The sequence below is a fragment of the Setaria italica genome, chromosome IV (assembly GCF_000263155.2).
Source record: "Setaria italica strain Yugu1 chromosome IV, Setaria_italica_v2.0, whole genome shotgun sequence".
NCBI classification, from domain to species: domain Eukaryota; kingdom Viridiplantae; phylum Streptophyta; class Magnoliopsida; order Poales; family Poaceae; genus Setaria; species Setaria italica.
In genome coordinates, this window is record NC_028453.1 from 1,537,601 (window position 1) to 1,604,655 (window position 67,055).

A 67,055-nucleotide genomic window follows, 5' to 3' on the forward strand; every position below is an offset into this window, starting at 1 on the left:
ATTTATCCTTCTCTTCTTGAGAAAATATGAGCTGATTCTTATTCAGATGGGCTGCATTAAAGCCACACAAATGCCCGATATAAACACAGGGGGATGATGCAGGAATGAAAGGATGCCCATTATGTATAGTACATACTCCTACATCTCAGGTTCGTTCCAAGCATCATTTTCGGTTGGTGCCAGTTCCTAGCTCAGAGGCAGTAGGGACAGGGGATATCGTCAATATGTCATGACATAGAGATTGCACTCAGCATTGAATCCGTGGATGGGAGTATTGGACCGACATCTGAAGCCGGCGCCAAGTTTCTTTCCACTTTGGGTTGGCCGGTGTCAGGAAGTTCCTTAGGGCAGCACTAGCTCCTGTGGGTAGCGTCGATTATGGTTGTTTTCAGTTTTCATGTAATTGATTTTTCAATACTTTATCCGTGTGCGTGCGCCCGGTAGGCCCACGATGTAACAAAATATTATTCTTCTTTTTAATATAATGATACGTAACTCTCCTGCGTATTCTAGAAAAAAAAGTAGACCTTCATGATTGGAGAGAGTTCTGAAAGTCTCAACCTACGTTTCATGAGAGGCGACCAAACTGTGGGAGACTACTGCGCCAGCTCAGGTGCCTCCGAAGCTAGTGTCTACCCTCATCCTCCCCCAGGTGGTGGTATTTGCGGAAACATCGGCATCATGTAATCTTCCGGAATGAAGCGCCCATCCTCAATTGGGTATGGTACTGCAAAATTGCCAGGCAGATTGCAGCCAGCCTTTGTAATCCTTTGCCATCCCGGCACTAAAACCCCTGTTCTCGTTGCCTAGCACCGGGATCAGTGGTAAAATATAATGCATGGCCTGAACCTCCAAAAATCACATGGACCTGTCACCTGTGCATTGCTAGGTTTGTCATCTTCACCCGCAACCACCAACCAGGTGGTGTCTGTCAGCAATGGCTTCACAACCTTACACATCGGGTTCATTACAATTACAAGCCTCATACTTTATCGGATTAGAAGGTGTCGGGAATGGTTTATGGACACTTTTATTTCCTCAAACTACTTCTTTGAATTACTGCTGAGGCCAGTCATGTATGCAGCGCAACCCAGAAACAAACAGATGTGCTTGTCTGCTTAATCCTTCCCAAGATCTCCTGTGATCAGAAGCTAGCCCGAGTAGACTTTAAGAGCTCTTGCTCTGCCTATCGGTCTCACTCCGTCTTGCAGGTCATAGAAAGCTCTTTTTTGCCTAGCCTCGCGCCTGCCTCTCACACCTGAACTGAAATGAGTACCCGAACAAAGAAGGAAGATTAAGGTTTAAGCATATTTCCCTTGCCCGAGGATACGAATCCGAGCTATTAATTGAAAAGGCAGGGAAGGATATATCTGGGAACTGTACAAGTAGGGTACTGCTTGAGCTTCCGTTCCCCCTTTGTTTGATCTCTCTTTTCCTTCTCTTTTCATACATCAAAACTGAGAATGAAAAGCTCAAGGCATTGATGCACAGGACATTTCGCCTCTCGTTGTGAAGATGATCACCAATCAATCAACTATAGTAGAGATCACGTTGCATCTGAAAATGATCATCATGTACACGTATGTTTGGAAGGCATCGGGAATGATCTGTCAGCCACACTGTGGAAGTTTACACAATGCCATCATGGAGAAGTAGTGGCATGCTTCAGGCTTTCCTGCGTAATTATTGGCCAATTCTGAATTGTATTTTGTTCAAATGACTGAGAGTGGAGACACACCAATTACGAAATCTGCCATATTTGCACTTGACTACTTGAATTTAAATTTAAGTGCAAGTTAAAAGCTCCTTTTATTTTCCTTCTTTTTATCAAGCTAATATAAGTGTTCATATGTGTAGCATCTAATACTTGTGTTTGATGTCATATATAGTCTGCATTTTATTTTATATTATCCCATTCACCCTTATCATGATTTTGGATGATAGATGTAACAATATGACGGTGGTTCTATATATACATCACGATGTCAAAAGTCGGAACATTATCCTTTATGTAAAGAAATATCTAAACTTCAAGGACACACGCAGGCCAATATAAGGCAACGTGATGTAGCAACAATATCATGCACATCTATTTTGTTCCAAGCCCCCATTTTCAAACCGCGTGCCTAATTGCTCAGGCGGATAGAGATAGGGTACACTCGTGTTGTAGACTTCGGCATTCGCATTGCATTCAGATGAAACAGTGTGTAGGCTTAGGAGGCATCGGTAATCAACCGTGTGGCCGTTGCCGATATAAGGCAACGGGGTGCGGCAAAGAGAGCACTGCCGCATCCACAGATGCTCATCATAAGCATCATCATCCAACAATTTGGTATCAACTCTTATTTCCTCAGCCAAATAGAGATAGCAGCTTATCGTGTGATAGAGATCGCGACATGTGCGTTTGGATGAGACTCAGTGTAGGATTAGAAGACATCGGGAATTAACCTTGTCCTTTTCGTCAGCAATCTTCAACAGCACACCTATTTCAACAAACTACCTATTAGCAGTGAAGAAAATGAGAACTGAAATTAAAAGGAGAAACGGCAGTTCTCGAGGAAGAGAGCACGGTATGCGTCAGCAATCTTCAACAACCCATCTGTTTCTTCCTCAGAGATGGCAGAGGGATACAAGAAGTGAACAAGATCTCCGAGGAAGAGGCGAAGAGCACGGTATCTGCTTCTTCTCTGGTGTGAAATGCCGTTTCAGAACCTTTTTTTTTTGCGACCATGCCGTTTCAGAACTTGTATTCCTCTGCAACTGCATCTTCACTTCAGCATCGTCATCAGGTACGGTGACACTCATGTGCGGCCGTTACTCTAATCCCGATCTGTGAGAGATGAAAGACTGTTGTCTTTCTGAAAAAAAAATGCAGTGTTCTGGCAAAAAAATAAATAAATGTGGCCGGTCCAGTGCAACGTGAAAAGACAGTGACCGGTTGGTAGAGGAGGAAGGCGAATTCTTGGTCCAACTCATGCTGGATCACTGACCATTATTTGGTGCAGAATAGCTAAACGTCATTATTTGTTTTCTAACAAAAATGACCTCATCAACTTCCCAAGGAAAAATACAGGACCGTGCTGAAGAGAAAAAACGACAGAAAGTTAAAAGGCTGAATGAAACGCTTGACTGTACATGTTGAAAGAAAATTTCGTTTGAACTGAAAGTTTATAAACTATTTTCCTTTCTCATTCTATTTTCCTTTTTACTTATTTTGGTAATCCCACTTTTAGTGGAATGAAAATGTTCAAGTAGGCTTACTTAATTAGCTCATGTTAATTTAAAGAAAAATATTTTTTCGAGGTTTTTAAAGAAGAATATATGAGCTGGAACTCCTTCAGATGGCTGCACTTAAAGCAGAGTCGAGGACGAGCACCATAGCCGATATAAGGCAACGACCCCAAGCAAATGCCCACCACAAGCAACAGGATCCTTTCCAGCCTCACTATCATTAGCCGGTATTGATGTGAATAGGCAATCGCACTCGCGTTACATTCGGATTTCGGATCATAAGTCTTTGTGTAGGCTTAGAAGGCATCAGGAATTAACGTCGCTCGCTTCGTCTTGTTAAGCCAGCAACGATGAACTCTCGACCTACTCTCTGAGAGCGTTCACGAGGTCAGCCATCTATGAATCCCGAAAGGAGTCAAACGAGCTTGAGATGAACCGTGACTTTGGGTGCCCAACTCGACTCTAACAACCATGACTTGACTCTATATCTGACGAAGCGAGAAGGAGAACGGAGAAGAAGACCTCTGTGTCGGGCTGAGGCACGGGAGCATGATCTCCGACTTGATGATGGCCATGGTCAGCTCACTCAACTGGATGGGCTCGCTGAACCTTTAAGAATAGCCGAGACAGAACGGTGATCATCTTGAATCTAAGTAAATGGTGTGTCGTCCACGGCCGGCAGCTACTAACAAAAATGACCTCATAAGCTTCGCAAGGAAAAACGATGGAAAAGTTAAAAGGCTAAATGAAACGCTTGACTGCTTAAAGAAAACAGATTTACTCGTTCTCAAATGCTAGTTTTTAAGCTATTTTTTTATTTAGCTTTAACATTTATTTGCACAGTTCAGCAGTTTCCTCCATTTGCAAACAGCTGTCTTAGCTTCTATAGAATATATCCAATCTTCCTGAAATCCTTCTTGGGAAAAAAATGTATGCTTGCTTCACCCATTGTTAGCATGATGGATGGCCTGGATTAACGTTAGTTTCCAAAACTTCTCGTGGTAATTTTCAAGCAAGGGACATAATACTCTCATTCGCGTGTTTTTTTACATCTTTGTGAATTGTGGACTAGTAATTGTGCAACTTTAGCTTCAGTTTCTCTTGCTTTTGTTCAGGTTTTCAGTTTCACGTGGAAGAACTGGCACGTGTGTGCATATACACAGTCGCGCAGAGTAATTCGTCTTCAGCAACCAGCTGCTCGGTTCTCCAACGACCAAGATTCATGCCTTAGCCATCAAGTGTGGAGTTAGTAGGGGAGACAATGCATGGTCTGAAGTAGTCTGAACCTGCTCCAAGACCACATGGATCTGACATGTGCAATGCTAGGTGTGACTTCAAACGGATCCACCAAGCCGCCGGTGTCAGTGAACCTCATGTAGTCATGCGCATCATACATTCATATGCCCTACGCACCCACCATAAGTCTATATAAGGCGTGAGCGAAGCAGCCACAAATGAAGAACCATCATACCCACAGTGCTAATCACCTTATGCAGCAGCTTCATCCCAAACCATCTCCTTCGTCAGTGCCAATGCAATTCCTTTACTACTCACACGCTAGCTATTGTTCCTTCCGTTTCAAATTATAGGTTGTTAACGACCTATAATTTGGAACGGAGGCACCTGGATGGTGGGATTAGGAGGCGCCAGGAATCGATCATGGGCAACTTGAAAGCGTGGAACTGTACGGGCCTGTTAGCAGATGCGGATAACTTGCACCGGAGGGGCGGAGAGAGCAACGAGCATAAGATTCAAAGCAAGGCCCAGAACAGGTTTGAGTAAAGTTTGGACAATCCGACAGTCAAGACTGTTTCCGATATAGATGCGATTGTACAAAACGCTCGATTCGAACAAACAAAGGGAAAATCTCAAAGGGATCAAACAAAATAAATACTCTCGGTTTAATTCCAAAGCAATTAAGCAGCCGGGGGTTTAATGAATTAATCGTTGACAAATGGCATCAAGGCGGGGCGGGGCGGGGCGGCCATTCTCACGCATAAACGGCTCAAGCCGGATGGCATCAGAGGCGTCTTCCTCGGGCACTACACCTAATCAAAAACCGCCATGGACGATTCAGAGGTCAGCAGCGCAGAGATGTCAGCCAGAGAATGGTTGTCGTCTCGTCTGTCAATGCAGTGGAGTTTTGTTTAAACGAAACTGTACAAACCTGAAACCTATTTCCTTGTTAAGCTACTAGAACAGTAGTTTTTAATTTAGTTTCAATATTATTTGCACAGTTCAGGAGTTGCATTTTGGGTGCGGTTCTACAAGCAGCTGTATGCTAAAGGAAATCCAGTCTCTCTGAAATTCTTCTTTCTTGGAGAAAAAAAAGTATCTGCTTGCTTCACCCATAGTCAGCATGATGGATGGCCTGGATTAACTTTAGTCGCCAAAATCTATCGTGGAAAATTTCAAGGGAACATAAATGCTCCCATGCATCTGTGCAAGCCTGCAAGGGAACTTGAACGGTGCAATTCTAGCTGCAGTCTGTCTTTCTTTTGCTCAGGTTTTCAGTTTCATCATGCAGAAGACTCGAGCACGGTCACGTTTGTGCATAATATAGTCACGTGAAGCAATTCATCTTCAACAACCAACATGTGTAGAACTACTCTGAGTCGACTTTCGATCAGCTTAACCCCAGGATTAGGCCTTCAGTGCCATCAAATGTGGAGTACAGTAATTAGTAGGAGAGACAATGCATTGTCTGAACCTGCTCCAAGACCACATGGACTGACCAGTGTACCTAATGTGCATGTGATGCCCTATGCACCCAAAGACGATATAAGGAGTGGGCGTGGAAGCCACGAAGAACCATCATACCCATGTTGCATCATCACCTTATGCCTCAGTCTCATTCCAAACCATCTCCTTCGTCAGTGCCTATTCCTTTAGTGGAAGGGGCCAGGGACAAGAACAAATACTCACACAATATTAGATACCAAACTCACATATATATGGCACCTGAATAATGTTAGGATTAGAAGGCACCAGGAATCGATCATGGACCAGGAAGAAGTGTCAGCCAGCCTTTGGAAATCGTCAACCTACCTCATCGAAAAATGCCAGACATCTATGCCTCAAGAAAGACCAGTGAAGGCGCGGTTGCCGCCTCAGTGCCTCACCTTCTCGGCTGCTTCTTTCCCCTTCAAAGCCTGGTCGTGAGGAAGAGGGTTTGTGGAAGAAATCTGAGCGCTGCCGTGTGCGAGCTCTGCCATGCTGCCGTGGAAGACTGTGACCGCATCATTTTTACCTGCCCCTTTGCAGCTCAGGCATCAACACCCAAGGATGACGCACCGCTGATCTGTGGAATGTTCCTCATCCTCTGAGGAATGAAATTCAGGGTTGGGATGCTCTGTGGAATGTTCCTCATCTTTCCTGCTTCCACATGAGTGCATAGATTAGCTCCACGTGTTAAACTTAGAATTAAGTATTGCATGGATATAACTAAATCATGTGTTGACCATCAAAACAACACTGCCGTAGAACAATTCTGCAGATTCACAGACGAGGGCCATAGATTTGACACAAACATCAGATATTTAAAAACAAACACAGGACAGATAAGCACACTTAAGTAATCCTACATGCATGATGCTACAACTCTTCATCGCCAACACCAGAGCAGGAAATAATACTCGCAAAAATCAGTGATGACAGTTAGAGGGAAAAAGGCTATCGGCATCGCTGGAATGGCTCTGCCAAGAATGGCTAGCGAAATTAATGTGGCTTTGCAAGCGCAAAGGCCTTAAGGCAACAGTTTGAAGAATGGCTAGCGAGGACCATGAATAAAATCCTCACCTTATTCTCAGTGAAGGAAGGAACTTAACTAATTGCATACCAATCAAGCACAATAGTCGGAAAGATTAGCAAGCACGTACTGCATTAGTTCATCATCACCTTGCAAGCAGGAAATTAGGGAAGGGATAATGCAGGTTCATCACTTGATGATGGTACATCATCCATGGGTTGCGCATCGGCCTTTGGTCGAGGGCTTCAAACTCCTCGAATTCCCTGGCGGAGGTGCGCACGACGGCGTTCACCTCCTCGAGCTGGGCGGCGCCACCCGGGAAGAGAGGCGCGGCGTACTCCGGGAACATCATGCTGTGATCGCAGTCCTTCTCCTCCGTCTTCCGCCCCGCCGGATCGTCAGCCGCCGCCTCCACGATCACCTCGTCCCTCGGGGCAACGGCAGCAACCTCCTTGCCCTTCTCCTCCAGCCGCCTCATCTTGCCCTTGACCTGCAGCTTCCCTTCCCGCTTCCCCATGTCCACCTGCGCCACCTTCCGGATCTTGGGAGCACTTTCCTCTCCACCGCGGTGCTCCTCCGCCGGCGCCGACGACGACGATCGCTTCCTCTTGCCCTTCTCCCCAGCCATCCCTGCTGCAACTCGCGGATGGACTCCTGTCTCGAGAGATCTCGATGTATACCTATATATCGAAAAGACGGCGGGGACGACCGGACGAGCTCTACCCGTGTTTTTGATGATCTCTCTCTCTCTCGGCCGAGTACCGCCCCGATTATAAGGGCCGGAAACCCGAACTCGTCTCGGATACGTACGGCCTGCCCAACTGCCTCTGGAACCGACACCGTTAGTGCTTGCTCGTTCAAGACGAATCGCCCGTACAAACCGGTGACCGCCGCCGTCGCCATTGCAGCACAGCACTGCATCCCTTTACTCCTGTCGTCGCCGGCCGCTTACTTGGGTTTCAGTCTCAACGTGATTTCAGTTTCAGTGACATCAAGTGTGCACGAGACACAAATGCATGTTCTGAACCTATGGACCTAGTACTGTATTTGTGCACTGTGCCAGTGTTAGGTGCGGCTTCACCAGGATCCACCAACCATCTGATGCGAGTGAACCTGATGCACATGCACATTATTCAGAGTTCAGATGTCCTGGCCTCCTGACCCAACACTGAAAGCCAATATAACAAGGCAATGGCGAAGCACCTTCATATCCACATGACCTTAGGCATGCATTCAGGTTCGTTAATTCCAAGCAGCCTCGCTCCTTAATCACTGCCAATTCCTCTATTGGAAAAGGAGACAGCAAAAAAGATGCACGCGCAGCATTGCATGATGCAGTAGGTATCGACCTCGCATGGTATCTGAATGCATGGTTTGCTGCGTGTGTAGGATTAGGAGGCGTCGGGAATTGATTGTGGTCATCCCATGCTTGTTTCGCAGCATTCTGAGATCGTGGATGTAGTTCCCTGATGAAGATCTGCTGAAGCCAATTACTCAACGTAAGGGTACGTACCTATGAAGCCCTGATCAAGGAACCAAACGTCCTTGCGACCTAGTCCATGTGTTAGACTATAATGGGATATAGGTAAGCTAGGTGTCTTGCTTGAGCCCAAGGCCATACAAACTAAGCTGGGCTGAGCCATTTGGCCACCACGCCGGCCTGTGGCGTGGATAGCCTGGGAACTCTCCAGGAAGAGGATAACGAGGAACGCAAACCCTGAACCTATCTCCTTCTTCCTCCTCCTGAGTCCGCCGCCGGCGGCAGCTCAACCTCCCGAAGCTCGCAGGCGCGCCGCCACGGTGCCCAGGGCCGTCACACCATGCTCACTGGATACTGCTTCCCGCTCCTTTTGCTTGGTTGATGCCTATACAGCCAGTTGCTGCAGAACACGAAGCCGATCGGGATTCAATTAGTGAGATCATATTGCATTGCACAAGAAATGTAACTATGCATTACAAGGCTTACAAGGCATCCGGAGGTCTCTTTCCGCTGCAACATGTATTTTCATGCATGCTTCTTTTCTAAAAGTTTGCGGCACAAAGGATGGAGAAGCGCTGACAGATTTTTCCTGCAATAATACTGCGCAATTCTTACACTAGAACAGCATGCAAAACGCATCTCTAAATTGTATTTGGTGCAAATTAATGACTGGGTCACTGGACAGACATCAAGCACAAATTCTATCACCATGTGTCTACTTCTTTACACATTTTCATGCGAACCGCCTGGTATCTGCCACTTGATTGGCTCGAATTCTAATTTTTAACCCCAGTGCAACTTTCGTGCTTCATTTTTTTTCCTCTTCTTTACAGGATTTGATGATGCTTATTTAGATGCGTTGAGTTAAAAGCCTGAGAAGACGGCGAGGCCAAATATAAGGCAACGGGATGCAGAAAGAAAAAGTCCACCACATCCACAATGCATGCCTTTCTTAACGATCGATCGGCGCCAATCCTCGATACACTAATGGGATAGAGACTCACTCTCGCATTGAGTTCCGATCCATCTTCTGATGACTCAAGTGGCCGTGGTGCTAGCTAGCGGCAGCAGATTTCCAACAGCAACACCGAATTACATTGTACCTCCATGTGTACGACAAATAATATTACAGATACTACAAACACTCTTGCAAATTTTCAGTTTGCCAAAGCAATTTGTGTGCTACCACGTGCGAACCGCTTTTTATTTAAAGTCAACTCAATATAAGGCGATGGGATGCGACAACCAAAGCATGGACACACCAACAGTCCCAACATAGGCAGTTGGTTCCTTCCTAGCCCCACTTTCCTAAATCAGTGCCAATTGCTTAGACAAACATGAAGAGACAATTGCTGGGAACCATGATTAGAGCTGCTCGGTTAAAGCACACTTTATCTCTTATTCATTTGTGCTATTTATTAGTGAGTCTTTATGCCATGAGATGCAATAAGTAAGCAACCAAACATGCTTCAGGCCTTGTTCGTTAATCCTTAATCCCTTGCCCAAGGGAATTGTAATCCCCTCCGACCATCTCCAATCAAACCAAACAAGATCTTAATGGGAACAGATTAGAGTGCTAAATGTCATGGTTTCTCTCCCCTATTTGATACTCGCCTGTCACCACCAGACACCGTGCTTCCAAGCTCAAGTGGGACAGTTGGGGGCCATGTTAATGGGTGCGCGCGAGAGGCTACCCAACCAGTTCCCGACAATCCCTCTGCTGCCCCCCGAACTTTCCATATTTGAAAAGTTTTAATTTCCACAACTTTCCATTTTGAAATATCATAACTTATACACATAACTTTGATGCATAATTTCGTCCTATCAACTTTTTATGAAATAATTTTTTAGCACAACTTTGATGCATGCATAACTTATGCTTACAATTTTTAAAATGGACAACTTTGCCACAAATGATTTATACATATAACTTTTTCCTAGCAATAACTCACTTGATAATTTGTAACACAAATTTCCTTATATAACAATTTATACACATACGCTAGTCATAATTTTTACATAAATGTTGTTAAGAAATTTATACATATAATTATATGTATAACAATATTTACTTGAGTACAAATGGTATTGAAAAAATAATTGAAAGGGAAAAAATGGAAAAGTGGAAAAGAAAGGATACGCGCAGCTGGTGGGTGGTGCCATGGTGGACCGGCGCGCGCGGGTCAAATCAGCTTTGCGGACAGTTGGTAGCCGAGGGTACAGAATCTTGGCACCCATCACCCGGCTCCGGCACCAGCCACACCAACCGCAGCCGAGAAGAAAAGAGGGCCAACGGCAGCGACCTGAGACGGTAGCGTCTGTCTAACTCGTGAGGCTCAAGACACCTTAAAGAAGACGATGATATGGATACTGGATAGCCCATCTCCATTTTCAGTTCACAAACGGCCACCGATTCAGATACTCAGATAAGACGCGCAAGTGGAGAAGTAGTGGAGGGAGCTCATCCTAGCCGTACCGGGTAACGGCCATGCACGCTCGCTTCCACCGATTCAGGTGAGCCCACAGCCAAGCAACATTCAGATCAGAGCTTTGAACTGAGCAATCCTGATAGCAGGGGCAGCTAGCCATCGGATGCACTGCATCAGAATCGGATGCTGTTTCAAGTTACAACAGAAAAGGATGAGGCAAGCTCAAGACATTTGAACTGAACGGAACATAAAGATCGCAAGGGTTCTATTCATGCTTTGTTTGAATTCAAGCCGAATCTGGGAAAACAACAGATCACATGAAGGTTAACAAACACCGTGTTTATTTCCAATTATAAAGCCATTAGGAACCGTAGAGCAAAATGCAAGAACTAAGGCACAGTGTGACAAAAGCCCTTCTAAGACGATCTCGCAAAGAATGAAACGTCGTTGCAAGACTAATCATCAGTTCATTGCCAATGTTAACAAAACCAGCACCCAATTTAATCAGGCACACCTTCAGGAATCGTATAAGGGTCGCCAAATAAAACCAACGTAAATGGAAAAGGCATTGTTTATTACAGGCCTAGAATACCACTCACGCTCCAAATGCAGGCATCCTACCGCTCCCTCCGTTATTCCAAGCTTTGGGCACAAGACCTCGAGGTATAGTGATCCTTTGGCACCAATGATGGCAAAAACTCAAGACTGTGGACTCTTAAAAGCTCTTGGCTGCCGCGAGGATGCTCTCCACAGTGATGCCGTACTCCTGGTAGATCTTTCCAGCAGGAGCACTTGCACCGAATTTGTCGATGCCAATGGCCTTGCCCTGGGCTCCGACGTACTTCTGCCATCCGAGAGTAGACCCTGCCTCAATACTGATTCTCGCAGAAACAGACGCAGGGAGAACGCTCTCCTTGTATTCATCTGACTGCTCCTCGAAAAGCTCCCAGGAAACAAATGACACAACACGGACGGTCTTCCCCTCCTTCCTCAACTCATCAGCAGCCTTGGCAGCAATCTCCAGTTCAGAACCGGTACCCATCACAATGAGGTCAGGCTTGTTGCCGGTTGAGTTGTCAGAGATGGTATATCCACCCTTCTCAACACCCTCAATTGAGGTACCAGGCAGATTAGGAAGCTTTTGCCTGGAGAGAGCGAGAATAGATGGCCTCTTCCTGTTGAGAACTGCAACTTTGTATGCTCCAGCGGTCTCATTACCATCAGCAGGACGGAGCATCAATATGTTGGGCATTGCGCGGAAACTCACCAAGTGCTCAATGGGCTGATGGGTCGGACCATCTTCTCCGAGACCAATAGAGTCGTGGGTCATAACATAGATAACTCCAGCTTCAGACAAAGCTGAGATCCTCATGGCACCTCTCATGTAATCGGTGAAGACAAAGAAAGTAGCACAGTATGGAACAAACCCTGGGCTGTGCAGAGCAATGCCATTGCAAATGGCACCCATTCCGTGCTCCCTGACTCCAAAGCGGACATTGCGCTCCTCAGGTGTATCCTTCTGGAAGTCACCAAACATCTTAAGCAATGTCATGTTGGAGGACGCAAGATCAGCACTACCTCCAATAAGACCAGGCACAACTTTAGCAAGTGCGTTCAAGCACTGCTGGGAGAGGTTCCTGGTGGCATCTCCTGGGATCTCTGGAGTGTATTTCTAGAAGAAGAAAAAAACAATAATCTACCATTAGAGTTTAATCTTCCACATATCAGCTGCAGTATTGCAAGTATAAATGTATACTTACAGGGAGAGCATCAGCCCAGCCAGTGGGTAACTCCCCTGTGATGATACTTTTCAAGGTTGCTGCATCCTCTGGGTACTTCTTCTCGTACTCTGCAAACTTAGCATTCCAATCAGCCTCAAGTGCAGCACCTTCGGGCGTGTGGCGGCTCCAGTGGCTGCAGTAATCCATTCAAAGAAACCATAGGGTGAGTGAAATGCATTTCATCATCTCATTCAGATCACTAGAATACTAGCACAAATAAGAGACCAACCTCTTGACATCCTCCGGCACAAAGAATGCCTCATAGGGCCATCCAAGGTTCTGCCTGGTTGCTTCGACCTCTTTGGTGCCCAATGCACTTCCGTGAACGCTGTATGAGTTGGACTTGTTCGGAGATCCAAAACCGATCGTGGTAGTCACCTACAAAGAGTACAAATTATACAAATGTGACAAAATCTACAGAAAACAAGACATAAAAATTGCAGATACCAAAGAAACCAACCTTGATTAAGGTAGGCTTGTCAGTAACTGCCTTTGCTTCCTTAATGGCCGCACGGATGTCATCATAGCCAGTGTTTCCATTCTTAACCCAGATTGTGTGCCACCCAAGAGCCTCAAAACGGGTGCTCACATCCTCTGTGAACGCGATCTCTGTATCTCCATCAATAGAAATGTGGTTGTCATCGTAGAAAGCAATCAACTTGCCAAGACCCCAGTGTCCAGCCAAGGAGCAAGCTTCATTGGCAATACCCTCCATTTGGCAACCATCTCCCAAAATAGCATACCTATACAGAATTCAATCATGTTACCAAAATGGTACCACAACAAACTAAAAGAAAAGGACGGTACATGCACAGTAGAATTATTACGTGTAGTGGTCGACGATCTCACTGTCAGGCTTGTTGAAGCGAGCAGCCAGGTGCTTCTCGGCAAGTGCCAACCCAACAGCATTGGCAATACCCTGACCAAGAGGTCCTGCAGGAAAGACAAATAAAAAACTGAAAGTTTCAGTTTCATATTACAGCAGGGCAGGTTACAACAATTGTGATCTGTTAATTAAAAAAAAACAATTGTGATCTCAGTAAAGGTGAACAGACCAGTGGTAACTTCAACTCCTGGAGTCTCAAAGTTCTCAGGGTGGCCGGGTGTCCTGCTTCCCCATTGCCTGAATTGCTTCAAGTCCTCCTCCTGAAGCCGCACACAATTATAGATAAAAAAAAAAGTCAATCGCACTGGAGGTGATGTAATTGTAAACCATCCATGCCAAACACTAAGCAGCTCAGTCCAGGTGAAACACACTAAAGTTTTGCTCAGCTAAACATGAGTGATGATGGGTCCACGGTGGAACATCTGAGATTCCATCTAAACTTCCTAGGAAACTTAAATTCCACTAATCATAGATCTCTGACAGCTGGACAAAGGCAAAGCCTTTTCTAGGAAAAATACGAAAACCGCCAGCAAAAAATAGCAGTCAAGATCCAACCTTTCTACTATTTTACCAAACAAGAACCAAACTTTACACACGAACCTACTCCCGATTTCGCCGCTCCAACCAACCAACTAGCGGCGAATTCCACACGCAAGACCCAGATGCAAACACAGAAAAGGGAACGGGAGATGCGTCAGCTGCCTCACCTTGACGCTGTCGTATCCGGCGAGGTGGAGCAGGGCGTACTGGAGCATGCAGCCGTGGCCGGCGGAGAGGACGAAGCGGTCGCGGTTGAACCAGTAGGGGTTCTTGGGGTTGTAGCGCATGACCTCGTCGTAGAGGATGTGTCCCATGGGCGCGCATCCCATGGGGAGCCCCGGGTGGCCGGAGTTGGCCTTCTCGACGGCGTCGATGGCCAGGAACCGGATCGTGTTGACCGACTTCTCGAGCAGCTCGCCGGTGGCAGCCTTGCCCTCGAGCGCCTCGACGGCGGCGGCGCGCACGACGCGCTGGCGGCGGGAGGCGGCCGCGGAGGGCGCGCGGCGGGCCGGCGCCGGGGACCGCAGGCCGCGGCCGGCGAGCGAGCTGAGGCGGCGGAAGCCGAGGCGCTCGGCCGGGGCCGACGCCGCGGCGCCGGGCGCGGGGCCCGCGCGCGCGGCGATGGTGGCGTGCGCGGCGGCGACGGAGTGCGCGGCCATGGTTTGTCGGCTCCGGGGGTAGGTGTGGGTGCGTGTGACGAGGAGAGGCGGAGATGGCGAGGTGCGATTGGGGGTTATGTATAGACTTCGGGGTGCCCTTTGGGGGACTCGTTGGCACCAAGAAGGTAGCAGCTGAGGCGGCTACGGAGCACCCCGTGGACATGGTCCATGGACCATGGCGTCAGTCTGAAGCCGCCATTGGCTGCTAAGGGTTGGTAGTGCTTTTAGTCAGCAAATGCTGAATTTTCAAGTGCACTTCAGTGATCTCAATCTACTTTCATTGGACGCCAAAACGTAAAAGGAGTACAGTTGAGGGTATCAGGCGGCATAAAAATGCACACAAATGTACCTTGCTTTTGTAGGACACTACCAACAAAACTCAAAGGTACATATTAACTTGTCTATATTAACCATAAAAAATAGAGAAAATTTCCTATAGGACACCGCTAAAATTTGATCCTTAAATTTTTGAACTTCCCTTCCCTATTTGACATCGTAAGATTTCTTCCCTAATATGACACCCAACCACTGTTTAGCACTAATAGTATTAAGTAGCACCTAAAAAGACCATTTTGCCCCTCATGGAGTTTTGTAACAATTGTGATAGAAATATACACATTGGGAAAATATGAATTGTATTTGTGCATTGCTTTTACATCATGGCCAATTCAGCATAGCGCATGTGCATTATTTTCACATATATAAGTGAGAAAAATTCAGAACTCATTTATGTGAAAAAGACCACATGGATAAGGTTCGCACATACATCCAAGTCCACACATAACGTTCACACATAATTCCAAGCACACTGACCACATACATCCAGGTTCACATACATCACAAATACTGAATATACCAAGTTCATGAACTGAACCGTCTTTTGCTTCTTGTGCTTTATTATTGGCTCAACAAAATCCTTAAAGTTGGAAGAGTCACAATCAATAATCTTCTCAAAATAAAAATATCCAGCATCCTTTCTAGCATTTTTTGGGTTGCCAAGCAGATTATTTTCCAACAAATAGGTTGAATATTGATCTATCCTATCCATGAAATCAACAGCCTAATGCATGAGCATTGATACCGGATATCTCTTCCTACTCTACGGTCTTAATCCTACTCTGTTAAGCATGAACACAGACTTACCTTTCAAGCCATTTAGACCTATGTAGTATAACCAAACCCTTGGATAATCTGTTTTCTTTTTTTTTGGCATAAACTACCTGATCTAATTAACAGATAATGCAAGATTTGTGGCTTTGTTCAGGTTGACGTCCACAAGGAGCATATGTGTGGTGTGGGGTGGGTTGGTGGATGAGGGGGCAGCCGGTGGCCGTGGATCAGGGCAGGCGAGAGATCACGGCCATCGGAAGAGGGTAGGAAACGACTGGATGTCATCAAAGATCACGGCCATCGGCGAGAGATCATTCAGGGTACTGTACTTTTTGATTTGGCCTGGTGGGCCCTCCCTAAGATAATTGCGATGCTTTTGTTAATGTTAATCTAAAATATAAAAACAGATAGGGTAGTTGGCTCTTTGTGCATTGTGGGGTCCGTCGCCGTCACAGTTTTTTTTTTCTGGTGTCATTCCAAACAGTTCCAGCAGCAGGAGTATGATCGTAGCCCCTTCGGTTTCTAGCAAAGAAACACTTAGCACTTTTTGATTTCCAGGATTTATCCTCTTTCTTTTTCTCGAAATTCAGGATTCATTCGTTTGATTGCGTGATCTGCAAGACTGCAACCGCGAAGATGATCATCGGTGATCCAGCGCCACAAGTGAACAGTACGAGACGGGGGATCTACGAGCTGGTATCGAAACGGACGCATGGGAATATCCTTGGCTGTTCCTGCAACACCACGCGCTCTCGCCGTCACCTGGTGGCGCTGCGCTCCGTCGCCGTGACGCCCCGACGGCACACCTCTGCCATCCATCAGGCATCAGCAGCAAGGGTTTTCTGACAAAACAAAGGGGCAAAGTAGTGAAGCAAAGGTCCACTAGGATCAGTGCACAAGGTTTTGTGATTATTTTTCTTGATTACTATATGAAGATGCCATGGCATCGGGCACCATGCGTGCGTGCATCAGGCCGGCGATGGCTGCTGCGGCAGTGAAGAGACCAGGAGCGGCACGCGCTGTTGCCTGCCTGCCTCTGAACTGAAGCATCTTTTGAGACTCTCCATCAGCTGACAGCCCAACCCTTCAAGGTCCCAAGGGGAAGGGGTCCTCTGGCCTCTCCTCTCGGCAGTCGGCACCAAAATTTGCCAGCTGCCATCTACAGTCAACAGGCAAAACGGGCCAAATTTTGGTGGGTCGGCAGTTACCATCTACAGTCAACAGACAAAGCGTGCCAAATTTTGGTTGGCCCAGGAAAACTGGCGATGCATCCAAATTTTTAGATTATCAATCTTCAAATGTTAATATCTACTGCACAGATATCCAATTAGAGTTTTGTTTTCGCCACTGTACTCCTTGTAATTTTATCCACGAAATAAGATCCTACGTGATTATATTTCAATGGAGGAAAAAAATAACATATGAACCCTACATGTTATACTCACATCGTATAGGATTTTGGCAAATATTTTAGGATTTTAGCTTGGTCACCATCCAAACATGTCCAATACGACCAAATTTTGGTCATGTCCTAATTTGGCTGTGGCTAAATTTTGGCTTTGGCTAACTAGGTCACAATCCGAACACGCCCCTTCCGGAGAAGGCCAGGACAACCGGCGACCGCTTGGACGCCGGAGGGAGACGTGATTGAACTGCGACTGGCTGGCGGTTTGCTTGTTTGAGATGGCGTCTTCTGCTGACCCTTCTTGCCAAGCAGCGTGGTGAGCCTGCCGTCTGGTGGTCTTGAGAACCCAAAACGACAAGTGATTTCACATGGTAATTGGTCTGATCGAGCTCAGGTCAAAAGTATTAAAATGCTGGTGCGTTGCAATGCGTGTGACACAGGATGACGACGATGACTTGAGGCTTCTGCGCGTTGTCAGAGTTTTCGTCTCGCCGTCGTCGTCAGTCAGGAGCTGCGTGCGGACTTTGAGGCTGGCCTTCGTACCTGTCATGGGCCTGAAGCCCGTCGTCAACCCGGGCCGAGCCGAATTCACAGAGTATGTTGTCCAGCCCACAGCTGCCATCACTACCAAAAAAACCAGGGCCCATCACCCACCCCATCCCTACGGTGGCACCTACTACTGTACTGTACTCACCAAACCTGACTCCAGCGGTCAGCGAGGTAGGCCCGGTCACCAGGGCGGTGTTGCAGTGTCACGAGGGAAGGTTTGGTGAATTGGTGATGAATCAAGAGGCAGCCACGTCGGCGGTGCACGCAGCACTTGTAGTACCACGTGACGGGGCCATGGCAAACTACTCCAGAGTTGGTTGATAGGACCCAAGTGACGGTGCTGCACGATGGGCATGTATACGGGCTACGGCTTGGCGCATTGCCGATCCCTCCAAGTTAGGTTTGAACCCGGCCAGCGATCTGGATCTTTTTTTTTAACAAAAGTAAGCCACATGAATTCCAGAGGATTCCAGGCCTGTAGAAAAATTTTCTAGTACCACGTCTCTCTGAGCAAGATCGCACCCTTACCGTACAAGATTCCTTTTGAATTCCAACATGCATGAATCCGTAGGAATGAATTTGTAGGGAAATTTGAATGCGTATGTACTTGATCTCGTTCTCTTTCGGCGGAATAGCTATTTTTATCTCTGAACTATGAACCGAGACTCAATTTCATTATGAATTACACGGATGACTATTTCGGTCCTCAAACGTTCGCAATTACCTTGGGCATGTTCGGCTGGACTTATAAGCCGGCTGAAAAGCTGAAACGGCTGATTTGTTGTGAGAGAAAAATACTAAGTCGGCTGATAAGCTGAAGCGAACAGGTTCCTTAACTTCATCGTTCCGTTGACGTGACTCGTCACGTTGACATGCTGACAAGGCATCCAATCACCTAGAAGATATAAAATACCCTTCCTACCATCACCTTTCACCTTGCCCTTCATCCCCTCTCCTGCCCGAGTTGCATTTTCTCCTCCCCCCACCTCCTATTGTTCTCTCCGGGTCGCATGGGATTCATGTCACCACGTCCTATGAGTCAGCTTCACGGCCCTCAAGGTCTCTCGGTTCTTGTGTGCACTCTGGACCTTGGGGCTCACCCATGGCCATACCACCGACACACCACACCTCATCCTGCAGCGGTGAAAGTTAGAAATGGAGAATTCAACATGTGTGTCGAAAGAAGAATCTAAGACCAAATCAAGTGCATTTGGATGGGAGCACAATCCAAACATTTGCCTAATGGTCTACTCATTCGATGTGACTGGACGCCTCGTTAGCACGCTGATGTTGCGTGCCACATGGACTAAAGGATGAAGTTGAGCCGATTGCGAAAGTGTGAGGGCTGGAATGGTCGTTTTTTTAGTTTAGAGACGAAATTGAGTCTCGATTGATAGTTAAGGACAAAATGACTATTCTGCTTGTTCTTTCAAATTTATGCGTTTGCATCTAAAAGGTATCTTACTGTGAAATTTCTCATATAGGATTGCAAGTTCTATCCAACTTCAATTATGCATTCTAAATTGAAAGAGGTCCTTAATTGTCGGAAGATGACCGGAGATGGGAAAAAAGAAAGAAGGAAGGAAGAAAAACTACTACGTAGGATTGACACGTTCATCACATTTTTAGCCGTTGAAGATGACGAATTGGTGAGCGAGCTCCAAGTCGTTCGTTGGAGTGGAGGGGGTACACCAGTATCCAGTGCCGTGCCATACTGCATCTAAAAGCTCTACATTCTAAATTTTAACCAGACGGTAACCAAAAGGTTGAAAGGTGAACTTTGAGATCTTTTGTAAGTACAAGTTATCTTTAACACATGCTATTTGAACACTTCAATGTTTTTCTAACCACAACACGCGCTCTATTTTCGAAAAGACAAAAAAGAAGAAGAGGAGGAGGAGGAAAAGAATTGGCACATTCATCACATTTTTAGCCACGGAGGACGATGGATTGGTGAACTCGAAGTCGTTGGTTGGACTGCTGGGGGTACACCAGTGCCGTACTGCATCGTGTGCGCGGCACCTGCGATCCGATGCGTCCACGGCCCACCTACTCCTGTCACCGATCCGCCACCCGTAGCAGAGAGTCGAGTCGCGTCGTGTCGCGGTGGTTGGTGGCATCGGCGCACGCTCACCGGCACCGGCCCTCCCGCCTCCTCCCTATTTCTTCCTCCCTCCCTCCCTCCCGCCCGCGTCCAGTCCACGCCACCAACCGCAGCCGAGCCAGACCAACCCTCCCCAACCCCACCTCCCTCCCGCGCGCCCGCCACCCACCAACCCCAACACCAGCCAATGGCGGCCATGGCGTCCAGGGCCGCCGCGGCCACCGCGTCGCTCGACCTCGCCGCCGCGCCGGCCCTCTCGCGCCGCTGCCACCGCCCGACCTCGGCGCGCCCATCCGCCGCCGCCGCCGCCGCCCGCGGACTGCGGATGCGCGGGGCGGCGCGGGTGGTGGTGGCGGCCGCGGCGGCGGCGGCGGCACCGGCGAAGGCCGGCGCGGAGGAGGTCGTGCTGCAGCCCATCAGGGAGATCTCCGGCACCGTCAAGCTGCCCGGGTCCAAGTCGCTCTCCAACCGGATCCTCCTGCTCTCCGCCCTAGCCGAGGTGAGGAGCCAGGAAGCTTTCCCCTTTCCCGTTCGGGTGAATCGCAATTGGGTGCGGATATGAGATTTAACAGGGGCTTAGCTGGTACCTTGTTTGTCTGCTACTGAAATGTTCAATTGTCTGAGATACTACGGATTACCTGCGTAGTCGATCCAGTGATGATGTGGAGCTCGGTAGTTTGCTAGTTCATTTAGTAGTCGATCCTCTCTGTAACTGGCATTTGGGTTAGGGTGATCAATAGGAAACAGGTGTAAACACTAAATGGGTGGTCTTGTTATACCCGGCGACTAATGATAGGGATGTCATGCTCTGTCCTGGTGTCTGGTGCGCTCTGCTGTGAAATTTGGGTACAAGAAACCAGCCCTCAGAGATTGATCAATACTGTTGTCATGATAAATGCTGAAGTGTTGAGGATCCTTCACGTTGTTGTTGACAAATATGATTGCAAGAGCTAGCATTGTTAACTTGTTAATAAGAACAAAAAATAGATTCTTGTTTATCAATTATGTTCTTTTACATTTGATCAGGGGACGACAGTGGTTGACAACCTGCTGGATAGTGAGGATGTCCACTACATGCTTGGGGCCTTGAAGGCCCTCGGGCTCTCCGTTGAAGCAGACAAAGCTGCCAAAAGAGCTGTAGTTGCTGGCTGTGGCGGCAAGTTCCCAGTTGAGAAGGACGCCAAAGAGGAAGTGCAGCTCTTCTTGGGGAATGCTGGAACAGCGATGCGGCCGTTGACAGCAGCCGTGACTGCTGCTGGTGGAAATGCAACGTATGTTTTTCTCTTTGTGGAATTAAGTACGAAATCAATGGATACGGTATATCAAGTGGCTTATGGTGTTTTTTTTGGGAACTTCAGTTATGTGCTTGATGGAGTACCGAGAATGAGGGAGAGACCCATTGGCGACTTGGTTGTCGGATTGAAACAGCTGGGTGCGGATGTTGATTGTTTCCTTGGCACTGACTGCCCACCTGTTCGTGTCAAGGGGATTGGAGGGCTACCTGGTGGCAAGGTTTGCTATCAGATCCCACATGCTAAATTCTTATATTGATGGTTGAACTCCTTTCTCGAATGTGTTTGCAAGGAAATCATATATAGATTTCAATTAACTTTACACCACAAATAACCTAAAATAGTCATCCCTAACCGGGTACATTTTAATTAAGCTCAATCAAGTCTTACCTGGTATTGCCTGTTCTCTAGTCTAACATTAGGTGAGATCATGAATTAGCTCTTACAAATGTGTTATGCTCAACAGGTTAAGCTATCTGGCTCCATCAGCAGTCAATACTTGAGTGCCTTGTTGATGGCTGCTCCTTTAGCTCTTGGGGACGTGGAGATTGAAATCATTGATAAACTAATCTCCATTCCCTACGTCGACATGACATTGAGATTGATGGAGCGTTTTGGCGTGAAAGCAGAGCATTCTGATAACTGGGACAGGTTCTATATCAAGGGAGGCCAAAAGTACAAGTAAGTTTTATAGGCTTTTCACTTCTTCGATGGTAAAGATTCTAGTTTCAGTATGTCAAACCAATCACTGATGTACCAACACATAAACTGGAGATATAATCATCGCAGAAAAAAAAACTATTGATATTAGCTCTGTAAATCATTTAATCATCTACTCATCTAGACCAGCCTATTGGAGTCATGAAAGCCAACTGGAATAACTAAGGAAAACTTAGTTGGTCGGTCTATATTATTGTCTGTTAGGATGCTTATTCATGTTTTTACCAAATACACTTAGTCTTGCATACTCAAATAGTTCAGACTTCATGAAAAGTTTTTCAGTGGGTCCCTAAACTAAACCTGCTTTTGCCCTGCAATTGACAGGTCCCCTAAGAATGCATATGTGGAAGGCGATGCCTCAAGTGCAAGCTATTTCTTGGCTGGTGCTGCAATTACCGGAGGGACTGTGACTGTTGAAGGGTGTGGCACCACCAGTTTGCAGTAAAACTTTGATATAAGGCTCACTGGATTCTTTTACCCTTTTTTGGTTTGGCATTAACCATGTACTTACTATATGCCATATCCAATTCGTCTGCCATTGCCAAACTGACATGCTTCAATGAGTGGAGATCTCTGACTAATATGCTCAAACAGTCATGCACTCTTGTTAATGGGCGCTTTATGTTGTTGCCATCTCTGACTAATATGCTCAATATTGCAGGGTGATGTGAAATTTGCTGAGGTACTGGAGAAGATGGGAGCGAAGGTTACATGGACTGAGACTAGTGTAACTGTTACCGGTCCACCACGGGAGCCATTTGGGAGGAAACACCTAAAAGCCATTGATGTCAACATGAACAAAATGCCTGATGTCGCCATGACCCTTGCTGTTGTTGCGCTCTTTGCTGACGGCCCAACCGCTATTAGAGATGGTAAGACATCATCAACCCTAACAGCATGCCTGTTCTACGCAGCAACATAACACATAAGACATCGCTTCTGCTGCTCTCTACTAAACTATTATTCTTCGACAGTGGCTTCCTGGAGAGTGAAGGAGACTGAGAGGATGGTTGCGATCCGGACTGAGCTCACTAAGGTAAACATTGTGCACAAGGTTTCTTCTCTTATCGCAGTCGGACCTCCTGTGCTTTTCTGCCGGAGGAAATATCTTCAGCTCTTCACCTGCTGTTTGCGTTTTGCCAGCTCGGAGCATCAGTTGAGGAAGGTCCGGACTACTGCATCATCACGCCACCGGAGAAGCTGAACGTGACGGCGATCGACACCTACGACGACCACAGGATGGCCATGGCCTTCTCCCTCGCCGCCTGCGCCGAGGTGCCCGTCACGATCAGGGACCCCGGGTGCACCCGCAAGACCTTCCCCGACTACTTCGATGTTCTGAGCACGTTCGTCAAGAACTGAGCGCGATGCTACGGTAACCAGGCCATGTTGAAGTGATGTTGCTAGGGATGTGATGAGGAAGTACATTTTTTTTTCTGTTTGTTTTCTCTTTGATGAGCTAATTTTTGAGTTCGTAATATTAATCTGTAGCATTTTTCTACGGAAAAAAAAATCTCGAGAGTGGATCATTGGAATAAAAATAAATTGCATTTCAGTGGTTATCTATGCTTCCCGCTTTGTTCCTGGAGATGACGGTGTCGGTCATTCACCACATAGCACCGCTGGCCGGCGAAGTCAGCATACCGTCAAGGCGACAACCGCAGTGACATGGGGTTTATAAGCCGTGCCACCAGTGAACAAGGTGACCGACGGCATAGAATTACATCTCACGTAACTGACAGAGTAGAGACTGAACCTCATAGAAAAGATTGTTTTGTCCCTTCATCCAAACGTCCATTCTCGCAGTTACGTGTAACGTGTTTCTGCGTTATGTTTTCCTTATTCTAGCATTCCTTGCTGGCAACCGCGGTGACACGGCGTTGGAATGCAGCCTCTTCGCAACTCGTGTGTTGTTCAGCCGCACTAGTGACCGAGACGGTCGATGGCACAGAAACAAATTCGTAAGATTTTTATCCACAAATAGTTAACCAGGCGGATAGACAACAAACTCAGTTAACCATTAATCTATTAACATCTGATGAAACAGACAATTAATTCCATTCATCTGTTAAAACAGATTGGAAAGGAGGGCTCAATTCGATTCATCTGTTAAAACAGATTGGAAAAGGACTCAATTCGATTCATATGTTAAAACAGACTGGACAGGAGAGGCAGGGAAATATCGACAAGAACAGATTAATGATATCAAAACCCATTAGGAGCATCCATTAACCATCCCATTCATGCATAACATCCACTGAAACAGACTAGCATGCCGCAAAACCTCGATGGACTCAGCAAATCTGATGTGAACCTATTGATTAGGATAGAATTCCTCTGTTACACCGAGTTCTCATGCTAGAAAGTAGAAACTCAACATCCTGTTCAGTTGCATTTCAAATCCTCTGAAACGATAAGATGCTGGATACCACATTACGCTTCGCTGATCGTCACCTCAACCTCCACGCCTGGCTCGATGGTGATGGAGGTGATCTGCTTGACCACATCTGGTGTGCTGACGAGATCAATCACCCTCTTGTGAATCCTCATCTCAAAGCGATCCCAGGTGTTGGTGCCTGAAATAGATTCAGATAATTAATATTCATAACGAAAAATGAACACAGAACTGAAGATAAATTGCATGATCAACACAGGTTTCAACAAGGACCCCTGCGATAAAAACTTGAGATCCAATAAGAAATTCAGGGACAATGATAACGGATGAACTCATAAGAGGCTGGGCATCAGTTTTAAAAAGCTCAATTTTGAGACATCAAATGTATCAGAATTAAGATAGGTTATCAACACCTGCTCAGCACATCCACAATTGCACAACAAAATCATCAAACCCATGAAAATGGCACAACCCCTATGTCAAAAGCTTCAAAATAACAAATGTTTTCACAAAAATAAAATCTGAGTGCCATTCAACACAACAGAATGACAGACTAAAAAATAAATCCAAGAACTAAAAACTATTAGCATTTGGGCACACCTCATTGGACTACCTACAGAACATCCCAAAGACTACACTGGAAATAAGTTACAGCAATTGGCAACAACTGAAAAGAAAAATGTTTGACCAATAAAATAATAGAGCATTTGATGGGCCTTCCATCAGTTTTAAAAAGCTCGATTTTGTTAGTCCTCAAAGAAAATCTCAGCAATAATATGTTTCGCATCATTTGGCCAGCCCATCATAAACAACAATGCTTAAGAAAAGCTCAAGATTAAATCAGATGAACAAGAATGACACCCGAAAAAGGAAACTACATGTGCCTAAATATTCAATTTTATACCTGAAATTAAATGAGCCACTCTGTAGTGATAATATGCTTGATATATACAAGGTTCCTAGACTATGGAGAGCCGCTAAGGGGCAGAAGCTACCTCCCAATGGCTCAATTAAAACAACTAACAATTTTCATAGATGGTAGAAATCACAATATAAGATAAATAACAACATGAAACAATAAGATACACAAGGAAAACACAATTTAAATCAGCAACACCATTAAACAACAGGCATTTTGTTTAGTTGAACCCATGCAACAACAAGAATGCCCTCCACACTAATATTGACACAATAATGAGCCAAGCATCAGTTTTAAAAAGCTCGGTTTTAGAGACTTCAGTGATAATAATATCTCAGAAGCATCTCCTCGTTAACATCAAATGCTCGGCCTCCCATTACAATAAAGAAACTCAGGTCATACACAAACATCATCATGCTGCATCAACTCACTAAATTTCCATATATCTATTGCGATGATATGCTAAGCATCAGTTTTAAAAAGCTCGATTTTTTAGACATCAGAGACCCCAGAGGATCTCAGTCTATGTAATTGTTAACATCACCTGCAGCACGTCATCGCAACTGACAAGCTCTAGAAGCATCTCCTCGTTAACATCAAATGCTCGGCCTCCCATTACAATAAAGAAACTCAGGTCATACACAAACATCATCATGCTGCATCAACTCACTAAATTTCCATATATCTATTGCGATGATATGCTAAGCATCAGTTTTAAAAAGCTCGATTTTTTAGACATCAGAGACCCCAGAGGATCTCAGTCTATGTAATTGTTAACATCACCTGCAGCACATCATCGCAACTGACAGCTCTAGATATCCAACAAATACTACATTATAGTGGGAATAGCCAAGACAAGCGCAACAACCAGGCACAAGCAAACAAAGAACAACGTGAGGCGGTTAGGGGAAGGAAAGGAGAGGTCACCTTCGCCGCAGGGAGACTTCCTGGTGGTGATGTGGAGCACCTTGGTGGGCATGCGGACGGGGCCCTTCAACTTCAGCTCCTTGCCCTTGGCACCCTTCACCAGATCGCCGACAACTACTCATACCACACCACAAGGATGACGTGTCAGCTCGATCGAACCGAATGCCGCAGAAACAAAGGAAATGATATCAGCACACGGAGCCGGAACGGCGGGCGATCCTACCTTTCTCGAGGTTCTTGACGCTCCTGGAGGAGAGGGTGATGCGGATCCTGTGCTGCGCCTCCAGCAGGCCCGCCTCGTACCCCGCCTTGCCGGACTTCATTGGCGGCGCGTACGCCACGTCGGCCGCCGCCATCGCTCGCGGGAGGAGAGGAGTGGGGTGGAGCGAGTAGAGGAGGTCGGGCGCTAGGGTTTCGCCTCGAGGAAGCCGGAGGGGAGGTGGCGGCGGGGAGTGCTAGGTTTTGAGGAGCCCGCGGCGTCGGGGTTTATGTAGAGGCGGGAGGTGGAGGAGAGACCAGCGCAGCCGTTGGATGTGGTCGAGAGGAGATCTGACCGTTGGATTGGAACTTGTTCGTTCGAAGCTAGCGTATGGTCGATGACACTGGGCCGTGATGAGCATCCGGACACCGGATCAGCCACTATTGTTGTCGAGTTCAGACCTTTTTTTTTTTTAAAGAATCGAGTTCAGACTTCAGTCATTCCCTCTAATTTGTTACGTTTTGGGCGTCAAATTTGAATTTCTTTACGAAAAAACAGTATCACCTTCATGTTGATATGGTTCCCTGCATTGCATTTTTCCGGCAAGAGCATTTCCATGGTCAAAATATTGGTTATGTCTGTGCAAAACATACCTTCCTTGCTATTTTGTTCACTTGTTTCTTAACAGTAGCATGATTTCAAGCTTGAGATTCGGATGCTATTTTGTTTATAAAACCAAAAGAAGATCTAGATGCTGTTAAAACTTGTAGCAAGCAACGGAGATGAGGCCATTCTGCAAGCCAGGGCGTTCGGAGCAACTGCAGTGTTAATCTAGGAAAAAGGAATGAACTAAAGCACACACTGTTTGTTGCACCGGGACATAGGGTGCATTTGGTTGGTTATACCATTTGATTCATGCATGAAATGATTCAAAATAATAATATTTTTTTAGTTAGGTGAATTGTATCAACTCAGGATGAAGCCATCCCACCTAATATATTATTTTATTAATTAGAGTGAACCATATAGTACAAGTAATTGGTTGAACCACACTATTCAGGACTGTCCATGTAGTGTGTAGTGCATGCAACCAAACACACTAAAACTGAAAAAAAAACAAAAGAAACAAAAAATTACAAGAACAAAGGGCATCGTGAAGTAATCACCAATATTTAAACCGATCAAAATAGAAAGCATTGGCACGCATCCTCTCCGTATGAAGCTTTGGGCGAAAAACCTTGAAGCACAGTGCTCCTTTGCAGTTGGCATCAAAGATCACAAGCTCCTGGCAGCTGTGATGACACTCCCCACGGTGATTCCATACTCCTCGAAGATCTTTTCACCAGGAGCACTCGCACCGAATCTGTCGATCCCAATAATCTTTCCCTTGGTCCCGACGTATTTCTGCCATCCAAGAGTACAACCTGCTTCAACACTAATTCTTGCAGTAACCGACTCCGGGAGAACACTCTCCTTGTATTCATCCGATTGTTCCTCAAAAAGTTCCCAGCAAACAAGTGACACAACACGAACCGCCTTCCCCTCCTTCCTTAACTCATCAGCAGCCTTGACAGCAATCTGCAATTCAGAACCGGTACTCAACATAATGAGGTCAGGTTTGTTCCCAGTTGAGTTGTCGGAGATGATGTACCCACCCTTCTCAACACCCTCAACCGAGGTACCAGGCAGGTGAGGAAGTTTTTGCATGGAGAGGGCGAGAACAGATGGCCTCTTCCTGTTGAGGACTGCAACTTTGTAAGCCCCAGCAGTCTCATTGCCATCTGCAGGACGGAGCACCAATATGTTGGGCATAGTTCGGAAGCTCATCAAGTGCTCAATGGGCTGATGGGTTGGACCATTTTTTCCCACACCAATAGAGTCATGGGTCATAATATGGATAACTCCAGCTTCAGACAAGGCTGAGACCCTCATGGCAGCTCTCATGTAATCAGAGAAAGCAAAATAGGTAGCACAATATGGAACGAGACCTGGACTGTGCAGAGCAATGCCGTTGCAAATGGCACCCATTCCATGCTCCCTGACTCCAAAACGGACATTGCGCTCCTCAGGTGTATCCCTCTGGAAGTCGCCAAACATTTTAAGTAGTGTCATGTTGGAGGGCGCAAGATCAGCACTACCTCCAAGAAGACCAGGCAACACTTTAGCAAGTGCATTCAAGCACTGCTGAGAGAGATTTCTGGTGGCATCTGCTGGGCTTGCCTGAGTGTATTTCTGGACAATCAATCAATCTAACATTAGAAACTCATCATCTGTATATATGAGCCCGAATAGCAGGAGTAGATCAAGCAATCTAAAATTAGAAACTCATCATATATCTCCATATGAGCTCTAATACTAGGAGCAGAAATGGCAATAAACTTACAGGAAGAACATCAACCCAATCAGCCGGCAGCTCCCCTGAGATGATAATTTTAAGAGTTGCTGCATCCTCTGGATACTTCTTTTCATACTCTGCGAACTTAGCATTCCAATCAGCCTCAAGCGCATCACCTTGTGGCACATGGTGGCTCCAATGGCTGCAACACTCCACGAAAGGAATTATAAGGCGGGTTCTATGGATTTTCACAATCTCTTTCAGAAAACTAGAACAAATGGTAGACATACCTCTTGACATCCTCCGGCACAAAGAATGGCTCATAGGGCCATCCAAGGTTGTGCCTTGTTGCTTCAACCTCTTTGGTGCCCAATGGACCTCCATGTGCACTGTATGAGTTAGCCTTGTTAGGAGATCCGAAACCAATTGTAGTGGTCACCTAGAAGGAATACGTCTTGGATAATAAATATGATAAAATCTAGAGCAAATACAACATAATAATGCACTGACACCAAAAGGAAAACTAACTTTGATTAGTGTAGGCCTGTCAGTTACTGCCTTAGCTTGCTTAATGGCTTCACGGATGTCATCATAGCCAGTGTTTCCATTCTTAACCCAGATCGTGTGCCATCCGAGAGCCTCAAAGCGGGCGCTTACGTCCTCTGTGAACGCAATACCTGTATCTCCATCAACAGATATGTGATTGTCATCATAGAAAGCAATCAGCTTGCCAAGACCCCAGTGTCCAGCCAACGAGCAAGCTTCATTGGAGATACCCTCCATTTGGCAACCATCTCCCAGAATAACATACCTTACAAAATTCACGAATCGTGTTACCAAAAACTGCACACCACAAACTGAACGAAAAGCAAAACATATTCAAGTGTAAAACTATTACGTGTAGTGATCGACGATCTCACTTCCAGGCTTGTTGAAGCGGGCAGCCAGGTGCTTCTCCGCAAGTGCCAGCCCAACTGCATTGGCGATTCCCTGACCAAGTGGGCCTGCAGAACAACCAAATGGAGAAGCAAACCTTTCAGTTTGGTAACTATAACAGCAGGCCAAGTTACATATATTAGAGTGAGCTGACTGAATAATAAATAGACCAGTGGTAACTTCAACTCCAGCAGTAAGAAAGCTTTCAGGATGGCCTGGAGTCCTGCTTCCCCATTGACCGAGTTGCTTCAATTCATGTTCCTGCAGCAGCAGATCAGACATAATAAACACCTACCACATCAGTCCAGGTTGAAGTAAACTAACTCTTTGACCAAAAAAAAAAACAAAACAAGAGTGATGAATCCATGGTGCAAAGTCTGAGTTTCCAACTAATTGTCCTAGGAACCTTAAATTGCAAACACTGATATTGAAGCAATAACTGGAGCAGTGGCCTCACACTGATGCTGTCATAGCCAGCTAGGTAGAGAAGGGCATACTGAAGCACGCACCCATGGCCAGCAGAGAGAACGAAACGGTCTCGGTTAAACCAGTAGGGGTTCTTGGGGTTATACCGCATCACCTCATCATAGAGAATGTGACCCAAGGCCGCGCACCCCATGGGCATTCCTGCATGACCGGATTTGGCATTCTCCACGGCGTCGATGGCCAGGAACCGTATCGTGTTCACACACTTCTCGAGTAGTTGACCAGAGGCAGCATTCCGCTCGAGCGTCTCAATGGCGATGGCATGCACAGCGCACTTGGTGCTCGGGGAGGACACGGGTGAGCAGTGGGAAAAGAGTGGGGAGTGCAGGCTGCAGCTTGAAAGTGCGCTGAGGTGGCGGAGCCCAATGTGCTCCGCGGGTGCTCTGCCACAGGGTACGGAGCTGAAGTGGGAACCAATGGTGGTATATGCGCCAGCGATGGAGTGCACGGTCATATTGGTAATGAGATGGTTTGTGTGCGTGAGCAACCGAGCACAGAGGTGGGAGATGGCGACCTGGAAAGAGCAAGATGTGAGGGGAAATGTATAGATCTGAAGGTGCATTTTTCTGAAATAAACAAGGATCATGGAATGAGTTTTGGGGGACTCGTTTGCAGTAAAGAAAGGTGCGCAGGCCTGGAGTTTCTTGTTGATCTGGACATATATGGTACATGAACCATGATTACAGAAAGCATCAACCTTACGTGGCTTGGGCTCAGCTAAAAAAAATGCAGGTTAGGTGTCCTTAGCTAAAGTTTACTTCGTATCACCACAAATCTTCGAGACTAATTAGGACGACTAAAGATGAGTTAATTATTAAACTAATTACACAGGTGGAGGCTAATTTGCGAGACGAATCTATTAAGCCTAATTAATCCATCATAAGCAAATAGTTAGCAGTACATTGTCAAATCATAGAGTAATTAGACTTAATAGATTCGTCTCGCGAATTAGCCTCCATATGTGCAATGAGTTTTGTAATTAATCTATATTTAATACTCCTAATTAGACTAATCCAATTAGGTAACAGCCTAATAAACAACAAAAAAGAAAACGCAGCTGTATCAGAGCATCGCGGCATAAAAAGTAATCACAACTCACAAGTACGCCAAACCCTAGAATAGTGAATCCACATAGCAGGTACCGGGGCCTACCTCTCCTCCGCACTTTCTCCTCGCTGTTCCACGAGTTCGCCGCCTTCAGCTCCCTGTACCATCATCATCCATCATTCTCGGTGAGCCGAATTCGAGAGGAGCAGGAGAAGCCGTCGTGTGGGAGGGGATAAGGGGAACGTCGTGAGAGAGGGGGAGAGATGGGTTTGATATGCTTGTGGGCAGCCCGGCCCAGGATTTTCAGTAAGAGGCCCAGAATGTATTGCCCGGCCTTCTCGTTTGCAAGAAGGCCATGCCTGACAGTGCCATGCGCTCCATTGGTATCATACTACCAGCTGACCAACTTAGGTATTTCTGCTTTTTTTTTCTCCAAAAAAAAGGTATTTCTGCTTTGCTCGTGAGACCTCAAACACCGTTCAGCAGACAGAAACGTACTTTGCCATTTGATGGAGTATAACCTCACTTCCTCACGGCGCTAGTAGCAGCTGATGTTGCAGCAAATAAAGGAATAATTAGCCTGATTGGTTGCTTGACAAAACTTGAGCATGCCAAACTTGGGCAAAAAAGTTGCCATGATCTTGGTAGAATAAATAGGAGAAGTTGCCAAATTTTGGTAACAAAACAAATAGTGGCCAAATTATTAGCTTGCCAAAACTTTGGCAGCGAACCAATCAGGTTCATTTGAACAAGTTAGGAGCTTACCAACATTCAACATTGCGGCCTTGTCTACTGTATCATGACATATTTTACAGATACTGGATGCCACAGCTTACAGAGTTGAGTCGTACCAAAATGGTATGGCAAAAACAATCACCAGCTAATGTAACTGATACAAACAAAGATTCACATATGTGATTTGCAGCAGAATAAAGCTCTTAAGGGATACAACATTGTTTTTTTCTTTCAAAAAGGGATACAACACAAGATGTTTAGGTCTTTCAGCATGTGAAAGAAGCCATGTAAAAACCACATCAGTGGTACCGTGGCCTCTTTATCTTTGAAGCGGTACAGGTGCTCGTCCTGGCCATGTTTCGATTTTCTCAAAGTATTTCACAGGGACGACACCATCAAAACCTTCTGTCAAGATCACTTTGTTCTCTGAAATGTAGAGCTTCATTCCATCTGTGCAACAAATTTAGTACTCGAATCAGCCTCCAGTTAGAACATAAAAGAAAACCCAATAAATTTGGACCTATTTACAAGCAGCACAACGTACCATTAAGTGCCTTCTTGACGTCCAAATGTATTAAAATGTTAATATTCGAACGCATACCTGAACATGCAAAATAATAAATTTTTTTGGGGTGAAGATAGCAACAGACCAGACACTAAAACATGCTATGAAAATTGCAACCATAGAAGTTGTCAGGATTACAGCAGAATTTTAAAAATAACCTTGTTTTTGTTTAAAAAGAATCATGATGACTGGCATGTTTAGGGTATAAATCTTTTGCAAATCATGCAGAGCTGGTTCAACCGTTTTCCACAAGAACATATTCATTACTAATGTGTTTCAGAAACGGGCAAAACATACCACTAATTACTTCTCCACTTGATGGTAATCCACTTGAGAAATGTACGTGTAACCTCGCCATACGCTTTAGGCCAGATTGCAAGATCGAGCTAAGTTTTGTACGGTAAGTTCCATGCACACAGACTGCAGATGAAAGAAATTAGCATAAACACCTGATTCAATTAGGGAGAAAAAAATATGAAAGTGAGCCCTTTTTTTACATTTTTACATACCTGACACTTCATCAGCTGACAAAATGGGTGTCAGCAAACTCTCCGAAGTAACTGTCTGCAAGAGGTTTGCAGGATTAATAAGAAAATTGGAACGACCACTCCAGTTGCAATTCACAAGTTGATCTAATTAGTGCAGCTGTATAGTGATTATGACCGCACAAATACACCACAAAGCCTGAAACTTAAGACGCTTGACAGTCTCTTTTCGCTAAGCTGGTTGATATGGTACTCCGTTCACACAATTCACTTGATATCTTGATGAGCAGTGTTTTAAAGGCGACCTAAGACGACCTGTGTACGCCTTATCGCCTAGGCGACAAGGTGGACCTGTTCCCCAAGGCGAGCTGGGTCCGCCTAGACGCCTAGGCGACGCCTTTGAAACACTGTTGATGAGAAAATTAAAGTAACACAGCATGCCACGATTGACAATACTAAATAAACACCCTAAGGAGATATGGTGATGAGGGTAACACTAAACATACTTGCCTACTACTGCATCCAGAACAGGTCGACTCATTAACTAAGTTACATTGATAATGGAAAAGCCAAAAGCAAGAATAGTAGCATTGGTGAGATCAGAAGTATAAAACATAAAAATACACGTGTTGTGGTGTAAATTCTGACCAAGCATTAAAAAACCATCAAATATAAAATGTGAACGGAATCTTCCTTCTATTACTCCAGGAAATTCGTGTCAGTAAACATTATGACGACCTCATAACTAGTAAGCAATAGAAGAACGTCAATTAAGCATCGTAGCACTGGATGTAAGACTGCATTACTGTGAAAAAGGTATCCATCTTAAACTTGCGCAGTAACCTAAAAAGAGCAGTGACACGAACAAATGGCAACACAAGCAGGTACCACTTCTTTCTTAAAGTTTTATGAATCAGAAGCGACATTTAAGAAAAAGTGAACAACCACAGGAAATACATCCTGCATAAGGAAACATCATTTCTGACAGAGAACATACGGTTACTGTGTGCCCCTGGTTCGCCCGAATCAATAGCTCACCATCTTCCTCCAACAGACTAAACCTCTGCTTGTTGTCCCGCCTAACGGCCTACATGCCAAAAGGCAACAATTTCTCATCAGATTAAATGTCACACACAATGCACAATAGAAATTCATGTCTAACAAGGTTTAAAAGGTGTTAGCATTCGCCAAGCAAGTTCATGAAGCAAGCTAACAAGATGAAACGCATATCTTTAGCAAATCAGCAGCATATAGTTGAGTATGCCAATTACCTCCCTGACTTCATCCACCGTGTGGTTCTTTAGAGGGACCTCAGCATAGGTCCGCAGGTTGAGGCTGAGAAGATCGCTGACCCGCACGTAGCCATCCGTCCTCATATCCAGGCCCAGCTCCACCGCCATGTGGCGCAGCACCCTCGACCTGCAACAAAGAGCAGCCAGTCAACGGACAGGCGCCAACACGACGCGCAGCATCAACGGAGGGGGGCATCGGGGTCAAGCGTTACATGATGCGGCCAAGGGCGGCGATGCGGTCGCGCCCGTTTCCGCCGCCGCGCCCTCCCCGGTCGCCGCCGCCGCGCGGTTGCGGGGAAGCGAAGGCGGTGGTCCTGGAGTGGTAGCCGGCAGAGGAGGGAGGCGACGAACGAAGGGCGTCTGTGCGTTCGTTGCCGTCCCCACCGCCGCGCGGCTGCGGGGAAGCGGCCGCGGCGGGCATGGAGTGGTAGCCGCCAGAGGAGGAGGACGACGACGAACCAAGGGCGTCGATACGGTCGCCCCCATCTCCGCCGCCGCGCGCTACCCACCGGCCGCCGCCGCCGCCGCGGCGCCCTCCCCGCCGGCCGCCACCGCCGCGCGGCTGCGTGTTAGCGGCGGCCCTGGAGTGGTAGCCGACAGGTGGGGAGGAGGACGGCGAGGAATTCATGATGGACTGGGGGCGCGGGATCGGAGGAGGGAAGCGAGGGGAGAGGAGGAGGAGGACGGCGCGGGCTACTAGCGGGGGCGAAGCGGCGGCCGCGACGGCTCTCATGCGCGGGGTCCGGTCGGGGGCGGAGGCGGCGGTCGACGCGTGCGGCGGGGAAGCGGCGGCCGGTCGACGACGACGATGAGGCGCGTGGCTGGGCCGAGGGTTGCTGTTGGGCCGGCTGACACGCCCAAAGGCCACACCATAACGATTTGAGATTTGATCACGCTGCGGAGGAGACCGGCCGGAGAGGAGGAAAGCACGGGGAGGAGGAGAGGACGCGGCGTCGCTTGCACGGCCGGAGGTCGTGAAGAGCGGTCACTAGAGGATCGGCGGCGCCGGCGCGAGTTGAGCGGAGGAGAGGCTGCGACCAAGGGCCAGGGCTTCCGGTGGACCAAGTTTAAGTAGTGGATTGTTCGAGTTGTAACCCCGTTTGTTGTTTTCGATCTCGTACCGGTTTCAGTTGGCTCGGCTCAATGACCGAGTGATCGAAATATACATCCAGCTAAACCACTAACTTACTGGTAAATACTATCGAAATATTTGTCGATGTTTGCAAAGTAAGGTTTGACCATTCATTTTATTTAAAAATCTGTTACAAATATAAAAAAAATATAAGACATGCTTCAAATACTTTTGATGATAAAGTAAGCTACTTGCATAATTTTTTAAATAAGGTGAATGATCAAACACCGTGATAAAAAATCAATAGTGACAAATATTTTGATAATCTGATGTAGTATCGTTGGACATTTTTCTTTCACAATATTATGAACTCCGAATTAGATGTTGAGGGTTAGTAGCCATTACTTACATACTCCAAACTCACGACACAACATGCGCTTGCGCGTGCACAGGAGATGGAGGGGGGAAATCATCCTAGGATAGAGTTGAACCAAAACGAAAGCACAAATGCAATTCCAGAAGCAATATGCACACAATTTACCAAGAAACCCCTGGGGATTTTGATGCCCATGAACCCAAAAGTTTAGCAAACAAAAAGGTTAAAACAGCTCGAGCGAATCCGAGTATATGCTGCAACAGACAAACTATAAACTAGCACCAGTACTACTACAGCCTATGAAGAAGACACTCGAGTAATTGTGGATTTATCATCATGGAGTCTGGCCTCACATTCAGATAATCTCATTTATGATTGTTCACATCTCGTTTCTTATATATATACGCTGCATTCTAACTCAAGCAATGCATTGCTAGGTGGTGTTTGGAACCCTGGTAGACGATCCTTGGTACAGTGCTGGAAAGCCTTTTTTTTCATACGGCAACTGAGAGTGCAAATAGCAGGGATGAACCCATTTGAGGAAAGAGCAAAAATGAAAGCACAACTGCAATTCCGGAACCAACATGCACACATGTTTTATAGGAAAAATTCTGGGGATCTCCAGGAGGCCAATTGTCCGGGAAACAAACAAAGAAACTAAAACAGCTCGAATGGATGCCAGACCAGGATGTGTTGCAACTGTATACTGAAATGAACGAGTACTCCTACTTACATAAGAGAAACATGTCCGGATATAACAAGGCTTGTCATGCTGCCAACAGGACATTCTTCCTTCTCATGTTTCTCCCTAAAACATTCAATTGGGCAGAATAATAGAATTGCAGATGTTGACAGTGTAATGCCACTTCCGTGTGGTACCTAGTCTTTCACTTCAGCTGCTCGGCTACCGTATTTCTATCTCTATCGAAGTAACTGTAGATTCTCTCCAGAACACTTGGATCATCGAGATCCTACACAAAGCACAGAGTGATCATCAAGTAGAAGACATGGCCATACTGTTATATACTGAGCAAGATTTCCATACCTCGTAGATGCGCCTTAGCCTACCCCTCCAGGGCTTCCTCCTGTACAAGGCAGAACACATCTAGTTAGCAAAAGGAAACAAGAATTTAAATGCACGTAATTAACAAAAACAGAAAAGTGAATCATCATACATCCTTGGAGCCGCTTAACTCGATCATCACCTCCGAATGGCAAATATTCATCCAAGTGACCACCAGTGTATGCACCAGTATCAGTGGGGTGCTGCATACCGGGACTTCCATTGTTTCTACAGCCATAGCAGTGACCTTCAAAAAGAAAGGATGCATTTGATCATTTGATGAATGTTGATTAAATTAATGCAAAACCACTAACCGTGCAAGACAAGATGCTAATAACTGCCAAGTAATAGAAGGTGAAAAAAATTGTCTAGCTATATGCAATCCATGCACGGGCCATGAATGAGTTCGAGATATTACATAAGCGTAAACTGCAAGGGTCATGTATGACATGAACTACTGAAGCATAACTAATGGGAAAATAAACTGCATATCAGGGTAATAGGAATTGTAGATCATATCCTACATTCAGCAAGAAATTTACGACCATATCTAACACAGTTAGGGCCAAATCAAGGCAAGGAAAATGTATATTTCAACGAGTACACATTCCTACACATGAAGAAAATGTTGCACAAGCGTATTGTAAAATGCAAGGGTCATGATTCATAAATGACAAGAGGTACCCAAATATAATATAATATAATATAATATAATATAATATAATATAATATAATATAATGGGCACAAACTGAAATGTCGCAATGTTAGTGCACTAAAGAGTTGTGAGATCATATCCTGCATTGCAGTATTTTTTTAAAAAAAAGTCTAACATTAACAGAGAAGAATTAGCACAATCCAGAATATATATATTTAACATCCTCATGTATGTTTGATTGTCATATACATCATTCACATGGTCTCTTGATTTGAGTTGCAAAAGTGTGCAGCCATGCAATAGATATAGCTAAGCGCTAAGCAGAAGGCCATAATTCAGTTCTACATATGCACAATATACATGAGTTTGTCAAGGCTGTAATTTGAGATAAGGGAACAAGTTACCGTTGTCGTCGGAATTAATTGTGCAGCAACAGTTGACCTCCCAAGCATCTTCTTCTCGCATATGTGACACTTCAGCAAAGAATAGGTTGCTAGAGCCAAGGGTGCCATTAGCTCCTTTTGTCTTTGTTGTAAAATTGAAATGATAGAACCACCTATCATTCTCATAAATCCCTTTGTGCCTCACAAGACTTTCAAGCTCATGTGCATGAACCTAAAAGAAAAAAAAAGATCAGCAAGTGATGTTGCATCAATGAGAGAGGGAGAGAGGGGAGGAGGGAGGGAGGGAGCATACGCCAAAAAGATTATGGTCATCATTATACTGTTCCACTAAAGCATTAGGGGGTGGGGAGGCGAGAGGCGAGGGAGGGAGAGACTGAGAGAAAGAGGGAGAGCAAACTCCGAAAAGATTGTTGTCATCATTATACTGGTCCAATATAGCTTGAACCAAATGACGCTGCTCCTCGTTAGGATTCGTTTTGCTTCGCGAATTGGTTCTCTTTGGTGTACCATCAGGATAATAATTATGCTCATGTATCAGCTTATCCACAATAGAATAATTATCTTTCTCCTCGAACCTAATTCAAGTGAAACCATCCAAATTATTAGTACTTTCGTTTTTCACTGTAGGGATGGGAAATATATTTAAGCAATGGGTATTGTGTAAACCGTTTCAAGAGGGAGAATTTGTGTATAAGGATATTAAGCAGTGATGAAACAAAAAACCAAGTTGTGCCTATAGCATAGCTCATGGAGCAAGTAAAAAAAGTACCTTTGGAACATATAAACAAGAGAACTGAACATGTGCTGTTTCCATGACTACCAAGGTAACGAGAGAACAAAATATTTTCTTTTACTAACTAAATATTGTTCAGAACATGACTTCATGTTATTATGCTAACTTCATGCTATTCAGAACAGGACTGCAAAGATAAATGTAGCCTGGCACATTCAATTTTTATGCTCTTTCTATACCCTAGAATTAAGGACATTAATAGTTCTATATGTGATTAATGCACTAAAAAAGAGACTGCAAAATCAATGTACATGAGCCAAGGAGAATGGAAGTAAAATGTAGTGGAGAAATGAGTGACCGAAGCTAAAGAAATTTTACTCTGACGGATGCTGCAGTTTGGCAAGATGATGATTGATAGCACAGTCAACTTGATCTAAACTCTGGAATGGTCCACCCAGATCAGGGTACATGCGGAAATATCCTGAGCGGTCGGTTCTAATGAAATACACCTGATACCACTTCGGTGTCCGTCAGTACAAAATTTCATCGTTGTCAGTGGTAGATTCTTCTGATGATGTATAGTCAAGCAACACCCCCTGAGGACGAAGCATCTGGCTCCTGCAGAGTTAGTGCAGATGCAGACTCAGCAACACCTGCCACAAGCTTCTCAGACCTGAAGGTGAAAATCATCGATGAGTACAGAGGCCTTGTGTGATGCATATTATTCCAGAATGATCATTGAGCAATGTCCAGTGGTATTGTCCAGCAAGTAAACATAATTCAAAAAATGTATAAACAAATAAAGCCACACCCATTTTCCAACAAAGGAGCTTGACAAAGAAAGGCTAGGTTGAATCGGGAGACGGGAGACTTACAAATCCTTGGTATGATCGAGCTCCTCCATGCTCGACTGGTCAAATCTTGCACTGGTCATTGGTCAGAGCAACGATGTGGCCGAGCGAGCCCCCGGGCGAGGACGTCGACGAGGTTGAAGCCGACGGGTACTCCTTGGTCCGATCGTCGCCGGCCTCGAAGTGCGTGTTGCAGTTCTGCTCGGGGACCTGCCTGCTTCCGCCACGTTCTGCCGCTGGAAATTGAACAAAACGAAGCGGCCCAAGAAAAGCGACACCCCCGGCGCCGGCGCGGACCGGAACGACGACACGCGCACCCTGGTGGGCGATGGACGGCGGGGACAGCACTGGGTATCTCGCAGCCAGTTGCCGGATCGGAAAACCAGGCGTGATAGGCGCTGCTCTGAATCTCTCGATCGAGTTCGAAGCAAAAGGGCCCGAAACAAAGGGCTTCGCGTCGACTTGTCGACGGATTGGAGTCCGCGAGAGTTATGTGATAGATGATCGGAGTCCGCGAGTTGTCGAAAAAGAAAGTAGGGGGCCGGGCCGGGGCCTCTTCATGGCCGGGCCGGGCGGGGGCTTCCGCTGGCGGCGGAACGATCCATGGTAGTAGCGTCGAGCGGTTTCTTTCATGTTTGCCATCATCATCAACATAGGGTACACTAGGGCTCACAGCCACCATTGGTGATCGACCACCATCATCATCGGCGCACACTGCACCCAAATCATCAACCACTATGAAACTTCCGACGAAACAGCTTCCTCTGGGCGGCTTCGTCGACGGGCTCAGCGGTGTCTTCAGGTACCAACGTTCCATCGGCCTACGGCGATCCATCTATCTCGCCCCAGATCGCGGCGGCCGTCCGACGGAACCCTCCGATTCTCCGACGCCCGCCAAAGACCCACGCTGGGTTTTGCTGGACTGCGGCGAATGCCGCCGGAGCGATTCCCTGGCTGCGGCGGACGGCAAGACCGTGGCCGAGTGCCGCACCTCCACGGGCCGGAGCCTGTGCGTCTCGTCCGCCGGCCTCTCGGCGCCGCCGGCGAGCTCCTTCCTCTACTACAACTGCACCGGCACCGCGCCCGACGGCAAGAACGGCGACGCCCCTAAAATCATCGCCGCCCACGGCGACTCCATCCTCCTGCGGATGATGCGCCCGCGCGAAGCTCCGTCGTTCTTCATGCCTACGTTTGACCACTTCGTGTACAGGGCCGGCGCCGCCGCCGCCGCCCGGCCGCCGTCGCTGTCTCTACTCCCGCCGAGGAACATTCCCACGAGGCATGAGGAAGCGCATGAGGAAGGCGGAGCCCTCAGAGACCCTTACAACCGCGTGCTGCTCCCCGAGGACACCGGCGTCCTGCGACGAGGCGGCGACGAGCTCCTGGTGATGCAGATCGAGCTGATGCCCGAGTACAGCGAGCGGCATGGCACAGCCGACCTCTGCGTGCTCCAGCTCGGGAGTAGCGTGTGGGAGCAGAAGCGCTCGGTGCCCATCGTTCATGAAGAAGGCGACGAGCTGCCAGGGCCTTTGTCGGCGCCCGACATGGCCATCCCCGTCGGTGACCGGTTCCTGTGCTGGGTCTGCTACGAAGGCTTCATCCTGTGCGATATGGCGGAAGAGGCGAGCCCCAAGCTCCGGTACATACGGTTGCCGTCGTCGCCCTATGATCCAGACTACTACACCGATGACCTCCTTCCCCTGCCCAATCCCCAGAGCATGGGAGCGGCCGGCGATGGCGCGGTGAGGTTCGTCGCCATCGAACCCCGCTGCTGCTGCGGTGGCCTAGGCAGGAGCACGTGCCCGCGCTCCCGCTTCGCCTTCACGGTGACCACATGGACCATGACGCTGACGATGGACAAGCCAGTGACATGGGTGAAGGACGGTGTGATGGACTGCGAGGAGCTCTGGGCGCTCCCAGGCTACGAGGGCATCCCGCGTGTGCATCTACAGGAACCCTTGGTGAGCTTGGATAATCCAGATGTTGTCTTCTTCAAGGTCATCTGCAACGCAGACCGGAAGGCATGGATGATCCAGGTCGATATGAGGAGGAAGGCGCTACTGGCAGCCGTTCAGTGCAGCACGAAAAGAAACAAACATTTAGCGGCAAGACTTCAGTGATAACGGGCATCAAAACGAAACTCGATATACTTGTTTTTTTATTCCTTTAAGACTTCAGCTTGTTTTATGCACTGGTTGCTTTTTTTTTTTGTCAGGAAGAGATTGTTTTAGTTTATTGATTACCCAATAAGAACATGATGGTTACAACCGTTTTCAAGAAACCACGTCGATCCAAGACGATCTGGTGCTGTACTGCTGTCCTCAGACAGTTTGCAGGTGATCTTGAGTCTTGACGGCATTGCTGCTGCTCCACACAACGACGCGGGTGAACTGAACTCAGGGATCTCAGTGGCGTCCTCGGCGCCGCGACAGGTCCAGCCCTGACCCTGCAGGCACGACGACGTCCTCCAGTTGGTGAAGGCCAGTATAGGTCCAGCGGCGGCGTGATGACGATGACTCTCTCACAGCATGGCGGTGTCTCCGGCCGGCTGGGCTCGATCGGCGTTCCCTCATCACGAACGGCACCCACGGCAGCAGAGAGCAGACACATGCTATGCGAAAGCATGCCAATTGTAAGAGGCGAAGAGCAGACACAACACAATAATACTCTTCTCTTACGAAACTAGCACATTATACATATCTTCATCCACTCTACAACCATGAACCATGGCAGTGATAGAGCAGTTAACTGTTTTTCCTAATTCTTATCTGAATGTTCCCGAGCAATTCGTATAGAAATCAGTATCGCATCTAGAAATTGTAAAGTTTTCCTTCCAGCTTTAGTGCCAGAAAGGGTCAAATCATTCATAGTTTGCTGGATTCGATCTGGAGGAGTAGTAGAAGTTGATCCAAATGTTTTTTTTTCCGGAAATCAAAAGGAACTGGCAAAGAGGAACATTTACCGGCAAGACTTAAGTGATAACGGGTATCAATCCATGCATGGCATCAAAAGGAAACCCGTGCATTCATATGGAAGCAAAGGCATGGCACCCGCCTGCCGGCAGGGTCGATCGCACCATCATCCTCGTTGGTTCGTCACGCGGCGTTTGTCTCCTCGGCAGTTTGCAGGTGATCTTGATGGCATTGCTAGCTGCTCCGCACGACCACACCACGACGCGGGCAAACCGAACCCCCCGTGAAGGAAGAGGATCCGGCCCAGGAGGAAAGGTGCAGCCCACGAGATGATGCACCGCGTGAATTGGGCCTCAATCCATGCCGATTCCATAACCGATGCGCCGTCGTCGAAAACGCAAGGGGGCAAAAAAAAAAAAAAAAGACGGCTTTTCTCTCGGACCAGCACGCCCTCTACTACGCCGACGCCGCGCCCCGACGGGACGGAACCATCGGCGGAGGAGGCGGCGCTGTCCTCCCGCGGGTTGAATTTTCTCTCCGCACATGGCGAGGGCCGCCGTTTGGCCGTTCGTGAAGGCCTGCGTCACTGGCAGCTTGCTTGGCCGGACCTTCGCCGACTGGTGCGCCTCCGTCATCGCCGTCGACGGCCGCTCCATGTACCCCACCTTGGACGCACAGCAGGGCGAACGCGCGCTGGTGGAGAAGCGATGCCTCTACCGCTACGACCTCTCCCGCGGCGATGTCGTCGTCTTCCGGTAAGCCCGCCGCCCGCCGCACCGGAGTTCTTGGGTGTTTCTTTGGTTCCTGATGTTGCTGCTGCTCGTCCCAGGTCGCCGAGGAACCACCGCGAAATGGTGGTGAAGAGGTTGATTGCGCTGCCAGGGGATTGGATCCAGGTCCCGGAGAAGCAAGAGATCCGGCAGATCCCGCAGGGGCACTGCTGGGTGGAAGGGGACAATGCCGGCCTCAGCTTGGACTCGAGAACCTACGGCCCTGTAAGTTATTATTCCCACACTGCTTTGCTTGCTCACATGAATTTCAAACCATACTTCGTGTTAGTCTTGCAGGAACCAAATGTTTTTTTCTAGCTAGGAAAAATCGCGCAGATTGGTGGTGTCATTGCAAAAGGAGGGTTGTCGTGGTTAATTCGTACCTCTTGTTGACGTTGATTTCAGTGCATCTTCAGGAAATTGTTGAGTCGTAGCTTAGGGGTTGTGAAAACAAGTTGGTGTACTGGTATTGACTTGTGCTAGATATCAGTTTTACATCCATGGCTCTTTTCCTGATGAAGACATTATCATTTGCTTGGTTGGTTAACAAATTTGCAGTCTTGGCAGTAAACATCAACTAGGCAGTTCTGTCCTTTATTCCCAGTGATTTTCTTAATCTTGAATGCACATCATGATCTTGAATTAGTATCTTGATCAATGGATGCATTATTGCAAATCTGAGTGCATCAACACAGTGCTGTTTCTTTATGGATCTTTGTATCCTTACTTTATTTTTGTACTGTTGGTTATAATAACGATGTTGCATTGCCTCCTTGGAACAAATGCGAAGAGTAGTTGGGGAACTCATAGCTCAGTAATATGTGAGCCAATTCTGGTGCTTTAGTGGCATGTTCATCAGATGGATACCAGCATTGATGAACTATAGCCTATTCGCTGTTCCAAATTGATTGAAAATTCAGGATACCAAATTCTTCTTAAGTCTGTTAGGTCACTAAGAACTTGCTTGAAGCCTTGAATATTTCATATCCTGTTCATTTTCATTGATCGTATTTTTCCTCATGCTTTATTATGATTTGATATCTTACAAGCTTTAAATAGAATAAGAGGACAAGTAAAAAGAGTATACCAGTGCCTCTGACTTTCTTTTTCTGTTTTAGCTATTTTAATATCTATCCTTTAAAGCGACTGGAACAAATTGTGTCCAGGCACACTCATTATGTTATTTGTTTGCACATTGTAGCAAATTGAGCTTAGGCATTTGTGGTCTTGCTACTGGATGTCCTAAACATTTTATGCATGCAGGTTCCTCTGGGTCTGATGCAAGGCAGAGTCACGCATGTAGTCTGGCCACCCAACAGGATTGGTCGAGTTGACAGAAAAATACCAGAAGGAAGGATTATGCCACTATAACCTTTTTGTTGCTCTTGTTAGGTTGGTTATCCTGCATTGTTTTTTCCATTTTTGGGCAGGGCAACCACTATGAATAGGATTGACTGAAGCCTCAATGTGTACTCCACTATACTGTCAAAGGCAGTGAATTGGAGGATGTGATACATTTGGTGACAGTGAGAACATTATCTCTGATTTCATATCAACCTTCCTGTCAGTTCTAGGCTTGTAGCCTTGTAGGAAATGTGTACTGAGGAGCTTTACTTTTTTATGTGATTCAACACTGAAATCTTAGAATACCAATAAGAGGAAAAGTATTTACGTCTGGTCTGTGCTATGATTTCCTGAAATCACCTGTCAGATATAAGATGTGTGCAGAAGTACTCGTGAGAATTCTGAAGAAGACATTTGTGCTGGTTTCAGCTTAATCTATTCTGTGAGAACTGAGAGATGAATCAAAACATTAAGATAAAAAATGTTGCTAAAGTTAATCTGACCGACTGAAATAGTGATGCCAAATTCGTTGGAATTAGATGGCTTCGCATGTAACTTGTATTTATTCATCATTTCAACTATCACGGAAGTTTTGATATGGTTTTGCGGTGGTTTCATGTTTCATCAGCTACATGAGAGTGTTATAAGTATCATATACTGAGACATCAGGTGTGATTTTTCCAAATTACCCTTCATCAAAATACCATCAACATACATCTTTTGCTCCATTAGGCTAGCTGCTCCATCACTCACGTTGCACCTTATAGCAAAAACACGCATGGTGACAATTCGATCGGGACAAGGTTGGCTGCGGAGATGCACCAATACTGCGATGGCTTTGTTTTTTTTCCCAGAACGTTCATTGTGCATATTTTCTCTTAGATAGGGAGGTAACTTTGTAATAACCACATAAATGAATCGATCCCTCTCTGGCAGTTAATAATATAGGTTTGGGTTTATGAGAAAAAGAGCTGCATTGAGGAACTTGGAGGACATAGGCAAGCCATCATTACTTTTGTTGGTTTTCATTGCGTATTTGGAATGTAAAAACGCACTTTTGTTCCTTTGTCTAGTGCTTTCTGGTTACAACTTAACGGGGAGAATCAGTCTTGATTTCCTTTACAAATGGGTGCAATTTGTTTTAAAGAAATTTGTGTATTTGCCATCCAAAACAATAGCTTATATTTGTTGCTAAGAAGCCACGACAAGTGCACAAATTCTCTCAATTTTTAAGATTTAGGCTGTGTTTGGCATGATTTCAGCTCCACAATTTTCTGCTCCAACTCCAAACTCTGGAATGGACCTATCTAAATAGGGTGTTTGGCTAAGAGGGTGTCCCCAGCTCAAAAAAAGAGTTTTCATGATGAATTGCCATTTTTACCCCCAACTTATGACTCACCTGTCATCCTCTCGTCCCTTACATGTTTCTTGTTCAGGATGATATATAGTTAGTCACACGTTGTTAATTTGCTTATGTGTTAGTTTAGACACACAGAGTTCTTCTCTCAACGACTTCAACGACTACTTGGCGGAGATCGGCGTGCGACACGAGCTCACATCACCGTACACGCCGCAGCAAAATGGTGTCGTCCAGCGCCGCAACTAGTCGGTGGTGGGCACGGCGAGGAGCATGATGAAGGCTAAAGGATTGCCAGGTATGTTTTGGGGGGAGGCAGTCACTACAGCTGTCTACCTACTCAATCGGTCGTCCTCCAAGAGCATCGGCGGCAAGACGCTGTATGAGCTCTGGCATGGGAGCCCGCCGGCCATGCACCACCTCCGCACGTTTGGGTGCATGGCGCATGTGAAGACCACCTTACCAAGCATCAAGAAGCTCGACGACAGGAGCCGGCCGATGATCTTCATCGGCTACGAACTGGATTCAAAGGCATACCGCATCTATGACCCGTCCACCAGGCGCGTCCACATCAGCCGTGACGTGATCTTCGACGAGCAAGCTCAGTGGCAGTGGGGCACCGACCAGGTGGGAACGATGACGGTGACTTCGTCATCGAGTACACGACCGTGCACAGCCGAGCATCGTTATCCACGAGGACGTCATGGAGCAGGCTGCATCGGCATCACCACCAAGCCCACTCAGCCCCACACCAACCTCGTCACCTGTGTCTGGCTCGTTCCCGATCGAGCTGGCAACACCGCCTCCTGGAGCAGAGGCGGACCTCGATGCCGACCACGACGATGCCCCCCTCCGGTTTCGCTGCATCGACAACGTGCTTGGCCCGGCCACGCCGCCGGGACTTGCCACACGGGAACTGAAGGAGGACCTGCTGATGTTGAGCACTGAGGAGCCGGCAAACCTGGCAGAGGCGCAGCAGGAGCACTGCTGGCGGGAAGCGATGTCCGAGGAGCTAAAGTCCATTGAATCCAATAGGACTTGGCAGCTCGTTGATCCTCCACCTCGGCAACGCCCAATCGGGCTCAAGTGGGTGTACAAGACCAAGAGGGATGCCGCCGGCAACATCACCAAGCACAAGACACGACTCGTGGCGAAAGGCTACGTGCAACGGCAGGGCATCGACTTCGACGACGCATTCGCTCCAGTGGCGAGGCTTGAGTCCGTGCGCCTGCTGCTAGTTCATGCGGCGGGCGAAGGTTGGGACGTTCACCACATGGATGTCAAGTTTGCTTTTCTCAATGGCGAGCTGCAGGAAGAAGTGTACGTTGTCCAGCCACCTGGGTTCGAGATCGATGGGCAACGACACAAGGTCATGCGTCTGATCAAGGCCCTCTACGGACTCCGGCAAGCACCGGGCGCCTGGTACGCCAAGCTGGACACGTCGCTTGTGGCACTTGGCTTCCAGAGGAGCACCTCCAAGCATGCTGTGTACCTGCGTGGAGCTGGAGACCATCGCCTGGTGGTGGGAGTTTATGTTGACGACCTCATCATCACCGGCGGCGACCGCAAGGAGCTCGAGCAATTCAAGCTGGAGATGAAGGCCATGTTCCAGATGAATGATCTCAATTTGTTGCACTACTACCTCGGCATGGAGGTGTCCCAGACCGAGAACGGCATCACCATCAGCCAGGGTGCCTACGCCATGAAGATCTTGGAGGCTGCTGGCATGGCAAGGTGCAATCCCAGCCAGATTCCCATGGAACCTCGCCTCAAGTTGAGCAAAACAAGTTCTGCACTAGCTGTTGACGCCACCGAATTCAGGAGGATCATAGGGTCACTCAGATACTTGGTAAATTCACGGCCGGACTTGGCTTTTTCTGTAGGCTACGAGAGCAGGTTTATGTCTGCTCCCACAGCAGAGCATCAGGCGGCCATGAAGAGAGTGCTGCGCTATGTCGCAGGCACTATAAACTACGGGTGCTGCTACAAGAGGAGGACCGGAGACGTAGAGCTCGTGGGGTACAACGACAGTGATCTTGCGAGCGACATCGACACGCGCAAGAGCACTACAGGAGTCTTCTTCTTCCTCGGCGACAACGTCATCACCTGGCAGTCCCAAAAATAGAAGGTAGTAGCTCTGTCCTCATGTGAGGCAGAATACATTGCAGCAGCAACTGCTACCTGCCAGGGAGTTTGGTTGGCGCGACTTCTTGCTGAGCTCAGAGGAGAAGAAGCCGACGCCATCACACTGAACATCGACAACCAATCCACAATCACGCTCAGTAAGAATCCTATCTTTCACGATCGCAGTAAGCATATCGATACTCGCTATCACTACATCAGAGAGTGCATTGAGGAGGGCAAGGTGAAGGTCAAGTACATTGGCACAAATGAGCAGCTTGCGGACATTCTGACGAAGCCACTTGGGTGCGTGAAGTTCACGGAGCTGCGGTCCAGGATTGGCGTCGTCAACATCAAGTAAAGTACAAGGTTTGGGGGGAGTTTTGTTAGCCAAATCTTGTACAGGTCTTAGTTTAGTTTAGTTTCTGAACCCGTTTTGTATCAGCACGTGCATGAGCTCACGATTTGTGTGATGGCCTTGCATGTTAGTTCATGTCGTGGCGAGAATAGCTCGCAGCAGACCGAGTCTTTGGGCTACGGGATATGCTTTCTCGTGTCGTGCGGCGTGGGGATGGACGCGGCATTGTCGCGGCGAGAGAAGCGCTCGTGCGCTTGTTTTCAGTTGTAATCAGCAAATAAAAGGGAGAATACAAAACAGAAAAGCTGCAGCTTCATCGCAGCACAAATCCTCTTGCGCCCGTCAGTGTTCACGAGTGTTCTTGAGCTCGCCCGCTCATCGCCTGGCGCTCCCTGACAGATCATCAATACCCTAAAGAGTATATACTAGGCCCATGGTGGATCCGAGTTCGGGTTGTCCGCGGGGGGCACGCATGTGTTGACAATGTATGGGCCGAGCCAAAAGTCTACTCGGCCTCAGGCCCGCGCAGCCCAGCAAGCAAGCGGCCCACCTATCACTCGCACAGGCCGCACTCACTCGGTCAGTGTGGGACTGTGGGCCGTATGGCGTAACAGGCACAACAAACACCTCTGACCCCTCAAAAAGAAAAAAACCTCTGACCGACTAACCGGAGGGCAGCAGCAGCAGGTCGTTTACTTTTTTATTACATGAGGTTTGGACCGAACTTTAGTTACTTTTTTTTAATTCGCAATCTATAATGTGAATTCTATATTTCCGATCATTCCTCTAAAAAAAATAAGACTTTTGGGGAATTTTGAGACCTGCCGTCAGCTCTTACTATTTTTGGCCAAATTTCACTAAAGGAGTTTGAGATTTAATTTGCAAAAAAGTGCCTTGATGAGATGTGTCAGAAAAAAATTCATGATTCATCCTTATAAATTATATCGGACATAAAATGAGTCGTAGAAATTTCATTTTCACAGAATAACGTGTTTTAGTAGAATAGTTCCTTTTAGACAATAGAGGGGAGGAACTCAGTCTATGCATTCTTTGAATATAAAAAGGTCTAAAATTGGTTGACGCATACAGAAAATTCTACTCAAAGAGCACATAAAAAATTATCTATTGGACTCAAATAAACCTTTCTGTAGGACTAAGACAGAGACATGTGGTGAATTAGACTTCTAAAATCCTAAGGCTCAACCACATATAAAAAGATTGTATTTTTTTTCAAAATTATCCTTACATTTTCTTGGGATAGTTTTTACTACAATCTTAATGATTCTTTTTCCAAAAGTGGTTTGTGATAGTTTTTCCGTTTGAAAAACTAGCTTCCAAAAGTGCTAAATGGATGCATTTTAGAAAGTGGCATTTAAAAGCACCCATGAGCCCTTCGAACAATTAAAATGAGAATGGCAACTAACCCATTTCCCACGAGTTAGCCAACATTTTCTTTGAAGTTACTAGCCAACATTTTCTTTGAAGGGGGTGTTTGGATACGAGGTGCTAAACTTTAATAGTGTCACATCGAATGTTCGGATCCTAATTAGAAAAATTAAACATAAGCTAATTATAAAATTAATTGCAGAACCCTGTGCTAATTCGCGAGACGAATCTATTAAGCCTAATTAATTCACCATTAGCAAATGGTTACTGTAGCACCACATTATCAAATCATGGACTGATTAGGCTTAATAGATTCGTCTCGCGAATTACACTCCAACTGTGCAATTAGTTTTGTAATCAGTCTATATTTAATACTTCTAATTAGCATCCAAACATCCGATGTGACAGGTGTTAAACTTTAATAGGGTGGAGCCAAACAGGCCCGAAGTTACTAGCCAACATTTTTTGTTGGCGCTTGCTGCTACTTGCTACTGCCCTTTCTCCGCTCGATGGCCCAGGAATCTGGGTTCCACAGTCCCGACTCTACAACACCCCACACCTCCGACTTCTCAGCTCCCTCGCTCCCCCACTTCACCCTCGCCTCGCTCCACGCTTCGCCGCTGCAAAGCTTCCTCCCCTTCCAATGGCGGCCTCGCTCTTCCGCTTCACCATCCCTCTCCTGCTCCTCTCCGTCCTCGCCGCCTCGGCGCGCAACGAAGAGGACGCCCGCGCGCTCGCGGCGCTCAGGCGGGCACTCGACCCGGCCGGCCGGGTCCTCGGCTCCTGGAACCCCTCCGGCGACCCCTGCGGCGGCTCCTTCGTCGGCGTCACCTGCGATACCGCCGGCCGCGTCACGGCCGTCTCGCTGCAGGGCCGCGGGCTCTCCGGCAGCCTCCCGCCTGCGGTCGCCGGGCTCCGGCGGCTGCAGGGGCTGTACCTGCACTACAACGGCATCAAGGGGCCCATACCGCGGGAGATTGGGAAGCTGTCCGAGCTCACGGACCTGTACCTCGACGTGAACCATCTCACCGGGCCCGTGCCCGTGGAGATTGCCTCCATGGCCAATCTCCAAGGTGGGGTTTTCTGTTCCCATTCTTCTTTCCTTGGTTTCCTCTTTCCTGGGTGACAAGTTCAAGAAAGGACAGCTTCATTTTTTTTGGGGATTCAGTTCTACATCTTGAGCTTGGTTTAGTTATTTGTTGGGTGAATGGGGGTTTCGCGTGATATTTGGAGCTCGTTCGTATTTTGGATTTGAACATTGGGGAGGAAAATGTTCTCTTCCATTTGAGCTTCAGAAAGGGGATGCATGACCTTTTGCATAGTTTCAGAAACCCTTTTGGGGGCTTTTGTGCTTGATTTCTTGCTTTTCTTTGAGGATTTTCGAACCAAACTTCACCTTTAAACACAAGTTGGGGTGAAGCTCCAATTTCAACGGTTCAAGAACCAATGCACTAACCAGGACCGTTGTTTCCTCGTTTTGGTTCAATGGCGAAAAGGATCCTCTTTCGTCGGATTGTAGCGGGATTTTGGCATAGGATGGGGACATCTTTGCTAGTGTCTTTGGGTTGGTTTGGAGCATTTACTCGTCTGCTACTGTGGAATTTGAGCTTTTTGTGAGCGGAAAGCGCGAAGAACAGTAGGTCCATCAATGCAAAAATCCCAGGTTACTGCACTGGGTTGGTACTAGGTAGACGTCGGCCACAATTAGTGCTGCAACGGTTAATTTTTGAAATGGGCTATTGTTTACTGCTAGACCAACTACTCTCTGCATTTGCGTTTCTATTCCGGGTATTCCGTTGGAACAGAGTGCTATATAGTCATGTTTGTTTATCTTATTTGATTTGTCTCTGTCTTGCACGTGCATATGTTGAGAGGAGCTTCTTGGAGTTGCAACATTAGCACTTGTGTTTTTCTACAGGGCCTGTTTGGCTCCACCCTATTAAAGTTTAACACCCGTCACATCGGATGTTTGGATGCTAATTAGAAGTATTAAATATAGACTAATTACAAAACTAATTGTACAGTTGGAGTGTAATTGGCGAGACGAATCTATTAAGCCTAATTAGTCCATGATTTGACAATGTGGTGCTACAGTAACCATTTGCTAATTGTGGATTAATTAGGCTTAATAGATTCGTCTCGCGAATTAGCACAGGGTTCTGCAATTAATTTTATAATTAGCTCATGTTTAATTCTTCTAATTAGCATCCGAACATCCGATGTGACACTGTTAAAGTTTAGCACCTCGTATCCAAACACCCCCTCAATGCGAGTCTTTCTGCTTGTGAAGGATTTATTTGGGGCAACTTCAGATTGGATCTTTCGCTGTGATACAAAACATTGGCCAGCGAGACAGAAGGAATTTCTTTGATTTGACTTGATTTTCAGCTATCTGTATGCAATCTTTGGGCTCTTTCTGAAATCTGAACTACTCACATACATGTGGATACAAGTTAAATGATTAGTGCTTCCCCACCTATGTCGATATGTCGTCCTTCTGTTCATGTTTTGGTGGTTTGCAGAATTTGTTGTGTCTGTATTCAAGTGGCCAACAGTCAAACATTAGTTGCTGCCACAGGGTTTATTTATTAACTTGCACATGCATTTCTTACTCCCAAGAGCCTATACCCTATAGTACAAGTTCACATCATAGCTGCATACCACCCCAGGTTATAGTCTATCATGAGAGTTTATACAAGCAGATGATTTTTGGCATTTGGGCATCGAAATGCTGATTTGCAATATGAAGAAATAGATTAACTTACATTATTGTCTTATCCTTTTGCAGTGTTGCAGCTGGGTTACAATCAGTTGACAGGCAGCATACCTCCCCAGTTGGGCAACCTGAATAAGCTAACTGTGCTCGCAATGCAGTCCAATCAGCTTACAGGAGCCATTCCGGCAACCCTTGGTGAGCTAACGCAGCTGAGACGGCTTGATTTGAGCTTCAACAGCCTGTTTGGCTCAATCCCATCGAAGATTGCTGAGGTTCCATTGCTTGAGGTCTTTGATATTCGCAATAACACCCTTTCTGGGAGTGTCCCTGTTGGTAATAAGCTCCTCTTGCTAAGACTTTAATCTTTCCAAGCCGGTAATTATGAGTCTTCATCATATTAACTGCTACAATTTTGTATTGGATGCTAGGATTGAGAAGAATGAATGGTGGTTTCCAGTATATGAATAACAAAGGGCTCTGTGGAGTTGGCTTCAGTTTGCTAGAGCTTTGCCCTTCTTCAGAGGATGGCCTGAAACCCAGCAAGCCTGAGCCTTTTGGACCAGATGGTACTGTCAAGACACGGGAAGTGCCTCAATCTGTGAATCCAGAAAACTGCTCAGGCTCCCGCTGCTCAAAGTCTGCAAATGGATCCGAAGGAGTTCTTATTGTTGCTGTTGTTGCAGTGGTGATTGGTGCTGCATTTTGCGGGTTATTTGCGTTCTCTTGGTATCGTCGGCAGAAACAAAAGATTGGGAGCTCACTGGAGGTTTCTGATAGCAGGCTTAGCACTGACCATTTCCAGCAGAAGGAAGCCTGCAGAAGGAGTGCCTCTCCTTTGATTAGCGTTGAGTACTCAAACAGTTGGGACCCATTGTCAGGTGGGGGTGTCGGATCATCCGGTGAAGTTGGTGATAGCTTTAGATTCAACCTAGAGGAGGTGGAATGTGCGACACAATACTTCTCTGATGTGAACTTGCTAGGCAAGAGTGGCTTTGCTGCGACATACAAAGGGATCCTTCGGGATGGATCAGTTGTTGCTGTTAAAAGCCTCAACAAGACAAGTTGCAAGCAAGAGGAGTCAGATTTCTTGCGTGGTCTGAAGATGCTCAGTCTTCTTCGACACGATAATCTTGTTAGCCTGAGAGGGTTCTGCTGCTCCAGGGGCAGAGGGGAATGCTTCCTTGTCTACGACTTCATGGTTAATGGGTGCTTGTCACAGTATCTGGATGTTAAGGATGGCTCCAGTGCTAGTGTTCTTGATTGGCCTACAAGAGTTTCCATCGTTAGAGGCATTGCGAAAGGTATTTACCATGCTATCATCTTTTCCTACTCTCTATGCCAGCTAAGATTGATATATCATTTTTTCAGATTTCTAACTCCTTTATCCGGTTGCACACTTGCAGGAATTGAGTACCTTCACAGCAAGAAGAGTAGCAAGCCACCAGTAGTCCACCAGAACATATCGGCCGAGAAGATCCTTCTCGATCACCACTTTGCCCCACGGTTGTCAGTCCCAGGACTACACAAGCTCCTCGCAGATGATGTAGTCTTCTCAACCCTAAAGGCCAGTGCTGCAATGGGGTACCTCGCTCCTGAGTACGCCACCACAGGCCGATTCACTGACAAGAGCGATGTTTTTGCATTCGGGATCGTGGTTCTCCAAGTGATCACAGGGAAGAGGGATGTCTCTCAGCTGAAGGTTGGCGCTGCAGCGGTCAGCGATCTCGATGGCCTGGTTGATGGAAACCTCAACGGTGTCTTCTCGAGGACTGAGGCCGCGAGGCTCGCCGCAGTTGCTGCGTACTGCACTAGCGAGGTGCCGAACCAGCGGCCGACCATGGAGGCTGTGGTTCAGCAGCTCAGCCACTGAGTGATGAGTTGCTGCTGAGGTTCTGAACCCAGCTAGTCTGAGTCTGAGATCAGAGATGTATTTTGGGAGCATCAAGAGATGTTCAGCCATGTAAGGCCTTTTGGGATGGTAGTAGCAAACTGATGTGATGACAGGGTAATATCCAGTTGCCACTGACATGGTATTTGATTAGTGTAGTCTATCGTCTACTGATCTCAGCATTTCATGGCCTGAGTAGCTTGTAGCCTTGTGCTAGATTGCTAATGTGTATTAGGATCTGAATGCCGTGAATGTAGTAGATTCAGAGCATTTCTAATGTGACTTTGGTCAGCTTTGCATTGGCTCTCCTTGCATTGACCGATGCCTGTGGTTTCCATTTAGTTTCTGTTACAAGTTCCCGAGAAGCATCCCTAACTGAACGCAATTTGAATGAAAACGAGTGGGTGTCTTGACCTAGGCATGTAATTTCTTGATCACAAACACACACCTGCAATTGTTTAGTACTACTAAACTAAGATGTCAACACTGATGCTCCCTCTGCTTAAAATATTAGTGGGTGAAAAACTGCTGCTACTTAGTGGTAATAGAGAACAGCATTGCTGATCTTGCAGAAATGTACAGCAGACCAAATAATAAAAATCACCTTCGAATTTGAATCTCTGCAACCAAAAAAGGACACGTCTAACAGTCGGGTTGCTCTGCGTTTCTGTACACGATGCACGGGAATGTCAAGTGCGTGAGCGTGCTGTCCTTTCTGCTCCCTCCATGCTGAGCCCTTACCGTTGGCCCTGGACACTGTTTCGTCCTGTGTCTCACACTCACAGTTTCAGGCTTTCAGTACTCTCTCCTACTCATTTAAGTTTTCTTCGGTGATTGAATGCAACTTTTGCATTAAAAAAATTGCTACAGTGACAAGAACTTTGCCAATTTGACAAAGCACCAAGGGCATGTCCATGGTTGGAATTGGATACCTGATACCTCCTTCCCTTCCAGAAACAACATCAGTACACACATGTACAGTTTGACCCTCTTGCCAACACTGCCAAAAGTGAAGAAAGTTGCTGAAAACGCAAACCTCCAAGTACACAAAACTTTAACTTCCTGTGCAGATCACTCCATAAACAGTGAGGAAACACACATTTGCAGCCTGCAGGCTGCATTATCCTACTGAAAGAAAAACAAAAGGGAAAAGGACTCGAAAAAGAAAAGAAAAGCAAATCCCATGCTATCACAATCTGTCACCACCGCACACTCCATCCCAGTTCTTGTTCCATGAGCACACGAGCAAAAGCCGGGGCCGCATCAGAATCTGTCCGTCCATCGGGAAACGCGGCGGTAGGGTTTTGTTTACGCCGGCCAAGAACAAAAGCAGCAACCACGCAGTAAAAAAGAATCACGAAGCAGCCCTGCATTTAATCACGGCGCCATTATGCCACGATCTTGTCTGGCCGGCTGTCAGCACGAGACAAACCGGCCTAGTATTAGTATTACCGCATTGTTACTACTGTCATTACCGGAACTAATCGGAGTTGTAAATCTTCCCTTTTTTTTTTGGAGGCCCTTGAAATGAGATCAGTCGCGCGCGTGCTTGCTTTCTCCTTGGCTATAGCTCCTTGCAATGATGCCACGAGAGCATTGGCATTTGAAATGCGTCGGGGAGCGACAACGAGGGGGAGTCAAAGAGCGTGCAGGGCAGCGTCCTCCTCCCAAAGCTTGTGTTCTGACCAGACCTCTGCTGCTGTGTCGCGTCTCCCTCTGCACAGACAGGACAGCACCTTGCGTTGCAGACCCCGACTATAGTGAAGTGAAGGCTAGCCACTAGTTTTCTTCTTTGAGAAATGTTGTGTCCAAAGAAAATTCGACATCAATTAAACGAAATTTCGTCATTTATTACTACAAAACATGAATCGGATTAGTTAGGTTTAAGTTTAACCAACAACTCTGAGGAAACAAGATTATAGCACTCATGGACATCATCTAATAGTCAGGAGTGTCGTAGCATGCCCCAACCAAAGGCGGGCACTGCAACCGCATCGGGCATCCCGTCAGAAATAAAAAGCTCCCTTGTGCTTTGCCTTGCTCGGTGGAGTCTCGGCTGTCCGCCATTTGGTGGATCAGGCTCCCAGCCTCCCAGGCCCGGGGTGGGAGCAGAGCAGGAGCATGGCAGCCTCCGTCACCCATGACCCATCTCCTCCTCTCCTCGCGTCGCGTGGAACCCTGAACCCTCCCCTGCAGGTTAAAGCTCTCCTGACTCCTGCCAGTGCCGTCCGTTGGGTGGGTGGTTCGGCAAAAATTCAGAGATGAAATTCCTCAGCTCCAGTTTGAATTCGAACGCTGCGTGCTCCTGTGTTCAAACCGTTGGGTGTCAGCAGCTCCTGTGTTCCTCTCTGCGTGGACGCAGTTTGGTTTCAACTTCCGACGCCAGCGCCTTTGTTCATGAAAGCCGAGCTTAACCCACTTTACCATCCTTTGCTAATACTACCATCATCCATCACATGCAGCTGCTACTGTGCCAAGTTTCCTGCCAAGCTTCTTGTCTTGTGCTAAACGCTTCGCCATTGCAGAGCGATTTGCATCTTTGATAGAGTAGTGATCTCAATAAAGCGTGCTGTTAGTTCTTGGGGAGAGGGTGATGCTAGATCAGATTGCTAGCCACTGCTTTTCCTGTCACGTGTGCGCATGGTCCCTCTCCTTCCGTTAGCTTTGTGGGGGTGCTGCAGGCTACGGCCTACATCCTACTACAAGTAGTAGAGAGTGCTTGTTTTCAGCCCTCCTGAATTGCAAACCTTATCCGCATTTGGAGCTTTGCAAGAAGGAAGATTTCCTACAGAGGCGAGGATGGAATGGTGATTTGCAGTTTTGCACAACCTGAACAATCGGCAGGATACTGTACGTCCCTTCTGAAGTTCTGATACTACGGACGTCGTTTGCTAGTCGCAGAACGGCAGGGGCATGCAGTGCAGCGCCTGCGTCTGCTGTTATGCAACGCCATTCCGTTCTATTCCATTTGGTTTTGCTGCCGGTGGCTCTGGCTGCAGAGGGGGCCCCAAAAGAAAAGGTCGCAGAGGGAATCCAAGGCGCCGTGCACGCCTCCATGGTCAAGATTCATGACACGACAGGCAAATTTTTTCGAGGGCTGGGCCTCGGGGCTCAGGCAGTCAAGCTGCCAGCCAGTGTGGTCCAGTTCATGGTCAGTGTCAAAGGCTCAAAGCCTGCGAGTACCGGAGGCCACGCCGGAAGATCCATCCGGTACAGTATGTAGCAGACTGTACACACTTCGTGTACAAAAAAAAACAGTGTTGCGACGGTGCCGGAACATGAAATGCTTTACATGCGAGATCAACGCACCTGTTATGATTTATACCTGTCCAAGAGAGAACGTTGTACAAGAACAGGATATCTCGTACAAGATCAGTCTTATTGCTGGTGCGCTGTCAACAGAGGAACTTATTCGAATAAAGTACATGCTTGGATCACATGCTGATACAGTCGCTTATTCAGATCGACGTACAAGTGAGCGCAGGCAGAGAGCAGGAAAACAGGCTCTGTGCATCGCTCGGTGAACATGGCTAAACTGAAACTGTTAGCTATGGCTGCTGCCACTCTTCAACACCTGATGGGAGAACTTCAGCTACGACCTCCCATCAGCTTCGCTGGGAGTTTTGCCGTTAGTTTGCAGCTCTTGATCCTCTCAGGCAGCTGCGCTATGCTGGTCAAGGATCTGCGTCCACTCAGCTGGCCACCAGTCCGGTTTGAACGCCTGAACCCTCACGTCCCTGTTATCGCTGATGCGAAGGGACGAGCCTTGTTTCAGTGCTTCTTCAAGTCTCAACAGGCCCATTCCGCGGGAGCCCAGGGCGGTGCTTACTGTGCCTATTTTCTTGCCTGAAGCCTCGTCCACGACTTCTGAACCTGGAGCCACAGCCTGCTCGAGTTCTGATAACACAGAGTTTCAGAATTAGCATCCGGCAACAGAATGGCGATATGCTTGTGTCATTTACCACGAGAGTTCGTTATACCTTGCCCCTTTTCGTCAACAAACTTCATTGGCATCAGGCGTTTCCGAATGACACCACGATGGTGCGTCCGTGCAATAAACTCCTGCCCAATGTAGCACCCCTTCTCAAATGAAATGGCGCCCAGGCCAGCAAAATTGTACTCCAGTGGGATTGCTTCACCTGAATCACAAGAAGACAGCTTCATAAAAAGGAAGGAACAATCTAAGCCACCTTGAATTTGATCAGGAAAAACACGTTTCCCAGTAGTTGGACAATTCCCAAAATCATGTTAACCCTGCTTTTTTTGTTCATGTATAATGTAATCTAAAGTTTCTTCTAAATAAAAGTATAAGGCCTATAGATCTTTCAAATACGTCTTTCCATGCTCCACATGGAAACTGGGAAGCTGGAAGGTACTCTAAACCTCTAGGCTAGATTTTATAGACATCAAGCCACAAACTCGACACCATCTCACGAGTTAATATTTTATCAACTCTAATCAGGTTGTTTTAGTGCATACATAGCATGAATGGCATCAGCAGTAGCAACAGGGATTGCATTCCTATTGTATTACTGGCTTTACCTCTTTTACAGTCAACATTTCATTGCATACTGCAGTTATAGTTTACAAACAAATTAATCGAACTAAATTGATAAGTGAAACTTGGAGTAGCTTCTAGTAAAAATACAAACTAGAGATAGAGACGAGGAAACTGCTAGGTGATGTGTGACTAAGAAAACATACAAGCTGACTTTGTAAATACATGAGATAAACAAACCCTATACAGGAACTAAACCTTCTCCAGAAATGTGCTAAAACTCTAGGGAAGCAGAAAAATGCAATACATATCAATGTCAAATTATCAAATATTAACTATGATAGCGTTGCATAGTCATGACTTGTGACCAACATGCTTGAAAAGAAGATTACCTTTTGGGATCTCAGTTGAACCTTCTGCAATTCCATTTTCTATCCGCCAAAGCTGATAATGCCGTTCATCCGCTTCTTTGTCAGACTCAACTAGTGGTGCTGTAAATACAAAAGCAGACTAAGTGTTCAAACGGGTCATTATTCATGTTAGATATTGAACATTATATCAGAGAAGCTTTATGACATGCCAAGAAAAAAACTACTTACGTATTGTGTCCGCTGGGAAAATTCCTCTGTAACCAAGGTAGTCCAACCTAGGATCTTTGAGCCATTGCCAACCATGACCATTCCCTTGTGCAGCTGACTCACCAGCATGATCAACACCTTGTCCCCATCCAATGGATTGAGCCTCAGGTTCTTGAGTAGATGGTTCAGTATGCACCACATTGCGTCCAAATCTTTGCCAACATGCAAAGTTCTCACTCACATTATCTATTTCAACCTTGGATCTCAACCGATATCTGAAAACAGGAAAAGGTTGTCAGATCAAAAGACATGAAATTCATTGGAAAAGGTCATTTAGGGGTAAGATTGGTTCCCCAAATGCGGAGTAAAGCTGTAACGCAATGTTATGGATCTTTCAGCTACAGCAAGGGTGCAAATTCTATGTTCTCAAACTAGAGCTTACCAGCAACACAACAGACCATTAGTTCAAGAGAAGCTGCTTAGGCCAAGAGCTGATTCACACTAAGATTCTTACTTGACTAAAAAATCGCCAATTATGGCCTATATTATCAAAGTGAGCCGCTTAATGGTCCACTCTCCTAGCCGCTTAATGAGTTGATTAATTTGTCTTTCTTTTCCTAACTGATCTTACTCTCCAGCTCCAGTTGCTGTTTAATCACAATATCCTCACAAAAGAACACAAGTTCTAGAATACATTGTTATTCTAATAAATTAAATAGCCAGCATTAACTTTGCCGGAGCTGTAGTGCAGTGTATAATTTTATTGTAACTAGTGCTAACATAATAACGTATAACAACCACAATTATTCCCAGGGAGGCTGCTTTATTCAAGACTACAAGAGCATTTCACAACTACAGTTCCTTACTGAAAACGAGCTAGCCCCAAAACACATCCAGTTGTACTGATCCGTAGGATTTTATAGTGCAAGTACAGGGCATAAACATGCAACACAATATTCAGCAGTCTATCTAATCACAGAAGTAGGGAGCATGCTAAGTTTACAAGGTGTCAACAATGTCACTAACAGAAGCAATTGAGCTAATTCCCAGCTGCAGTGAATGGACTAAAGCCAATGCATTGGTAGAATAAATGCAGAGACTGGGCCAGAATTTGCTGGCATAGCCACATGCAGGCTCTTCATTTTAATTCACATCAGCAAAAATCTTCAAGCTGAAGGGCAAAACAACTCAGGTGTACAAGGAGGCAGCAATTTCACTAAAACAGAAGAGTCAACACTGACTTGGCACTAAACTCCAACTATGTCTACAATGCGGATAATGTACTGCAAGCAACACATCAATTCATTTTCAGCTGAAGTTTGCAACACTAAATTAGACTCCCAACAGCGGGTGCCCAGCAACATGTGCGTTGACACATGTACACACCATCCAGATTTCCAAGGTGAACCTGGATTATCCTGCAAACATCTAAGAATCACTAAGCCTACTGCTTTGTGTTAAGGAACTCCCTTTTGCATTGATTAGCCCCTAAAATCCTCCCAACAGATAAACAGGTCTCCGACTGAAATGCTTTTATAGCATCGAAACTGAAAACACTGAGCATCAAGTTGGGCAACCAATCACCTCTTGAAGCACGCGACGAGCTCGTCGACCTCCGCGGCGTCGACATCAGCGAGCACCTCCTCTGGCTCCCCCTCCCCCTCCTCCTCCTGGGGCTTCTCCCCGGTCTCCGGCGCGGACCCGGTGCGGTCGAGCATCTGCGACCGCGGGGGCGGGCGGTAGAGGAAGAGGTCGTAGAGGAACCTTCCCTGGGGCGTGAGCAGCGCGGCGTAGGCGGGCGGCGCTGGCCCCCGCGCGGGCGCGTTGGGCGTGGGCGCGTACCGCTGTGGCGCCGAGGACCCGCCCGCGGCGAAGGCGCCCGTGAGGAGGTCGTTGGTGAGCAGCGAGTGGAGGAACCGCGCCGCCTCGGGACCCGCGAAGCGGACCACCGCGCGGGACGCCAGGCGGCACGCCAGCACGCCCGGGTCCGCCGGAGCGCCCGTGTGGAGCGCGCGGGAGACGCGGGCGCGGTGGAGGTGGAGGAGGCGGCGCGCGAGCGGCGGCATGGCTGGCTGGGGACTTCAGTTGGGAGCCCAGAGGAGTTGGACGCTGGGTTGGGTGTCGATGGGTTTCGGCGTTTTGGGTGGGTTTTTGGGGGAAATCGAGGAGTTTTGCGGGGGTGGCGGGCGGCGGAGGAGGTGACGGTGGCAGTTGGCAAGCGGCGGGCGGCGGGGGGTTGGGGGAGAGGAGGGAGGGGTACGCGTGGGGAGAGACGTGGCGGGAGGCGGGGGGTTTGCCGGGTCCGCGTGGCCGTGCGCCGTGTAGGTGGTGGTAGGAAAGCCGGAAAGGCCTCGTGTTCTCGACGAGAGATCACGGCCGGCGCGGGGTAAAATAGTTGGGAACTTGGCGGCCGGTGCCAAGCGGCGGAAGGCGGATGCTGGTGGGTGGTGGCGGCGGCGGGTGAGAACCGAGAAGCGGTGACGGTGCGCGGTTCACGAACGATCCGAGACGGGCGACACGTTTGGTATGGAATTTTCTTCAGCGAGGGGCACATCGGCCGCTGCGTGGCTCAGGCTCAGCTGCCGCCTGCCGGAGACGGGGGAGCCAATGCAAGGGCCGAGCACGCTCTGACGGAGGCTGCGCAACTGCCTTTGCTGATGGGCCGAGCACTCGTTTCTACCAGGTCGTCCATGTGTGCGGACCCTTCACCTCTCTCCCCTCCGTTCCAGGCTCCCAGCAACACGTCGCCGCCGCCGCTTCTCCCTGCTCCCTTCTTTCTTCTCCACGAAGCAAAGCTCGGCAGCAGCTTGACCTTCCTCTCCTCAGCTCAGCCTGTCACCACCTCCTCTCTTCTCTCTCAACAAAAGCACCAATCGGCAACTAGCAGGTAGCAGCTATCCTATCCTCCTCCTTTCCAATCCGATCACCAAATCCACAAAGAAAACAAGCTCCCCATCGATCTCCGCTCCTCCCTGCGCTACTTGCAAATCCAAGCAGCAAGCCAAGAACCACCCACCCACGCCATCCCCTTCCTCTGAATTACTTCCAATCCAAGCAGCTTGAGCTCCTCCTCTCTCTCTCCCTCTGTTTCCTCTCTCCACCGAAGAAATCAGCAGTTGCAGCCATGCGCCACCTCTCTCATCCCTCCTCTCTCTGCTCCACCGAAACAGGCAGCCAACAACGTTAGCTACTCAATCCGATTTCCACACCAACCATTCATCCACCTGCAAGCAGTGACAGCCTGGTAGCGGCACCGCTGTGCCGATATTGCCTGCGGACGACCCGTTGCCGCCGACGGACGGAGGGTAAATGACGCGAGGGAGAGGAAACCAAGCGGGAGGAGGAAAAATCGGCGGGACTGGCAGGATTGGGCGTGCGGGAACATTGGGCAATGGTTTGGGCAATTGTTTTTTTTGAGTTTGTTCCCAAAATAATTTTTTGGGTGTATATTTTGGGCACTATTGGAGATGCTCAAAATCCCAAAGCTACCGTTTTCCAAACACAGCAGCAGATCGCTTCACATAAATGCATAATCACGTCCTTCAGCGACCCAAACAAGAACACCGCCAACAAAGCAAACACAGGATCAGGTTTTGCAATATACACGATGCTTTTACAGCAAGGCTCGATGAGCCAAATTGTTCACATAAAGTGGTACACAACTACAGAAGCTTCTGAATTTGGGGCTTCTACGTTTCCATACATTCAGAGTTTCAGACAATAGCGCGTCAGGCGCTGGGCACGTTCGGACTTTCTCGGGTTACTTGGGATCCTATAGATCATTTCCTTGAAACGAACTCGGACCTGAACCAAGCAGATCTCAACAAACCGGCTGTTTATTTATCTACTTCTGCAAGATACTCTCTTCAGGAGATTGGGATGACCCGTGATTTCGGCTTCCCGTTGCGCCTCGGATCACGGCCTTGCTCTGTTCCAGGAAGCGCCCAGCCCCACGCAGATCGCCGGTCACGTCCACTGGAGCTACGGTTACCTGAAGTACACCAACAGGTAGGTGAAGAACTGAAGGTTAGAGCAGACGATGTAAAATGAGATCTCGATGGACTGACATGACTTGCGGAGGGCCATCTTGACAAACCATGCGTAAAAAATCTTAACATTCAGAATTGCAACAAAAGACTTCAGGCTTTTTTTATTTTAAATGTAATTTAGTTATTAAAGTACGCTGCACTTTTGTTTGCTAGACAGAACTTTGAATTTCTTTTATGGCTGTGGTTTGTAAGGTTTAGCCCTGCGTAGACCCTCTGTTAGAAGGCCCTGTGAGCCGTTCTGCTGGAGGTTTCCTCTGAAGTTGTAAGATGTTAATAGTGACGGCTGTCTCTGCTTTTGGATTAGGTTCCTTTTAAGTAGGTGGTGGTAAGGTCTAGTCCTGTTTAGAGCCTCAGCTAGAAGGCCCTGTGTGCCGCTATGCTGGAGGTAGCTTCTGAAGCAGTTGGTCGTTATCAGTATCGGTCTGTGTTTACAATCAAACTTTGTAATTCTGTTGCTGCTCAAGTAATGAAATTCGGGCGAGGCCCTTAGTGGAAAAAAGACAGACCTTTGAACCAGTAGCTACTAAGCAGCAAGCACCTAGAAAACCAGTCAAGAAGGAAGCATGACTTCAAGCGAGTGCACTCAGGAAATATGTTCATGTTTACAAGATGACCTTGTTGTCAGGTATGTACGCTAAGTAACATTTCATCCTACTATTAAACCATTTCTGGAATCCATATGAGTCATTAATGTTGCCATGGAAGGGATAACACTGTATTCTATAATTCATTCAAGGCTTATTCTCCAACTATCATAATTTGTTATTCTCCCATGTTGCATATGAATGAAACATGAAATACTATGCAACATGCGGGAACAATACATTGAAACATAGTAAATTAACATCTGTAACATCAGGAGAATCTGCCACATTTCCTCCCCTAAAATCACGAAATATTTTGAAACATCTAAGAATAATGTTTGCAACATCAGATTACAACATTTGCAACATAAAAAAAATCGAAAGATTTTCTTCCAAAAATCTGTCGACAGATAAATAGCAAAACTCTAAAGAATAGTGAAAGAGCAGTAATACCCACACATGTCCACTCAGTAAATGATGTTCAAGCAATAACAAGTTCAGCTTTCCGGTGTTTCACCACAGATTACGCTAGGTTTACCAAATGAGCAACAAAAATGCTTTGGTTTTATAGATTCATACCACTTCAGATTTCAGCATCTACTTGTTGATGTACACTGTAAGTGGCATCCCACTCAGAAGGTGTTCACATGAGTGCAATCTGTTATAATTTTAATTTGGGGTATTTAAGCATTCACTAAGGTTCCCACTTGGTATAAATAAAGAGACATACCAAACGCAAGTGCATGGATTGAATTTTCTTCCACGAGGAATAATGCCAAGAAAAGCAATTATCTCTTCGGAAAGAAAAATACCTTGGTTCACCAAGTCAATAAATGAGATGGCATTTGCATAAATTCTTACAAATATAAAAAGCTGCTTACCAGAATTATCACTATTAGGTGCACCAGCATTCTGATTCCAGCCAGGCAAGGGATGTCCAGCATTACCCTTCCATGATTCCTCAAATCCAGCCAGTTCATCTATAAAGCATAAAGTACTTGAGTTAAAAATGATAAAATTCCATTCTGGGCACACGAAGGAAAGCGAGATATATCATATATCAAACAAACCTTCATTCAGGTTGTGCAGTGTCTGTGTGGTGTCAACCTTTCCATCTGAATTCAGTTTCCTTGTTAGGGAATGGCCCTAAAACGTACAAGGAATAATTTGTTATAATATACCCAGATTGAAGTATTTTATTTTTGCCTTTTTGGCATTAGCGATTGATAATTCAAGTCTGTACTAGGTGCACAATCGTGTGTGCATCGGGTTACTCAACATAAATTTGATTGAAGAAACATAGCAAAGGATTGTCTACCTTATCATGTATTCCTCGTGATATTCTATGAGTGGCCTGTTTGGTTGTTGTATCTGCTTCCTTGCTTTCTTCCACAGTGATCTGCAAGAAGCATAATTATTTTCACTTCTACCACCAAGCACTGCAAAAAAAAGGGGCATCACTTGCAATCTCCTAAGAAATTAGCTTACCCCATCACTACCAGACCGCCTAGTCTTTGAAGCAGTGTAGTAAGCTCCATTAATACCACCATAGGTGACAGAAGAGCTCTGATATGTGAAAGTACGAGCTTGCGGCTGCCCTCCACTATTAGCCCTATTGAGTTCCCTCCGCAGCTGGACTTGACCACCTTCCATCCCTACAAAGAAGCAAATCAAAAGATGTGACCTCTATATATGATTCATGCAGCATCCACATGAAACTGGACAGGTAAATTGAATCAACCCGGCTCCTACCATCACTTGTATCATCTGGCTCCTGAACATAAGAATCCTGGTTCGACTGCTCGTTACCGTGCTCCGCATTTTCTCCTTCCTCATCAAGCTCTGTGATGACAGGCCTTCTGACGTTACTTCTAGGAGGAGCTTGCTCGATGAATCCATCATTCCTCATGTCACCGAACGGCCCTCCCATCGGCCCGAAAGGACTAGGTCCAAACATGCCAGGGCCACCCATCGTCCGACCCCCAAATGGCTGGGTAAAGAATGGATCATCAAAAGGATCCCTCCCTCCAAAGAAGCCAGAGATCAAGCTCCTTTGGGGACCAAAGCCACCAAACCCAGCAAAAGGATCCCTCCCGTTCTGCCCTCTATCCATTTCGCAGCAGTTAGTTGGGCCCTGCAGGCTGCAACAGTTATGGTAGCAGTCACAGTCAGTAACTTGCAATACCAATAGAGGAAGGATCATAGAACAAGAAATTTCCCATGCAAGCATCCTTCCATCCCTTCCCGAAACTAAATTTTACTAACTCCATCCTGAGAAAGGTAGTGCGCTCGTCAAACAAATGCACTGAGCTTAAGCATCACTGAACCGGTGTAATCAAGAAAGAAATTTGGGTCCATATGGATATCTAGCTCTAATTCCCCCCTTTCTAGGCACAAGACCCAACCAATCGATTGTTTCTGGAAAGCTAATACACCATCGACATGCATATTCCTCCACCGAAACAATTTGACACCACCACCAATCAGACCGGCAAGATCAAACCGAAATGCGCAACAAACAAGCACCACAGGCTCACGACTAGCAAGAAATTAATCGAACAGTTATCTCTGCCACCCTTACCTGGAGAATCTCCTGGAGCGCAGGGAGAAGGAGACGGCCGTCGAAGGGAGGGATCGCCGGAGGAATTCCCGGGTCTGGTGGCCGGAGACGGCTTTTATTTTGGGTTGGTGAATGGGGTGGCCGGATTGGGGAGAGGACGGGGAGGAGGTGAAGGCGCTGCGTGTGGTCTCTGGAATTTTTGCCTTCACCCGAACGTTCGGGTTGTGGAGGTCCGCGAACCCTCCAGACGGGTCAGCAGGCAGCCTTCAACTGGGCCAGTTCTCTGACTGGGCTAGGGCCATTCGCCTTGGCCCGCCCGATGGATGGGTGGGCTCTCTGAAAAGTTCGAGAGTTTCCGGCCCGTCTATCGAATTCCGAAGCGACCTGGACCATAAAGATTCTGCTGGGGAAGGAAACTAATACGTAGTATTGAAAATCAGTTATTCCAAAAAAAGGATGAAATCCATCCTATTGAAAAAGAAATAATTTTGATTGCTCAAAACAAGTTTCAAATGATGCATATT

At 47.0% G+C, this 67,055-nt stretch overlaps 10 protein-coding genes and 1 long non-coding RNA gene across 11 annotated transcripts; 3 read left to right on the plus strand and 8 right to left on the minus strand.

Annotated features, from left to right (window-relative positions):
- Positions 1–11,212: 11,212 nt before the first annotated feature.
- LOC101762694 (transketolase, chloroplastic) lies at positions 11,213–14,769 on the minus strand. The gene is made up of 7 exons (XM_004964388.4): positions 14,263–14,769; positions 13,725–13,815; positions 13,497–13,602; positions 13,130–13,412; positions 12,899–13,047; positions 12,649–12,802; positions 11,213–12,560 (listed from the first exon to the last, which is right to left on the minus strand). The coding sequence occupies exons 1-7, from the start codon at positions 14,752–14,754 to the stop codon at positions 11,604–11,606; spliced, it is 2,232 nt and encodes a 743-aa protein (XP_004964445.3). The 5' UTR covers positions 14,755–14,769; the 3' UTR covers positions 11,213–11,603.
- Positions 14,770–19,997: 5,228 nt separating this feature from the next.
- On the plus strand, positions 19,998–23,496 carry LOC101763104 (3-phosphoshikimate 1-carboxyvinyltransferase 2). The gene is made up of 8 exons (XM_004964389.3): positions 19,998–20,421; positions 20,949–21,193; positions 21,281–21,434; positions 21,681–21,895; positions 22,259–22,370; positions 22,590–22,806; positions 22,909–22,970; positions 23,078–23,496. Exons 1-8 carry the CDS (start codon positions 20,110–20,112, stop codon positions 23,294–23,296), a joined length of 1,536 nt encoding a protein of 511 aa, XP_004964446.1. The 5' UTR covers positions 19,998–20,109; the 3' UTR covers positions 23,297–23,496.
- A 539-nt stretch (positions 23,497–24,035) lies between these two features.
- On the minus strand, positions 24,036–26,644 carry LOC101763507 (40S ribosomal protein S20). Its single transcript, XM_004964390.2, has 3 exons — positions 26,399–26,644; positions 26,176–26,289; positions 24,036–24,510 (listed from the first exon to the last, which is right to left on the minus strand). The coding sequence occupies exons 1-3, from the start codon at positions 26,529–26,531 to the stop codon at positions 24,368–24,370; spliced, it is 390 nt and encodes a 129-aa protein (XP_004964447.1). The 5' UTR covers positions 26,532–26,644; the 3' UTR covers positions 24,036–24,367.
- LOC105914154 lies at positions 25,730–26,168 on the minus strand. The gene is made up of 2 exons (XR_001163781.2): positions 26,032–26,168; positions 25,730–25,792 (listed from the first exon to the last, which is right to left on the minus strand). It is a non-coding gene; the product is annotated as an uncharacterized LOC105914154 (long non-coding RNA).
- Positions 26,645–27,335: 691 nt separating the features above from the next.
- Positions 27,336–31,439, minus strand: LOC101763911 (transketolase, chloroplastic). Its single transcript, XM_012845618.3, has 8 exons — positions 31,284–31,439; positions 30,103–30,645; positions 29,816–29,906; positions 29,608–29,713; positions 29,238–29,520; positions 29,000–29,148; positions 28,758–28,911; positions 27,336–28,606 (listed from the first exon to the last, which is right to left on the minus strand). Exons 2-8 carry the CDS (start codon positions 30,583–30,585, stop codon positions 27,650–27,652), a joined length of 2,223 nt encoding a protein of 740 aa, XP_012701072.1. The 5' UTR covers positions 30,586–30,645; positions 31,284–31,439; the 3' UTR covers positions 27,336–27,649.
- A 482-nt stretch (positions 31,440–31,921) lies between these two features.
- Positions 31,922–35,361, minus strand: LOC101764864 (tRNA 2'-phosphotransferase 1). Its single transcript, XM_004964394.4, has 7 exons — positions 34,468–35,361; positions 34,235–34,382; positions 33,961–34,050; positions 32,988–33,042; positions 32,776–32,898; positions 32,458–32,514; positions 31,922–32,363 (listed from the first exon to the last, which is right to left on the minus strand). The coding sequence occupies exons 1-7, from the start codon at positions 34,986–34,988 to the stop codon at positions 32,233–32,235; spliced, it is 1,125 nt and encodes a 374-aa protein (XP_004964451.1). The 5' UTR covers positions 34,989–35,361; the 3' UTR covers positions 31,922–32,232.
- A 1,138-nt stretch (positions 35,362–36,499) lies between these two features.
- On the minus strand, positions 36,500–39,493 carry LOC101753518. The gene is made up of 9 exons (XM_022825881.1): positions 39,435–39,493; positions 39,151–39,232; positions 38,938–39,077; positions 38,224–38,401; positions 37,827–38,037; positions 36,909–37,013; positions 36,772–36,788; positions 36,612–36,674; positions 36,500–36,511 (listed from the first exon to the last, which is right to left on the minus strand). Exons 1-9 carry the CDS (start codon positions 39,491–39,493, stop codon positions 36,500–36,502), a joined length of 867 nt encoding a protein of 288 aa, XP_022681616.1.
- Positions 39,494–42,724: 3,231 nt separating this feature from the next.
- On the plus strand, positions 42,725–44,772 carry LOC101765260 (mitochondrial inner membrane protease subunit 2). The gene is made up of 3 exons (XM_004964395.3): positions 42,725–43,077; positions 43,152–43,317; positions 44,356–44,772. The coding sequence occupies exons 1-3, from the start codon at positions 42,866–42,868 to the stop codon at positions 44,461–44,463; spliced, it is 486 nt and encodes a 161-aa protein (XP_004964452.1). The 5' UTR covers positions 42,725–42,865; the 3' UTR covers positions 44,464–44,772.
- Positions 44,773–50,187: 5,415 nt separating this feature from the next.
- LOC101765667 (probable leucine-rich repeat receptor-like protein kinase At5g63930) lies at positions 50,188–54,584 on the plus strand. Its single transcript, XM_004964396.3, has 4 exons — positions 50,188–50,731; positions 52,447–52,707; positions 52,803–53,675; positions 53,778–54,584. The coding sequence occupies exons 1-4, from the start codon at positions 50,302–50,304 to the stop codon at positions 54,242–54,244; spliced, it is 2,031 nt and encodes a 676-aa protein (XP_004964453.1). The 5' UTR covers positions 50,188–50,301; the 3' UTR covers positions 54,245–54,584.
- Positions 54,585–57,541: 2,957 nt separating this feature from the next.
- Positions 57,542–62,701, minus strand: LOC101766081 (putative transferase At4g12130, mitochondrial). Its single transcript, XM_004964397.3, has 5 exons — positions 60,923–62,701; positions 59,360–59,613; positions 59,153–59,251; positions 58,243–58,401; positions 57,542–58,159 (listed from the first exon to the last, which is right to left on the minus strand). The coding sequence occupies exons 1-5, from the start codon at positions 61,402–61,404 to the stop codon at positions 57,915–57,917; spliced, it is 1,239 nt and encodes a 412-aa protein (XP_004964454.1). The 5' UTR covers positions 61,405–62,701; the 3' UTR covers positions 57,542–57,914.
- A 196-nt stretch (positions 62,702–62,897) lies between these two features.
- Positions 62,898–66,717, minus strand: LOC101766910. Its single transcript, XM_004964400.4, has 7 exons — positions 66,553–66,717; positions 65,724–66,112; positions 65,460–65,626; positions 65,290–65,370; positions 65,042–65,117; positions 64,853–64,951; positions 62,898–63,329 (listed from the first exon to the last, which is right to left on the minus strand). Exons 2-7 carry the CDS (start codon positions 66,082–66,084, stop codon positions 63,205–63,207), a joined length of 909 nt encoding a protein of 302 aa, XP_004964457.1. The 5' UTR covers positions 66,085–66,112; positions 66,553–66,717; the 3' UTR covers positions 62,898–63,204.
- Positions 66,718–67,055: the final 338 nt, after the last annotated feature.

Coding starts and splice junctions, on each gene's coding strand:
- LOC101765260 (XM_004964395.3), top strand. CDS start 42,866: ATGGCGAGGGCCGCCGTTTGGCCGTTCGTGAAGGCCTGCGTCACTGGC. Junction 43,078..43,151: donor GGCGATGTCGTCGTCTTCCG/GTAAGCCCGCCG, acceptor TGCTCGTCCCAG/GTCGCCGAGGAACCACCGCG. Junction 43,318..44,355: donor ACTCGAGAACCTACGGCCCT/GTAAGTTATTAT, acceptor TTATGCATGCAG/GTTCCTCTGGGTCTGATGCA.
- LOC101753518 (XM_022825881.1), bottom strand. CDS start 39,493: ATGACCAGTGCAAGATTTGACCAGTCGAGCATGGAGGAGCTCGATCAT. Junction 39,233..39,434: donor CTCGATCATACCAAGGATTT/GTAAGTCTCCCG, acceptor TTTCACCTTCAG/GTCTGAGAAGCTTGTGGCAG. Junction 38,402..38,937: donor AAACTGCAGCATCCGTCAGA/GTAAAATTTCTT, acceptor CACTTGAATTAG/GTTCGAGGAGAAAGATAATT.
- LOC101762694 (XM_004964388.4), bottom strand. CDS start 14,754: ATGGCCGCGCACTCCGTCGCCGCCGCGCACGCCACCATCGCCGCGCGC. Junction 13,816..14,262: donor CCGGATACGACAGCGTCAAG/GTGAGGCAGCTG, acceptor GTGCGGCTTCAG/GAGGAGGACTTGAAGCAATT. Junction 13,048..13,129: donor ACAAGCCTACCTTAATCAAG/GTTGGTTTCTTT, acceptor TACTCTTTGTAG/GTGACTACCACGATCGGTTT.
- LOC101766081 (XM_004964397.3), bottom strand. CDS start 61,404: ATGCCGCCGCTCGCGCGCCGCCTCCTCCACCTCCACCGCGCCCGCGTC. Junction 58,402..59,152: donor TTCAACTGAGATCCCAAAAG/GTAATCTTCTTT, acceptor CTTGTGATTCAG/GTGAAGCAATCCCACTGGAG. Junction 58,160..58,242: donor TGTTGACGAAAAGGGGCAAG/GTATAACGAACT, acceptor CTGTGTTATCAG/AACTCGAGCAGGCTGTGGCT.
- LOC101763911 (XM_012845618.3), bottom strand. CDS start 30,585: ATGACCGTGCACTCCATCGCTGGCGCATATACCACCATTGGTTCCCAC. Junction 29,714..29,815: donor TGGAGTTGAAGTTACCACTG/GTCTATTTATTA, acceptor GTTGTTCTGCAG/GCCCACTTGGTCAGGGAATC. Junction 28,912..28,999: donor GTGCCGGAGGATGTCAAGAG/GTATGTCTACCA, acceptor GGAGTGTTGCAG/CCATTGGAGCCACCATGTGC.
- LOC101764864 (XM_004964394.4), bottom strand. CDS start 34,988: ATGAGAGCCGTCGCGGCCGCCGCTTCGCCCCCGCTAGTAGCCCGCGCC. Junction 34,051..34,234: donor CGGTGGATGAAGTCAGGGAG/GTAATTGGCATA, acceptor TTTGGCATGTAG/GCCGTTAGGCGGGACAACAA. Junction 32,899..32,987: donor GTCAGCTGATGAAGTGTCAG/GTATGTAAAAAT, acceptor TTTCATCTGCAG/TCTGTGTGCATGGAACTTAC.
- LOC101763507 (XM_004964390.2), bottom strand. CDS start 26,531: ATGGCGGCGGCCGACGTGGCGTACGCGCCGCCAATGAAGTCCGGCAAG. Junction 26,290..26,398: donor CGTCAAGAACCTCGAGAAAG/GTAGGATCGCCC, acceptor TGGTATGAGTAG/TTGTCGGCGATCTGGTGAAG. Junction 24,511..26,175: donor GAAGTCTCCCTGCGGCGAAG/GTGACCTCTCCT, acceptor AATCTATTTCAG/GCACCAACACCTGGGATCGC.
- LOC101763104 (XM_004964389.3), top strand. CDS start 20,110: ATGGCGGCCATGGCGTCCAGGGCCGCCGCGGCCACCGCGTCGCTCGAC. Junction 21,435..21,680: donor GAGGGCTACCTGGTGGCAAG/GTTTGCTATCAG, acceptor TATGCTCAACAG/GTTAAGCTATCTGGCTCCAT. Junction 21,896..22,258: donor AAGGGAGGCCAAAAGTACAA/GTAAGTTTTATA, acceptor TGCAATTGACAG/GTCCCCTAAGAATGCATATG.
- LOC101765667 (XM_004964396.3), top strand. CDS start 50,302: ATGGCGGCCTCGCTCTTCCGCTTCACCATCCCTCTCCTGCTCCTCTCC. Junction 52,708..52,802: donor TTCTGGGAGTGTCCCTGTTG/GTAATAAGCTCC, acceptor ATTGGATGCTAG/GATTGAGAAGAATGAATGGT. Junction 53,676..53,777: donor CGTTAGAGGCATTGCGAAAG/GTATTTACCATG, acceptor GCACACTTGCAG/GAATTGAGTACCTTCACAGC.
- LOC101766910 (XM_004964400.4), bottom strand. CDS start 66,084: ATGGATAGAGGGCAGAACGGGAGGGATCCTTTTGCTGGGTTTGGTGGC. Junction 65,118..65,289: donor CACGAGGAATACATGATAAG/GTAGACAATCCT, acceptor TGTACGTTTTAG/GGCCATTCCCTAACAAGGAA. Junction 64,952..65,041: donor ACTGCACAACCTGAATGAAG/GTTTGTTTGATA, acceptor TATGCTTTATAG/ATGAACTGGCTGGATTTGAG.